The sequence below is a fragment of the Eumetopias jubatus genome, unplaced genomic scaffold (assembly GCF_037043125.1).
Source record: "Eumetopias jubatus isolate StellerSeaLion01/CBP00866 unplaced genomic scaffold, mEumJub1_p1.0 scaffold_9, whole genome shotgun sequence".
In the NCBI taxonomy this organism is placed as follows: domain Eukaryota; kingdom Metazoa; phylum Chordata; class Mammalia; order Carnivora; family Otariidae; genus Eumetopias; species Eumetopias jubatus.
This window is the reverse complement of record NW_028274815.1, coordinates 112,921,043-112,991,878: the sequence shown is the minus strand read 5'-3', so window position 1 is coordinate 112,991,878 and position 70,836 is coordinate 112,921,043. Positions and strand designations below refer to the sequence as shown.

At 51.4% G+C, this 70,836-nt stretch overlaps 1 protein-coding gene across 1 annotated transcript; it reads right to left on the bottom strand.

Moving 5' to 3' along the window:
* Positions 1–30,534: 30,534 nt before the first annotated feature.
* On the bottom strand, positions 30,535–63,233 carry RSPO4 (R-spondin 4). The gene is made up of 5 exons (XM_028118839.1): positions 63,155–63,233; positions 33,918–34,106; positions 33,071–33,211; positions 31,508–31,690; positions 30,535–30,635 (listed from the first exon to the last, which is right to left on the bottom strand). Exons 1-5 carry the CDS (start codon positions 63,231–63,233, stop codon positions 30,535–30,537), a joined length of 693 nt encoding a protein of 230 aa, XP_027974640.1.
* Between the last annotated feature and the right edge of the window lie 7,603 nt (positions 63,234–70,836).

The window sequence follows — 70,836 nt, the reverse complement described above, 5'->3', positions numbered from 1 at the left end:
ACCTGGGACAGAAACCCGGGAGCAGGGCTGGCTTCATGGGTGTGCGACCCCTGCATTCACACAGAGGCCGTGCTTCGAAGGGCCACACACAGGTGTAAGGCTCTGCTGTCACTGTCTGGAGATTCTTAGTCAATTCTGAACAAAGGGTCCAGCACTTTCATTTTGCACTGGGCCCCTCGAATTATGTAGCTGCTCCTGCCAGGGAGTTAGGAGCCTCCCCAGCCCCGCCCCCCCAATCAGACCTGTTCTTCCAGGGAGCTCCTGTAACTCTTTCTCCCCCTGGCCCCTCTTCGCTATTCTGGACATGCCACAGTCAGTCTGTCTGGTGGGAGGGGGGGCGGCGGGTATTCTGGCTCTCTCTCCTCCAGATGTATGCTTCATCTGCCTGGAGCTCAGTTTCCACTTCTGTTGAATCGGGTTGATGTTAGTGATGACCTGATAGGGTTGTTCCAAGGATGAAAAAGCTGATTGTTATAAAAGGCTTAACACAGAGCCTGGCACATACTAAGTGCTCAATAAATGACAGCCCAATAATGTCCTCATCCCGCCCCCCGCCCCCCCGCTGTCACTCTCCTAGGCAGGGCTGGTTCATCTCTTGCCGAGGGGAGAACAAGAGCCTCAGACCTGAACTCTTGTTAATTCATCTTTGCTGCTGCAGCCGGAGTGATTTTTCCAAGACACAAATCCAGCCCCTGACCTCTTTGCCTTAACTCTTCAGTTTCAAACGCCAAACTTTTTAGTCGTTTAAAAATCCCTGTAGGATCTGGCCTCCAGCCTCATGGCTCTGTCCTTACGACTTTGCACCTCGTGACCAGGAGTTGGTTTTCCTTCCCAGCACCCTCTCTGCTCTCTCAAGCCTCTGGGCCTTTGCTCTTGCAGTTACCTCTGCTTGGACAAATCCTTTCCACCTGTATTCCCTGGCTTCCTTCTACCTGTCTTTTGGGTCTTACCTCGGGCATCACCTCTTCCGAGAAGCCTTCCTACATTGGTCCCTACTTTATTGGGAGTAGGCCCTCTACCTCTGGGATCCCAATGCTCCTTGCCTGTGTGTTCCCCACCAAAGCATCACCCTGCATTATAAAGTCTTGTTTGCAGACTTTGTCTAATCTGAAAACCCCTCCAGGACATTGACCACTTTTCCATTTCTGTGTCTGTGTCCTGTCCTTGGGCCAGGGTCATTAGTGGGTTCTCACTAGTGTTTGTTGAATGAATAGTCACCACTATCAGGTGGGGGCTGGAGCTGTAGTGCCAAAGTAGAGATTAAGGAAGTCACCCTTTCTAGGGCAGGGGCAGTAGGAAGTTTCTGTCTAGGGTCTTTTCTATTTGGGTCTTGCCTCCAAACATGAAACACACCCCCCCGCCCAGTTTATTTTCCCTCTGCTAGCCTGTTGTTGCCATGGCACCAGAACATGGAGAAAATACTTATATCCACCTGGAGAATTTGGCTTTTGCTCAAATGGCTTAGGCAAAAAGAGAACTTGTTGGCCGATGTAACTGAAAAGTGTAGGGGTTTCTAGCTTCAGGCATAGCTGGATCCAGATGCTTAAATGATATCAGGAATCTTCTTTTCCCTCAGCTCCGGGCCCCTATTTTCCTGTTGGCTTAAATCTTTGATAGTTCCCACCACCATTACTCCCACCACTGGTGGCAACAATTCCAATCTATCAACTTAGCAACCCCTCCCGAAACAGAGTGCCCCTTTCCTGATGGTTCTTGGGAAAGTTCTGGCTTGGGTCACACGGACATTCCTGAACCAAATACTGTAGCCAGAGGGATGGGGTACTCTGGTCAGGCTGGGCCCTGTGCCCAGCCCTGAAGCCCTGGAGTAGGGTCAACCTCATGGGACCGAGCGGGATTGAGGGAAGGGTAGGGTGGTTCTCAAGGAAACCTGGGTAGAGTGACCAGAGGGACATGGGTATTGAGGGTGCAAAGCACCTCCCCATCCTGCCCACTCACCAAATGAACTGGCTCCCCCCGCTGCCACCGCCACCCCGAGCCAGTGGAGCCTTGGCATCACCAGGGATGCCATGGGTCCTTACATCCCGTTTAGCTTGTGAGAAAACACACCCAGAGGGGGAAGCAATTTGCCGAATGTCGCACACTGGAATCTATTTTCTTGGAAGCACTGATCTTCCTGCTCCTGGGAACAGAGGTGGGGAAACGAGATCATTCCTGGAGAATCACGTGCCAATTTGGGGCTCCTTGAGTATTTGGATCCAAAGAAGATGAAGCCACAAGCCTGAGTCTCCCACTCTGGGCTTTACCTTTACCACCTAGCACTTCTCCCAGTCCCCTTCTTTTTCAGCTCCCTGCATTTCAGCACCCAGGGTGATAACGGAGGGTTGCACGTAGAGAAGCACAACGCGTCCCCAAAGGCTCTTGTATGCGCTGCGCTTGGCCCTGAAGACATCACCGGGGCATCTCAGGGGGCTGCTATGGTGGTGTGGCAAGTCCTGGCATGAGGCTCAGGGGCTGCTGACCACCTTGGGGATGGCCTGTCCATGCCCCAGGAGGTCGAGGGGCAGATCTCGTGGAGCAAGAGTCATGGTGTCTCTGTGAGACTTTCCACTCAGGACAACCGTTGGTTTGTCAGCTGCTTTCTGCTGTCACCCCAAACCCAGAACCACCACACAGTTCATGGATCAGAATGGACCCAAGGCTGGGTTTTGAGGTCACTCCTGTGACCCAGGCCTATCCTTCACTCTGGGCACTGAACCTTGATTCCTTGATTTGCCTTTAGTCAGCAAGACGCTGCTTCCTCATCTCTGAGAAGGGAGAACGGCCCCTGATTTGCAAGGTGTTGGAAGCGGGCGGGGGTATAGTAACTTCCGGTTACCTGTGCTGGGTAGCAAAGCACTCCAACACTTAGTGGTTTTCAACAAAGGCAACATGATGTTACTCATATATGCACAGTTTTGGCCAGGTTCAGTGGGGATGGCTGGACTGGACTCCATCTGACAGCGGCTGGTGCAGCTTGAAGGCTTGGAATCATCTGAAAGCTCATCCATTCATATCTGTGACTCAGAGGGGGCCCTCAGCGAGAATAGCTACAAGGGGGCATCCTCACGGCCTGGGGGCTGGGTTCCCAGGGCCAGCATCTCTGGGAATCAAGCAGAAGGCAAATGACCTTTTATGGCCGAGCCTCACAAATCACCCAGGGTCAGTCTTCTGCCTGCTATTCCGAGAGGCAGTAACAAAGCCCCACCCAATTTCAAGGGGAGTGGGAAGAGACTGCCTCTAGGTGGGGAGTGGTAAGGTTTCAGAAGAGCACGCGGGGGAGGAGAGATTGCTAGAGCCATCGTTTGAAAACACAGTCGGCCACAAGAGGGTAGGATGGGAAAATGTCACTTAAAGAATTCAGCACGTAGGTGCTCAAGAGTCGGTAGTGTTATTACCCTTGCTATTATTGGAAAGATCCAGCATCTCTTGGCATGGAAATGTCCTTTAGACCTCTGATAGTGAAAGGTGCAGGAGGAAGTAGATTATTTCCATCAGGGCTGCCAGTGAAATTGACCCAGAAGTGCTCCGGGATTTGTCCAAAGTCCCACTGGGTGTATCCGCATCATGCGGTCCTAGCAAGATGGGCTCCCTTATGGCTGCCTCTGCGGTTAGCAACACTTGTCTCTCCCTGGGGCAACCACCCTGGCCTCAGTTTACCCTCTGAACAGGGGGAGTGTCCTGGCTCTGCCGTCCCAGAGGCTAAGGGGTCCAGCGGGGAGGACATGAACCCTCTTGGCTGCGCTGCTCAGCCTGGGCCACTAGCCTACCCATCCTTTCTCAGGCCCGGGGAGTTCGGCTGCCTCTGAGCCGGACTCTGAGCCTGGGTCTGGCACTCACTCCAGGATGTGAAGAATGAGCCTGCTAGGTCAGAGGACAGATCTATTTTTGAACCTGGGACCCTGCGGAGGTCCAGAAGAGCCTGTGACCCAGAGAACCAACATGACCCTATATATTTTGTTTGTTTTTCTTAGGCAAGCACAGCATGTCCTTCATAGAAAAGTCAGAAAATGCATGTTAGCATGAGGGAAAAATAAACGGAGCTTGAATTGTCACCAGCCGGAGGCAAAGACCATTGCTCACATTTTGGAGTATTCCCCCTAATCATTTCCCTCTGTGTATAGATGCATGTATTTTGGGGGTGGGTTTTCTGGCACACACACACACATACACACACACACACACACACACACACTGAAATATTCTCTAAATTGTGTTTTATTGTATTTTACTTATTTTTGGATTTACCTTTTGAAAAAAGAAATCAGAAATGTGCACAAGATATGATATGACCCTAAATACCCATCACTCTAAATGGGCACATGCCAGCATTTTGCATATTTGTTCGGGAGTTTTTAAAGAAGTAAAATATTATTGCACGTTAAGGTGGCATCTCTCCCATCCTGCTTCCCAGTCTCATTTTCTCTCCCTTCCCACCCATAGGTCCATATACATGTATCCATAAATAATGTATACTGTTTTTTTGCTTTCAAAATTCAAATATATGCTATTAAGATGTAAACAATGTTCTGCGTGCACACAGAACTGTTGAGTGCATTTTCCAGCTCTACCCAAATGACCCATATAGATCCTGTGTCTAGGTCACTCTCTTGTCATTGCTGTGCAGCATTGCAACATATAATTATATGACTCTTTATTTATCCAGCCCCTGGTAGATGGACATTTGGGTTGATTCAGTTCTCTCACTTCAAATGAGGCTCCTGTGGCTTTCTTACCCACGAGCCCTTGTGCCCATGATTAGATTGCCAAATTGTGCTTCTGAGCGGCTGCTGCGCCTGGTTACCTTCCGCCCGTGGGATATGAGGGCTTCTTTGCTCCACATTCTTGCTATCCCTTGGTATCACAGGCTTTACTCTGTGGAATCCGATGGCTGTGAAACGGTACATGTATTTAAGTATTTTCCTACTTAATATATTATGAACTGCTGTCCTCAGCAGACATTTCTTCTATAAGCGCATGCTTAATGGTGGCAAAAGCCTCTGCTGGGTCGCTGCCATAATTTTCTTAACTGATTCCCTGTTGGTGGACACGGGGCTTTGTTTTCATGGTAGACTGCAAGACTGACCACAGATTCCTCCCATCCCTGTGAACACGCTCCTTTGCAATGTGACTTCCCAGCTCCTCCCACGAAGAGGCGGAGTCTATTTCCCCATCCCGCGAATCTGGGTTTGCCCATGTGACTTGCTCTGGCCAATGAAACAGTTTCAAATGTGAGGCTCTGGAAGCTCGAAAGGGGCTGTGCGCTGGGGCTTGCTCTCTTGCTCACCCAGGACACTGGGACCAGGGTGGGAATAAGCCTTGCTAACCTGCTTGAGACACCTGTGGTCGTGTCATCCTGTCCCCCAGCTGACGTTGGACCAACCCTAGGTCGGCGGTGAGGCCGTCCTAGACCACCCGGCTCAGACGAGAAGAATCGTCGAGTTGACCCACAGAAACATGGGGAATGATACATGTTTGCTGTTGGAAGCCACTGAAGTTCGAGAGCGGTTTGTTAGACAAACCTTATGGTGATAATAGCTCCATCAGCTCTTCCCTTCGCTCAGCTAATTGCTGTGAACATTGGGCTATTTACCCCTCAAAGTCATCGCGAAGATGGAATGAGACGGCATTTGTCAGTATCACAGGACAGGACTCAATATCCAGGGGACCCTCTTTCATATCCTGGTGGGCTGAGACGTGACTTGTGACCCACCTTATTTCCCCTTGGCTTTCCCTCCTGCTCTTACTTATCTCAAACGGACCCATTCTTCCAGGTTTTCTGGACGGTACCAATATTTAAACGTAAATGTAATCGTGTAGACTTAAGTATCTAATGGCATTTGTAGGAACATCTCTAGTGCTGGATTCCCAGGTGTCCTATCCTTCGAGACACTCTCCTTGAAGTCAGGCATGGCCATGTGACTTGTTTTGAGTACTGAATGTGAATGGTAACTTTTTTTTAAAGTAACATATTTTTTTATTATGTTATATTAATCACCATACATTACATCATTAGTTTTTGATGTAGTGTTCCATGATTCATTGTTTGTGCATAACACCCAGTGCTCCACGCAGAACGTGCCCTCTTTAATACCCATCACCAGGCTAACCCATCCCCCACCCCCCTCCCCTCTAGAACCCTCAGTTTGTTTTTCAGAGTCCATCATCTCTCATGGATCGTCTCCCCTTCCGATATCCCCCCCCCTTCATTCTTCCCCTCCTGCTATCTTCTTCTTCTTTTTAACATATATTGCATTATTTGTTTCAGAGGTACAGATCTGTGATTCAACAGTCTTGCACAATTCACAGCGCTCACCATAGCACATACCCTCCCCAATGTCTATCACCCAGCCACCGCATCCCTCCCACCCCTCACCACTCCAGCAACCCTCAGTTTGTTTCCTGAGATTAAGAATTCCTCATATCAGTGAGGTCATATGATACATGTCTTTCTCTGATTGACTTATTTCACTCAGCCTAACACCCTCCAGTTCCATCCACATCATTGCAAATGGCAAGATCTCATTCATTTTGATGGCTGCATAATATTCCACTGTGTATATATACCACATCTTCTTTATCCATTCATCTGTCGATGGACATCTTGGCTCATTCCACAGTTTGGCTATTGTGGACATTACTGCTATAAACATAGGGGTGCACGTACCCCTTCGGATCTCTATATTTGTATCTTTGGGGTAAATACCCAGTATTGCAATTGTTGGATCATATGGTAGCTCTATTTTCAACTTTTTGAGGAACCTCCATACTGTTTTCCAGAGTGGCTGCACCATCTTGCATTCCCACCAACAGTATAGGAGGGTTCCCCTTTCTCCACATCCCCGCCAACATCTGTCCTTTCCTGACTTGTTAATTTTAACCAGTGAACGGTAACTTTTAAGAAACGTGATGCTTTGTGCTTCCTTCCCTGACTGCAGAGAATAAGGAGACTTGTGTTAAGATAGCATCTGCCACTAAAATGGTCGAAATCTTGTGAGGGTTCGATCAGCTCACCTAATGCTCTCCATTGGACTAGAAGCACGAGAAAGAAAAATATTCTTTCTTGTGTTGTGCTGTTTGTCATGGCAGCCTAGCCTGTTTTGGGTTGAACTCTGTTCCCCCCCAAATATATGTTGAAATCCTAATCCCCAGAATGTGGCCTTATTTGGGGAAATGGGTAATTAGTTAAGATGAGGTCATACTGAAGTAGGTTTGCCCTTAATCCAAGAGGCCTGTTGTCCATATAAGAAGATGGTGTGAAGATATGAGGGCGGAATGCCATGTGAGGACAGAGGCAGGGACTGGAGAGATGTAGCCACAAGCCAAGGAACTGCAAGGATGGGGGGAGATCACCAGAAGCCAGCGAGAGGCAAGGGAGCATTCTATCCGGAGTCTCAGACGGAACATGGCCTCACCTCCGGAGCTGAGAGCGAATCCATGTCTGTGGTTTTCAGCCACCTAGTCGGCTGGACTCGGTTATGGCGGCCCCAGGAAACGAATGCCCTGACATACTCTGGCTGATACAACCATCGGTGATGGCAGCCCCTTTCAGTCCCGGCACCCCTGTGTCTGTTTAGTGACACTTTCTGTGCCCCAGGTGCATGCTCAGTACTCAGCATACAGAATCCATTCATTCATCTTTGTTACTTATGGTTTACCTATTTATGGTCCTTACTGTGCGCCTGCCACATGCCTGGCACTTCCCTCTAGGCGCTGGGGAAGCCCACTGAACCACACAGTCCTGGCAGTCACATAGCTGGCAGACTAGAGGGGTAGACACTGAGCAGGATGACTAAGTGAGTGTGTGTTTGGCTTCACTGAGGAGGTGGCCCTTGGCCAGAGACTGGAAGGAGGCCTCACAGGTCCAGCCCTGAAGATTTGGTGGCCCTCTGCCTGGACTTCTCTTCCAGAAGGGGAAGGAGAAAATGTAGCAAGTTCATGGGCGAGGACACCAAGGAGCAATAAAAAATGAAGTCGTAGGAGAAAGATATTTATGATGCACTGTTAAAAAACCACTTCAGCCAAGATTTCTTAGATAGGACACAAAAACAGAAATCATAAAAGATAAGACTGGTCCATTGAACTTCATCAAAATGTATGTATGCGTGGTGGTGTTGAGTTCCTCAGGCGCAAGGTCAGGAGGCAGCTTCCAGCAGAGGGTGTAGCCCAGGCCCGGAGTAGGGAAGGAGCCGTGAAGAAGGAGCACTTGGTCTGCTCTCTTGAAAGAATTGAACGAATTGAATTGCCATCCCCCTCCATGGCCTTAGCCTGGGAGGAGGAGATGAGATGCCTGGACTGGAAGCTCCAAGTGTTTGGTCATCTTGGCCATGGGGGACCCCCACCCTACCTCTCTGTCCCAGACCCTGGTCTCCCTCACTGCCCCACACTATAACATGACCCTCCCCCCCAAACCTGTCCAGGCCTTGGAACAGCCCATTAGAATCCCTTTTGTTTGAGGCCCTCCTCAAGCCCAAAGGCATGTCCTACTTCCTGACACAGAGCTTCCTACCTCCAGCTCAGGTGAACTTGGCCCCTGTCCTTGGCTGGAAACTTGCTTTCTACAAGTCCATTGTCCCCAAGGAGCTGCTGCCCCTGTGAGGGGGGCTGGGGGCGGCAGTGTGGAGGGCCCAAAGGGCCAGGGGTTGCAGCTGACCCGGAGGTATGTGAGCAGGGGCATTTCCCATCCTTCAAGCCCCATCCTCCTCCGGGAGGCCATTCCTGACCCCCACTTGGCAGCACCCCCCCATCCGTACTGTTCCTCTTCTGGCATTAGACACACTGCCGATAATCGCTGGGGGTGATGTTGCTGCTGATAAGGAGAAGTAATGTCAGCATTGACAAGAATAACAGCACCAGCAGGGAGCTAGAGAGGCTAAGAAAATAGACTCTGGAGTTAGATGGATCTAGCCACTCTGAGTCTCAGTGTCCTCACCTGGAAAATGGGTTTAATATGGCATCTACCTACTTCATTTAGTTGCTGGGGATGACACGGGATCGACATACACCATCCCTCGCACGAGAGTGAGGGCTTAATATGGGTCATAGATTGCGGTTGTTCTTACCGTTGTGGCTACGAGGACCGTTCAGCAAGGACTTCCCCCCTAATGATACCACATTAGGACATGAGTTTCAGCAAAACTAAGGCATGGGTTCCAGGTACCACAGTTGGGGCATTGAAGATGCACTGAGCAGACTCTGAGCCCCCGAGGGTACGCTCCTGCACACCCTAGCCGCGGGAGGGCACTGGACTCCCTGGGCTCTGGACTCATTCGTCCTTCGCACTGAGAGATCCTGGGCCAGCCACTTCACCCTCTTAAGCTCAGCATCTGCATTTGGAAGATGAGATAATTGTCCCTACCTCATAGGGGCCATGGGGGGGGGGGGATGAATGAGTAAGTGGATGGGAGGCCAAAGCCCAAGGCCTGGCGCACAGTGGGGCTGATGGGGCAGGTAGAAGCAAGGCCAGGCCTGGAAATTCTGGAGGGCAGACACATTTTTTCCCCCCAGATATCATCTCCTTGGCAGAAACATTCTCAGAGGGGTTGGCAGCAAGATGAACTTCTATGGACAGAAAATCTCAAATTGGCCTATTTTCCTCAGTGGGGTATTTTTTTCATTTCACATTGGTGTGAGAGGAATGTTCTTGGCCTAGGAGTTGCTGTATTAGGTTCATTCATTTACTTAGGCATTCCCCGTGCATAGGTCACGTAAGGCCAACCTAGGGGGTCTCTGTATTTGCTGTTCCCTCTGTCTGGATCACTGTTCCCCTGTGGACATCTTAGCATTCTTGCTAGGCTCAAATATCTGCCCTCAGAGAGGTCTTCCGTGGGCACCCTATAAAACAAATTTTATCCCTTCCCCACTGTGGTTTCTTCATGGCACTTTTACTATCTGACATTGTGCTTTAAATGTATTTGTCTGTTTGCTCTCTGTCTCTCCCATGAGATCGTGAGCCCCTGAAGAGGAAGACCATCTCTAAGCCATTCACTTCTGTATCTCCATGGCCTACCACACATCTGGCATACAGTAGGTGCTCAGTAAATTCTTATAAATGGATGAATGAAATACTGTATGCTCTTAACTCGAATGTTTCCTGAGCACCTATGGTCTATGGGCTGTGGATATGGAAATAAATCAGACGTAGTCCTTGGCCCCGAAGAGCACTTTGTCTAAGGAAAAGAGGGATTTTGACAAATGCTATAGCAAAATGTAGCTGGGGAATCCATCTCCAGCTTCTGCAAGCTTCATATAAGTGAGTGGAAGGAAGAAGGGAGGCAGTTACTGTGTGCTGAGAGCCTGCTCCGTGACAGGACCTTTTGCATGTCATGTCTGGCTCAGTCTTCACAACAGCCCATTTTGCAGATTAATCATAGCGTGAAATGACTTGGCCAAAAATCAAATTCATGGCAGCACCAGGATGGAAAGTGGGTGGCCTGATACTAAATACTCTGCCCTTTCTATTTCCTCTGCCAGCAAGGCCCTTCCTATTCAAGAGAAAGAAGTTAAGTCCAGCCTAAAGGGGCTCAAACAAAAAACTATATATATCGTTTTATGTAAAATGTAGACATTTTGTATATAAACCACTTCATAAAGTATTTTATAAAATATATACTTATATTTAACATTTTACATTTATGTAAACATTTAAAATATAAATGTAATAATTTATAATTATTATTTATTCATGTAATAGCTATCTCCAAGAATAGTAGCCTCAGGCACGGCTGGATCTAGTATTGCAAACAACATCACTAGACCTGGCTCCATTCCCAGATGACCTCTCAAGTCATGGTGGCAAGATGGCGGCCTTCAATGCCTGCCCTCCCAACCCCTCCCCACAGCCCCAAAGAACCAAGTCTTGAGGGAAAAAGAATGTCTCATTGCAGGCCTTGGAGTTGGCTAATCCAGCGTCCATTCCCATCAGCCTCCTCCCACAATGGAGGCTGTATAGCCAAATACTGACCTTTCCAGCTTCTTCTACAGCACATGATACAGTGCTAGCTGATGAGACAAGCTAGACTTAGCCAGCAGGAGGAGAGTTTTGTTGCTCCTATAGCAGGGGCAGCTGTGGCCGGAGCCGCCCCTCCCCACTTAATCTTGTCTTGAACATAAGCATGATGTTGGAGCATGGCGCATCCTACAACCATGGGGGTGGGGGCGGGGTGGGAAATCACATTATCCTTGACATGGCTAAGCTGCTGGACTTCCACCTTCGGACTTCTTCCTAAGAGAGAAAAATAAACCTCTATTGTTTAAGCCAAGGCATCAAATTCCCTGTTACTTGTAGCTAAAAGCATTCCTGCTGCTACATGTCTCTGTCAAGTCCCCATAAAATCCTTGGGGAGGTGCCCCATTGGCTTCGATGGCGTCCTGTTCCTGCTGCTGAGCCAACCATGGTGGCCAGCAAGGATGGGCTATGCCAACGACCACTCCAGCCAGCACTCTGGCCGCATAGGCTGGGCATGGGCAGGGCTGGCTCCCCAGGGAAAAGTGGGGGTCTGCCAGCAGAGGAGGACATGGTGGCTAAACTCCCTCCACCCCAGGATCCGTGGAAACAACAGACACCTTGCTCTTGGCCCAAGATTTCTTCTACCATTTCCTGCAACACAGGGCTTGTTCATCTTCCAGGCTTTTCACTGGGGAGGTGGAGGGGAGGATAGGGGAGCCGTCCAGCTAGGGGATCTTCCTAGGGATAAAGGACAAGCCCCAAAGACTGCATTAAAAGCAATGGGCACAGTGTCCTTTCTGTGCCCAGGACCAGGCCATGACCTTGCCTGAATACATCAAATCACACCTCCATCCTTGCTACCCTGAAAGAAGAGGAAGGCACACCTCTCCCCTTCTCAGTTCTCTCTCCTCCTGCAGGACTTTGGCTCCAGACAGGTTCGAGTTCAAACCCACCTCTGTCACGTCAGCAGGTGGGCAGCTTCAGACTATTATCTTACTTCTCTGCACCTGCATCTCTAACGCAGGAGCTTTGGGGGGCAGAAGGACCCTCCATGGGTGAGGACAGCGTGAGAAAGAGTGGACCAAGTGTCCGACCCACAGTGGCCCTGTGGCCAGAAGTGATGCCAAGGGCGCTTTCCCTGCAAACCCTTCCCAGACGATCCCAGGATCCCAGGTAGAAAATCTGCTGCCACCTGAAGCAAGAACCACCCAGTGGTGAGCAAACCCAGGCACGTGGCTAGACCACATTCCGCAGCCTCCCTTGCACGTAGGAGTGGTCATGTGACTGAGCTCCATCGCAGGCCACACCTTCCCCTTCCTTGAGCTTGATGCACACAGGCCTGGAGACCTCGGAGCCACAGTACAAGATGGCGGGGCTATGGGATGGAAGGAGCTTGGGTCCTGGGATCATTGCTCAGGAGAGCTGCTTACTCACTGAGCGCCCCCGTGTTGGACTTTTGGTGCGTGAGAAATAAACCTCTATGGTGTTTGGTGCATTCACCTTTTGGGCTTACGTTGCCCTAACTTATCTGCTGTCCGAGGGTGGCCTGTAAAGGCTCACAGGATGGGTGATGGATGGCCCGTCTCCTTGAGCCCTCCTCCCTGGACCGCCAGATCGCAGCTGTGACATCAAGCCTCAAGTGAGTCAGGGTTAAGAGTCGAAGAACAACAACAATAATAATGGGAGTTGCTGCCACTTCGAGAGCACTTACCACTTGCCAGGCACTGGGCTGATTGCTGCAGAGCCTGGTCTCTCTCACGGAATCCTCCCGATGACCCAGCAAGGAAGGCCCTGCTGGTGTCAGCCCCATTGTACAGAAGAGCCCCATAAGGTGTCTGAGGTTGCTTTCCGAGGGGTGGAATCTTTGGAGGGGCAGCATTTCCCTGACATTAGCTTCCACCCTTTTCTGGGCTAGGCCTTCATTCCACTATGTGCCGGGCATTTCTCATGGGGCTGAGGACACAGCAGCAGACAAAACAGATGGAAGTCCCCGACCTCGTGAGGCTGATATTCTCGTGGGGGAAAACAGGTAATAAACACACAGGCAAATCAACAAGAGGAGTTCAGATGAGGACCAGTGACATGAAGACAGCAAGTCAGGAAGCCACAGGTGGGTCAGGGGAAGACGTGGTGCCGTGAACTTGGATGTCGGAGGAACCCCCCCACCTCCAACCACGGAGCTGAGAGGGAAAGGAGGGAGCCACATGAAGATTTACGGAAAGGTGTTCGTGGAAAAGGAACAGCATGTGCAAAGTGTGAGTACAAAGGCCCTGAGGCTGGAATGAGCTGGTGCTCAGGGAACGGAGGAGGGCAGGGTGGCTGGAGTGGAGTGAGTAGAGGGGGAGGGGCGTGAGGAGGCTGCAGGGGAGACGGGGATGGGACAAAGGACAAGACTGGGTGGGCAGTGGTGGGGGGGGCAGAGGGCTTCCTTACAGGGATTCATCTGGGTGCCAGCTCCGAGGGTGCAGGGAGGGAGGATCGAAAGGAGGAGAGAAGCCAGGGGTCTCAGCCCAAGTTTACTTCCCCTGCTCCACTTGACTTGTCTTGCCTTTCTGTTTTCCTTGGCACAGCGGAAGCTGTATCCCTCGGGAAAATGAGGCCCAGGCTTGGATCCACAGGCCCTTGGAATGATGGGGGTACACTCCTGCCCTCCTGGAGAGTTTGACGTGGAACAGAGGGAAGGGACAGACAGTGCTGAGAGAAAGGGCCCTCACAGCCCCTGCCCTGCATCTAATTTGCTGTGTGACCTGGGGCTGGTCACTGCCCTTCTCTGGGCCTCCCTCTTCTCCTCTGTTTGAGGAGGGGGCTGGTCAGGTTCCACTGTCTTCCAGCTCTCTGTCCTTGGGCAAGCTACTTAACCTCCTTGTGCCTCAGTTTCCACATCTGCACAATGAAGATGGTCCAATCCCCGGGGCTATGGTGGGGAGTAAGGGTACAATGGCCAGGGTGCTCATAACTGCTAGGAATTCCTATTATTTCACCATTCTATTGCTTTTGTTATTGTTCCTGTTAGCATTAATTCAGATCTGTTCTGAGGCTCCTTCTGGCTTTCAGTGTGGCCTGCTTGTTGCCTAAACCTCTCCCCCTCGGCCATTATGAAGGACAGAGTTCACCGACCTCATCTGCCTGGAGCAGGGGTGGAGACAGGGCTTGCTGTCCCTCTTGTGGATGGACCCACCCCCTCTCTCCCTTGCAACTCTCCTGGCCCGGTCCCCTTCAGCAGGGACCCAAGCTTTACTTCCTTGAAAAAGATGGTTTCCCACAGGAGGAGAAGGCAGGACCAGAAATTATCCCTGAGGCCTGAATGACTACTCAGGTAGAATTTTTTGAGAGCCTAGAGAGAGCAGGAAGGGGGCAGGAAGGAGCTAGGGAGGACATGGCGATGAGCCCCAAAGCCAGCTACCACCCCTGGTCTTCATCAGAGTCCAGGGGACCAGCCTGCCCCACATTCTTCGTGCTTCCCTGCCCCACCCTGCCTCCTGTCCCATCCTACCACTGCTTCGCTCTCCTCTCCTGAGAGGATGTTCTTTCTCTCCCTCCATCCTGCCTCAGCCACTGGAGAGCAGCAACCTGGTCTCCTGATGCCCCACTTGATTAAAATGCAGAAGGCGCCTGGATCCAAAAGAACGTGGCTAGGCCCTAATCGCTCCCAGGCTTCTTGGCTGCGCAGCCCCTGGCTGCTGGCTGCCCTCATCCAAGACTGAACAGGACTTAGAGACAAGAGAGCAGAGGCCAGAGTGGATCACAAGCTGGGCTTCAGGCTCCTGGTCCAGTGCTCAGGCCTGGCGGGAAGGGGTGTGAGAGGAGCGTGGGGTGGGCAGCCCATGGGTCCCTCCCTGGGCTTCCATTCCTCCCTCGGCAAAATGGGGATGATAATGGAAGAGTTCACACTTAGAACAGTGCCTGGCCCACTGTAAGCACTTGATAGATCCTCTATAAGACTTTGGCCTTCAGACTCCCTCTACCCCCTCACATGGCTTTCCCCCCGCCGTCTCACCATGTCCATGGAGACCACTGTCAATTGGGCACTTGAGGCCACAGCCCAGGGGAGGAACGCCCGATTGTCCTCTGCCCAGCTCTACCCCAGCACTCAGCAGACCCAGGGGCTCAAAAATGCCTTTGTCAATGTTGGCTAAGCCCCCTCCGTGCGCTGGGCACTGAGATGCATGCTGTTCTTTGTTTTTTTGTTCCCATAAAACAACTGTTGATTCAGTGAAAGAGGTTCTAAAAGGGCGTCCAGCAAAGAGTTAAAACTGTGTCCGGCCAGTGGCTTGTGGCCCCTTCCTGCCCCTCCCTGGCCGCGCACAGGCAGCCCGGGCACCCTGTGCTCACGCTGCCCTCCCGTGCCCTTTGTCCGCTGCCCAGTGGGATCCTGGCGGGGCCCATCCGCGCGGCAGCTCTGCGTCAGGCTTTTTCATCACTGCAGAGTTGGCCACAGTGTGGCCGGGCCACCGGCTGTGGGGCCAGTGCTCCTGATGGACCTCTGGGCTGTGGCCCAGGTCCTTCTGTTTCTAACAGGGCTGGAGGGAAAGCCCCTATCCGTGCCCTTCTTTGTCCACATGAGCACTGTCTCTCTAAGACAGACTCCTGGACGTGAGCTGATGGATGGCACGTGCTCTTTATGTGTAGGGGTGCTGTCAGATCCCACATCCCTGGTGGCTCTTCTAGACCTGCACGTTCGCTGCCCCCACTGCCCCATCCCAGCAGGCCCCAGCTTGCTGGCCCCCTTCATTTTCTTGTTCCTTTCGAGGCAACGAGAGGGCTGAGCATCCTCTCCTGGCTGTAATGTTGCTGCTCGTCTCTTGGTCAGACAATCCTGGTTGAGATCAGCATTTATTTCTACCCGAGGGGACACTATCACAGGCACCCATAGGAATCGGGGATCAGTGGGAAAGAGATTTGGGTCCACAGAGGCAGTAGAGGGAGAGCTTTGGAGTGGGGGTTCTGGAGACAGATAGCTGGGGTTCGAATCCTGGTATGCCCCTTGCTGGCTGTGTGACTTTGGGCAAGTTACTCATCTCTGAGCCTTAGCTGCATTATCAGAAAAGCCCAACCAATAGAAGTATCTAGCTCAGATGGTGGCTGTGCAGTTTAGATGAGTTAGTACATTCTTGGTGCTTCGAGCAGCGCTGGGCACATTAGGTGTTGATACTATTTGGGCCCCTATAGTATAGTAATCAAACCTGGAGGGGCATGAGAAGATAATCGCAGTGATTGTTTATGGAGGGCAAACTGCCAAGCAATTTGCATGAACTGGCTTGTTTAATCCTTCCAACTGGGAAAGCTGAAGCTCAGAGAGGTAAAGAGACATGATGGCCTGAAACTGGAAACCCACCGCCTGCGGCTCCTGGGACCTTGTTCAGGTCCCCAGTAGGGAGGGTGGCTGGTGTGAGGGTGGCCCGGCCCGCCTGGGAAATGGGACTTCCAGGGCTGGAGCCGGGGCCATAGCACCAGTCTTGATGAGGAACAGATGCACACAGAGTCGGGGGCCCCACCCACCCCTCCTCTGCAGCCCAGGATGAGGGGCGGCAATAGCTTCCAGATGGGCCTGGCTCTGAGCAGCACCTCGAGCGAACCCATCTGGTTCCCCATGGGGCGGCGCTACGGGTCTCCCTCCTCCCTGGCTCTCAGCCCCTCTGGTCCTGGCAGGTGACCTGGGGAACATCCGTTTTGCTCAGAGGTTCAGTTTCCCCATCTGAGAAACCAGCATTCTCCATCAGCCTGGTCCGGCAGAGCTGTTGCATACTGAGAAAGCTGAGGAGGAGCAGGAGAGGATTTCCCAAACTGTGGAGGGCTGTGCACTTGGGACCGAATCTCCCAGATCAGGCACCCCTGGAAAGGTGGGGCTTTTTAAGTTGATTTTACTTTTCTATTTGTATTTGTTTTCAGACTTTGCAATACATAGCCATAGTACAAAATCTCAAAGGTACAAAAGGGGACATAATGAAAAGTGAGTCTCTCTCCTACCCCTGTCCAACCAGACACCCAGACCCACCCCCTTCCCTGAGGCAACTCTTGTCACTAATTCCTTGTGAATCTGTCCAGAGATATTTTATGTGCATGCTGGAAATACACATCGGAATTTTTTACCCAATGATGGCAAACGTCACACCCTATTCTGTACTCTTTTTGTTATTTAATAATACACGTTAGAGATCGTTCTACTTCACTCCATAAAGAGTGCTGCCTTCTTTCTGACGCCCATCCGAGATGAGAGCCAAACATCAGACAACTGCTCAGCATGGACACCGACCAATCAGGATGGATCCCAGCGGTGGCACGGCGCGTGTTTGCATTGCAAGAATGTGCCGACTCGTACTTCACCAGTCTTCGAGTGATGGCATGTGGGCTGTTTCCAATGTTTTACTTTTTTCAATCAGGGTTGCAAGGAATACCCATTTTGCACGTTTGTAGGAGGATAGAAGGTAGGAGGATTTTCTAGAAGTGAAATAGCATTCTACATCCATATGTTAAAAAAAATTATTTTAGCTCATATCTCACACCATACATAAGAGTTAACTCGAAAAGGACCATAGAGCTAAATGTCAAACCGAAAACCGTAAAACATCCAGACAAAAACCTTAGATCAGGCAAAGATATTTTAGATAAGACACAAAAAGCCCAAACCATGAGAGACACAAGAAGTCTGAACCATGAAAGAAAAAAAAATGATACATTTGACTTTATCGAAATGTAAAACTTCTTCTCTTCTCATGGCACTCTTAAGAAAATGACAAGACAAGCCACGGATCGGGAGAAAATATTTGCAAAGGTCATGCCTGATAAAAGACTCATGTCCAGAATATATATAAAGAACTTCCACTACTCAATAAGAAGACAGATAATCCAATAAGAAGTGAGCGAAAGATTTAAGAAGACACTTCACCAAAAAATAGATACGGCTAATGAGCACAGGAAAAGATATTTAACAGTTACCAGGAAAACAGCTGATAATACCCAGCGCCGGGGAAGGGTGCACGGCAACCGGAACTTAGGAAACAATTTGGCAATGTAGAAAGTTAAACATGTCGGTTAAAGCGTCTGCCTTCGGCTCGGGTCATGATCCCAGGATCCTGGGATCGAGTCCCGCATCGGGCTCCCTGCTCCGTGGGGAGCCTGCTTTTCCCTCTGCCTCTGCATTTCTCTCTCTGTCTCTCATGAATAAATAAATAAAATCTAAAAAAAAAAAAAAAAGAAAAGAAAGTTAAACATGTACTTACCACACGACCCAGCCATCCCACACCAACGCATTTGCCCAGTCCAAACGAAAACTGTGTCCACACAAAACAATCATACGCAGATGCTTAGAGCGGCTGTTCTCATAATCACCAAACACTGTAAACAGTTGTCCAGTAGGTAAATGGATACATGACGGAATACTAACTGGACAATAAAAAGAGAGGAAGTATTGATACACACAAAAATAGAGATGCATCTCAAAGGCATGGTGTGCGAGGAAAGAAGGCAGACTCAAAAGGCATCATACTGTAGGATTCCACGTACAGGACTTTCTGGAAAAGGCAAAACCATATGGACAGAGAGCAAGCCGGTTGGTGTTCCCCGGGGGCGCGTGGGGGCGTGGGGGAGACCAAGTGCAAAAGGGTGTGATGGAAAGTTTTGGGGTGACAGGATTGCTCTAGAGCATGATTGTGGGGGTGGGTACCCGGCGGTCCAGTTGACCTTGAACAACACAGGCTCAAACTGCCCAGGGCCGCTCATACATGTGGGTTTTTTTGATAAATACAGTACAACCCTATAAGTGTATTTTCTCTCCCTTATGATTTTGTTAGTAACATTTTATTTTCTTTAGCTTTATTGTAAGAATACAGTATACTATATACACTGTCTATAAAATACAAAGTAGGTGTTAACTGTTTATGTTATCCGTAAGGCTTCTGATCAACTGTAGGCTATTAGTAATTAAGGAGATATTTTACTGCACGACCATCATCGCCCTAAACCCCAAGTTCTTCAAGGTCAATTGTATATGTTTGTCAAAACACAATGAGCTTTACATCTCGAAGGGATGGGTTTTATCTACTGTAGTAAATTATATTTCAATAAGCCTTATATTTAAGAAAACCACATGTATGTCTGTAAATATGATAACTATTTCCAAATGCCCCACAGAGGTAGAGGCTGTATGGGTCCATTTGTCCACCCTCATAGTATGAGAGTGAGGGCCAGGCTTTGAAGGACCAGCAGGGAGTGGGGGGATGGGGCTGTCTGCTGGGGCCTTGAGGGCAGTGGTTGCTTTTGCCAGCTAACACCAGATCTCACTCCCAGCCAGAGCCACCTTGGGGTCATTCATTCATCCCTTCAACAGTGGCTCGGTCCCAAACTTGTGCCAGACTGTGACTGGGCACTGGGACCCAGAGATGAGTCAGATCCAGGCCTTAGCCTCACAGGGCCCTGATCTGGGCAAGACACACATACGGAGTCAGGGACAGCACAGTCGTGTTGGCACAGAGCTCATGGAAGAGGCCCCTGGCCTGCCTGGGGGGCTGTCAAGGAAGTCTTCCAGGAGGAGGCAGAATCAGAGCTGAAACCTCTAAGGTGGTCGGGTTCGTCAGGTGAAGAGGGGAAGAAGGGGGCTTCATGTGGAGAGCACAGCTGTGTGAAGGAGGTGAGGGGTATGGTCAGGGTGGGGGAGTCCCTGGGGATGGTTTACACACTGCAACCATGGACCTCTCGTGTGCAGCCAGTTTCCTCATCGGAAGAATGGGGCCATAACTTCAACCTCCCGAAGTGATTGAGATGATTCAAGATAATGTGTATCAAGTTGCTAATGCACAGTTAGGTCTGCAACAATGACAGGAAGAAGGGAGGGGGAAGAATATTTGGGGGCCGGGAGGAGGGGGCAATCAGGAAGGTCTGGTGGCAGCCCCTTTGAAACTGGGTCAGACCCAAAAAGGAGGTCCTCATGCTCTCATCTTCCTCAAAGGAAACAAAGGTCTATTATCAGTCCTTTCCTTACTTCTTAGTGTGAATTTTCACACCCCTTCTCCCACCAGTATTTCTTCTAGTTGGGATCTGCATTTTTTTTTTAATAGGCTCCACGCCCAATGCGGGGCTGGAACTCATGACCCTGAGATCAAGACCTGAGCTGAGATCAAGAGTCAGACACTTAATTGACTGAGCCACCCAGGTGCCCCTGCATTTTAAGTTGGGTCTCTGACCAGGAGATAAAATGTTTGTCTCTTGAGGTCAGCCCAACTCCCATTGCCACTTGCTACCTCCCAGCCAGGTAATTAGTTCTGGATGATGAAATGCAAGCAGAAGTCTGCTATGTGTGTGAGGTGGGGGTGGGGAGTGAGAGAGAGAGGAGGGAGCAGGGAGTTTTCTGGGAAAGCTTTCTTGGCACATATATAGCCTCTTTATGCTGTTGCCTCTTTCTTCCTGCCTTGAATGTGTGTGCAGAGGCATCCATCTTGCAACTATGAGGAGACGTTCAAGAGAATCACATTCCTGACATAACTGGATCACTGAACCAACACCAGCTGCCACCTACCTCCAGACTTTTATATTTTGCGCGAAAAGCAAACCATTATTTGCAGGGGGTGATTTGTAAACATTGAACAATTGGCATGACCATACATGTGTGTGCTGGGTGCATATTCATCTTGCTTATTTGCTGACACCTCTATGAGTTTGGGTTTTTCAGTGCTTACAGTCAAATCATTCTCCATTTAACAGAATCTTAAACAATTAGGGGCTTATTTTCCCCATGTAATGGAGGTTTGGAGGCCAGTGGCAACTGATAACGTTTCAGTGGTTCAACAAAGTCAGGGCTGGCAGCTTTACTCTCTTAGTCTTTCCCTCAATCTTGTCACCTCATGGACACAAGATGGTTGCTGCAGCTCCAGACATTGCATCTACATTTAAGGCAGGAGTTAAGTGAGGCAGGAAAGAATAGTTCCATCTACTTCCTCTTAAGCAGACCTCCACTGAGGCCTCATTGGCCAGAATTGTATCAGTTGGCCACTTCTGCTACCCTGGAGGCTGGGAAACTGAGCATCTGGGAAAGCCAAGAAGAAAATTGTGTTCAGTTAGCAAGGCAGAAGTGGGGGATGGTGTTTGGTAGATTGTGCCCAGTATCTGTCACTCTAGTGTCAGGAGCGGATGGAGAGAGACTGTAGAAGGTATCCTAGAATTCATTAATTTTTTAAACAGAAGTGTAATTTATATACAGTGAAATACATGGAATTTAACTGTACAGTTGGCTGAGCCTAGACAAATGCATCCTCCTGTGGCACTGCCAACTGAGACAAGTTATAGGACATTTTCATCACCTCCCACCAAATTCCCTCATGTCCTTGGAGAAGGAGAGATGGGGAGGTATTCGAGATGAAGAGCCTTTGCAAGCAGCCACAAGACTCAGGAGGAGTGGTTCTTTTGTTTGAAGAGAGGAAACCCTGCTGGCAGCGGGCAGAGATACAGGGTGCCAGGGTGGATAGGGAGCTATAGTTGGGACAAGGGGCCTTCCTAGCACAGAACGGAAAGTACAAGAAACTGTTAAAATGTGCAGGTTAAAACCCAAGCTCCCACCCCCAAGCTGTGTGACCTCAAGCAAGGGATGGAATCTCTCTGTGCCTCAGTTATCTCCTCTGTAAAATGGGCACACTGACGATCCCTTCTCTACAAGGCTATTTGTGGAGTGAACAGCTCCTGGCACAGAGGAAGCACCCAGAATGTGAGGGATCTGGTACCCCCTCGACGCCTTCCTTCCTTCCCTCTTTCATTCAGTCCACAAATATCGATTGACCGGCTGCTCTTCTGAGTGCGTGGGGGCTGGTGGTGCTCGAGGCCGATGCGGCCCCTGTGCATCGTCTGGTGCGGAAGACAAACACAGGTGAGGGGGGCAGACATAAAGAGGTCAAGACTTAGACAAACAATATCATTTTCTTTTATTCTTTGTTTTTCTCTTTTAGAAAGGCAGATTGCCACACACGGCATCTCATTCAGATGTGTCTGGAGTCCTGGAAACTTGACTAGCCTACCTTCTCCTACAAATGGACCTCGAGAGCTTGTTTGGAGCTTCTAGCGGGGGAGTGCAGTTACTCCTATACCCTTGATGGAAGAATGCTCTTCCTCCGTCGGGGGGGAAGGTCATCCTCTTAGACCCAGCGAGCAGCTTCCAGAGGGGAGGGGAGCAGTGAGGGAGGAAGGGGACACTGGCTAGGTCAGCCAAATCAACCCTTGTGATCAAAGGGGTGACAGATGTCACAGCTGGATGGCCCTCTTATCCAAACAAGATCATTTTAAATCACAATAAAGGCTACAAAGGAACATTTAAACAGGCACTAAGCAGAGAACGCCTTGGGCACCCCCCCCACAGGCTATTTAGAAAAGATTGTTGGGGAAGCCTCTGTGAAAAGGTGACATTTGAACGAAGACTTAGAAATAGAGAAGGAAGGGGGTGCCTGTGTGGCTCAGTCAGTTAAGCATCTGCCTTCAGCTCAGGTTGGGGAGGCTGCTTCTCTCTCTCCCTCTGCTGCTCCCCCTGCTTGTGCTCTCATTCTCTCTGTCAAATAAATAAATAAATAAAATCTTTTAAAAAAAAGAAGGAGAAGGAAGAAGCCATGTGGAGATCTAGATCTAGAGGGAAAGCATTCTGGGCAGAAGGTTAGGGATAGCAAGTGCAAAGGCCCTGAGGCCAGAATGAGATTCGGTGAGTTTCAGGAACAGATGAGGCCAGTGTAGCTGGAGGGGGGCAAGGAAGACAGGTCAGAAGATAAGGTCAGAGAAGGAGTGGGGGCTGATTTAAGACCTTGTGGCCATGAGGAGTATGGATTTTATTCGAGGACTGGAGAAATATCTAGCTTGCCCCAGTCCTGACATAGTGCAAGATGCCGTCCGGATCCTTGTTCCTGCTGTGTCCTGGCCTCCTGCTTCCTCCTCTGTGTTCATCAATATCACTGGGCAGCTTGGCCATCCTGATTTCTCCTGATGCCCCTCTACCTGCCCTGGCTCATCTAGCAATGAGGCCCACCCTTCCCGAACCCCCTTTACACGGGTTCCCAAGTCCTCACCCTGTTCCTCTTGCATGTCGTTGGGTTAACAAGGCCACTGCCCTTGACGACAGGCCCCCTGAGATCATGAAGGAAACAGCAAAGTCATTAACCGAGTGGAAAATGAACGCATTACTGTTGTTGTTAGAGGGGCAGGCCAAGGTGGGAGCTCTTATCGCCTACCACCGGGGCCTGAGCCTCGGTGGTAGCACGGTAAAATGGGAGAGAACGTCACAAACAAAAGTGTGAATCGATGCTCCTATACCCTCAGTGGTCATCAGAGAAATGGGAGTTAACAGTGAAGAGGCACACCTCCTTTCCCGCACCCACTGGACGGGCAAAAATGAGAAAACCAGGAACTTCCTGGTGTTAGCAAGGGTGTGGCAGTCCGTGTTCTGCTGGGCGCTTGGCCCAGGGCAGGACCCAGGGACGGTGAGCAGGAGGATACTAGTGGCCCAGCCACCCTCGCCCTGTGTGTGTCTGTCCAGAGAAATTCTCCCGCAGGCCCTGGAGGGGGCCCTAAGAGGTAACGACGACTGTGACACGGTTGGAGGAAGGGAGCCATGCCTAATGCCAGGGTGAGTGAGCCGCAGTGGGTGCAGGAGCAATCCGAAACACCAGGTGGATGGGGCGGGGGGGGGAAGGAGACAGGAGGGAAAACCATTTCTGTGGCACAAAACCGTTTCTGTAAATAAAAACACGCAAACCCAAGGATTCACGCACATGAAAGGACACGGGACAAACTTGTGAGAGGGGGTACCTGGGTGGGAGGGGAGTGGGGAAGAGCAGGGTGCATCAAGAGGAAAATTAAATAAAGCAAGAGAGGGGTTGGCCTGAATTGAGAATGGTTAACTCCACTCTCTAGACAGCCACAGTCTTAAAAAAAAAAAGGGAAAAGAAGATAAAATGGGGATGGTAGAAGGCAGGCAGCAGGGTAGGGCCTTCCTCCAGTGAGCTAAAGTAAGCAGAGTGCTCAGAGTGATGTCTGGCACACAGTAGGGCTTCATCGTTACCAGCCCTGCTGCAGTGGTGTCCAGCCCGGCTCCTCAGACGTCCTGGGCAGTGCTGCCCTCTTCTGGCCAAAAAAGTTAGAGCACCCAGGCCATTCCCCAGGGTATCAGACAAAGGGTGTGAAAGAGAGAGGAAGACTGAGTCGCACAAGGAAGGGAACTCCCACTGGGAAGAAACAGTGGATCAGGCAAAGCTTCCTGGAGGAGGAGCTTTGATTGATCCCCATATGATTTTTTAAAAAAGATTTTATTTATTTGAGAGAGAGAGCGAGCGCATGAGCAGGCGGTGAGGTGGGGAGGCAGAGGGAGAAATAGGATCCCCGTCCGGGTCGCGAACCCAGGACTCCGGGATCATGACCAGAGCCGAAGACAGATGCTTAACCCACTGAACCACTCAGGGGCCCCTGGACAAATATGCTTTGGAGTCAAGGAGATTGATGAGCAAATGAAGGGATGAATGGAGTGACAGTATCACAAGCTACGACTGCGAAGCCCTACTATGTGCCAGGGCTTTACATACCCCCTTCCATTTCATCTTCCACCACCCCTGGAAATGAGTGCTATTGCCTTCTGCCGCATTTACAGTTGCAGAAAGGGAGACTCAGGGGGTGGGGGGGGGGCGTAAAGTGACACGCCCGCCCCTGTGTTCTATATCCCCTATTTTGCCCCGGACCAAGGAACCCCCATGAGCTCGGGCACGATTCACCCCTGCATCTTGGTGTCTGGACCATGTCTCAGCAGAACGTCATGCCAGGTTTTCATAGGGAGTGGACATGGAACCTGCGTGAACAGGCGAAAGCTCACTGTGGGACCCTGCGCAGGGTCCCTGCTCTTTGTCAGCTAGGACACCCCACTTGGGGATCAAAAGTGGACCTCCCTTCTCGAGCTCGGGGCCGTGTCTCCAAGACCCGTTCTGAAAAATGTTTCATTTTGGAGTTTATGCAAAGCCATTTGAATCTTTCTTAAGGGTCTTTAAAGTCCCATTTGCAAAATGTCTCCAAAGTATTTCATTTTTATTTTTTGGACTTGGTAGTACTTTCCCATGTCTTAATAGTCAAAAGGAGCAAAAGGGGACAGCAAGTCTCCTTCCCCCTGCTCCAATCCCAGCCCCAACACAGACTGCACATGGTTCTGCAGCTTGCTTTTCTCCGTGAATCATGCATCTTGGAAAATGCTCCGTGTCTGTACACCAAACACTTTCTCGGGACCCCTTCTCAGCTGCGTGGCGTTCCATGGAGCGCTCTGCTATTATATCTGAAACGGGTCTCCTACAGAGGTTTAGAATGTTTCCAGTTTTTTGTGATCAAAAACACCGGCTGCAGGGAACAGTTGTGTGCCACACACACTTATTCTGCACGTGGGTGAGACTAATCAGAGAATTAAATCCTTGAAAGTGGCTGGCTGAGCACGGGGAGGAATGTATTTTCATTTTGATACATGTCATAACTCCTCTTCTATAGGGATTGGGCTATGTCCCTCCCCTAGGAAGGCAGGAGGGAGCACCAGCTCACCCACAGCCTGGCCAAGTCCCCGTGGCTTCAAAATCTGGCTCTCTGCTGCTCAGGTAGGTCAAACACGGTAGTTCTGTGTGATTTTATTGTCATTTAATTTGAGAGAGGTGGACTGTCTTATCTGTTGTGTGTGTAAGAGCCATTTGGAGTTCCTTTTCCAGATGAAGCTTTTTTGCTGTCCGGGAGCAACCCCGAGCGGAGGAAGCAGATGCAGATGAGGGGGTGCATCTCTTGCATGTTGCGCGTCTCCCTGGGAGGAGTGGGATGTGCTCCACGGGGGCCACGCGGGAAGCGGCCGCCTGGTGGAAGGTGAGGTTTTGAGTTCCCACTCCTGCTTCCTTTCTCAGCCTTGGGTTCCTCTTCTGTTAACAGTAGGCATAATAATAAAATCTACTTCTGAGGGCGGGATGGAGGATGAATTTAGGTTTGTAACTTGAAATAGAGTTCCAGGCTCTGCCCGATAGAGTTCCAGGCTCCGACTTAGCGCTTAAGAAATGGTTGTTGAATGAATGAATGAAATAGATCTTACAGTAAAAACCTTTACTGAGCTCTTACTGTGTCTAAACTCTCATGTATTATTAAAACTGAATTAAACCTCACAGAGACACCATGGGAGATACTCTTCTTATCCCCTTTTACAGATGAGGCGCACAGAGACGTACAGGACTTCGGCTAAGGGCTCAGAGCTGGTCACTGGTGGAGATGACGTTTGTGCCCTTGCTGTGTGGCTCTTCCCTGCCTCTTCCCTGCCCTCCACCCTAGGAGAGGGTGCCGTTATCAACCCCCATTCCAGTTGTCCATCGCTGCGAAACTAACCTCCCCAACCTCAGGGACATAAAGCAACACCCATTTTATTATGTGTGTGGGTTCTGAGGACCAGGAGTTCAGGCAGGGCAGAGTGGGGCCAGCTTTTCTCCACTGGGGCCTGAGCTAGGAAGACTCTGCAGCTGAGGGAGGCGGATTTGCTGTCCCTCCTCCCAGATCCTCTCCTCTGCAGGCAGCCTTCTTGCACCTTGTAATTGACTTGAGTACAGACCGAAAGCTCCAGGGACAAGGCGGAGGTGTTTATCACCAGCACCTAGCACAGTCCCAAGCACACAGCAGCTCCTTTGTGCGTATTTACTGAATAGATAATGAGATGAGACGGGTGGATTTTGAAAGGCTTTAACTTGAGCCTCGGTTTCCTCTTCTGTAAGTGAGCTTGCAGGCAAAGCTGCCGCAAACTTCGGGAGATGAAGGGTGGGACAAGGCCCACACGCAGGAGGAAGTGAGTGTGGAAGGGAGAAAAGCAAAGGAAATGAGCTACTGCCCCTAAAGCACCTAGCCAGCTCAGTACATTTAAGACATTCTTATTATTGATCATCATGATCATTACTATTATTTTGTTATTACAAGAATGCACATTTCCTGAGTCTGATGGACCACACAGGGTGGTTTGAAATGTTCCTATAAGTGAAAAACGGACAAATATAGCTCCACGAGTCACTGGGGGCCGGGAGCCAGGATGTCTTGGCAGGAGGTCAGGAACTGCTGCAGTCATGGTGACTGGCTGTGGGATGTGGGGTTCGGAGCCTCCTCCGAATCCATGTCCCCTCTGTGCCAGGGAGGGCCTGAGTCGTGGACCCTCGCTGCTGTAAATGCCACTCGGCAGAAGCCACCATCACAACGGTTGTTGTTCAGCCTGAGGCGGGAGGCAGTCTCCCCTTGTCTTCCCTACCCCCACCCGCCCTGGTGGGAGAGAAAAGCCAGGAGCCCCCCTATTTCTGAAAAGTGCCTGGTTACTAGCCCTGCCGCTGCACCTGTCCTGGTTGGGCAGTGCCCTCTAGGGACAGGAGGTGGGAAGGACATGCAGGGTGGGGGTGTGCAAGCGTCAGGCAGAAATGGAGACAGAGCAAGCTCTGGGGTGGGGTGTCTGCCTGCGGAGGGGGACCTCGCGTGGCCCCTGGAGCCAGGGTGGGAGGCAGGGGGAGGGTTGAGCAGGGAGCTCTCAGCACACGCCAAGCCGTGTTTTCTTCCTCTGGAATAGCATCTGGCTGGCAACAAGCGTCCCTCTGGGCTCTGTCCCTCTTTGGCTGGGTGACCCTGGCCAGTTTCGGAGATTCTCTCTGAGCTTCACCTGTAAGAGGCACTTAGATGGGAGAGCCTCCTTCCCAGTCAGGCAGCCCAATCCTCCGGAGAATGTGGGAGAGGCTGGGATGAGAAAGGATTAGGAGCTGGATGGGACAGAAAGTCTGAGATCCAAAGTTTATAGGAGGAGCCTAGGCCCTCAAGAAACTTTCTCTCCTCATTTGAAACCGTTAAAAAAAAAAAAAAAAAAAAAAAGACAACCTTGTCCACAGCCCTCATCTGGAGACAGAGGACCAGGTCCCTGAGGGAAAGAAGATGGCCAGGGCATTGCAGGACAGGCAGCTTCCACTCCCATCTTGATTTCTTAGAATGGTGGACTTTAGAACCTCCAGCATCCTAGAATTCAAATCTCACCAGAAAACAAAATAGAGAAGAGATACACACATGAAACTCTATAGAATCAGACTGTGGAGGCTTGCGGTCAGAAGCAGAAAAGCGGATGCCTCAGACTTAGGCCCGGAGCACTCTGCAGCTGCAAGTCACCCGAGAGAGTCACCCGAGAGAGTCACCCTCTCCACTGAGCTTGTCCTGGAATGAGCAGTTAGCTCTCTCTGTCTGCCCCCAAACTTGTTCGCAATTAGTAGGCCTGGGGTAGGACGCTGAAGTCTGAATTTTTAAAAAGAGCCCCAGAGGATGCTGTTGGGTCACTCAGATTTGTGCAACGGATATCATCTAGTCACGCCTCCTCATCATCCATCAAATTGGGAGAGACTGAGGCCCAGAAAGAAAAAGTGACTTGGCCTAGAGCCCGCAGACAGCTGGTGCCAGGCTGGGGCCCTAACCTGGGCCCCCTGTGCCGAGGCCACGTTCACCAGCAGCCCGGGGGATTCAGATGGCTCCTTGGGACGGTGACTCCTCTTCAGTGTCCCTGGCCCCTCAGACATGTCATCCAGAGCACAGATGGGTTCCTGTGGCCACTTCTGTGATTCATGGGGCCGAGAGGCACTGGGGGTAGGGAGCACAGCTCTGCTGTCTTCTGCCTATGGCTAAGCCCCCTTCTTGAGCGGAGCCTGGCTGTGGGGGCTGAGGGTCCCTCCTCTTTTTTCAGCACCCCCTTTGTCCCCAACCCTCCCCTCGTCCCCTCAGCCCTGAGCATTCCAGGCAAAACCGCCCCACATGGTTTAGATTCACTTATTCCGAACTCATCAGCGTCATGGTTTTATAACACCCGCCCGATGCCCAAGAAGCACTGGCAAATTTCTTTTTTCTTTTCTCTTTATTAAAAAAAAAAAATTGGGGCCTTGAAACAACAACAATAGAGCATTTCAGAGGCACAAACTTTTGCAGAGGAGAAGCTGGTGGTCTGGCCAGGCGAGGAAGGGCTGCAGCTGTCCCCAGGGAGGCAAAGGGGGAGTGGGAACGAGGGTGGGCCTTGGCGGGGGTGGGGGGGAGGGAAGGTGTCCAAGGGATTGTGTGAGAGAGAGGGAAGCCTGAGGGTGGGCACTTTCTTGGAGGGGGGGGGTGCTCCCTTCATCACCTTTAGCCTCTCTTCCAGCCTGCAGACAACCCTTCCCCAAGCCACCCCGGGCCCCCTGGGCCTCGGCCTCTCAATGCTCCTAGCTGCTAGACCTTCTGGGTTCAGGCCAGCCCGTCATGCCAAGGCAAATTGGGAGCATCCCTTCCTGGGGACGCAGGGAGGCCAAGGAGGAGGGGCTAGGTACCATGATGGTGGAATGACAGGCAGTGAGAACAAACAGACTTCTGAGCTAAGTATTACTTGAGACTCCTCGATGTTCTTCCCCCTCTGGTGCGGGGGTGTCACAGTGAAATGCAAGTGCTCAGGGTTCAGTGGTGGCGTGTGGGAGTGGAGAAATCTTCCCTTGTTCTGACCCTTCCCTTGCTCCTTCCTTCCTCACCTCCCCAAAGGCCCCCAGAGTGTCCTGTGGATCTGCTGCGCTGGGCAGTCAATAAGTAGAAAGCGTAGCACCTGGATTTTCTGGGTGACCTTGGGCAAGGGGCCCCAGTTTCCCCAGGGGTACAAGGGGCAGGAGGCTCCAGGGTGGGGAACAGAGCTGCTCGGATAATCTCAAAATTCCTTTCAGCTGTGATGGCCTCTTCTGGGCTGGGCCCGTGGTTCCCCCAGGGATGACAGTCCCATCGGATGCAGTGCTTGGGCCCCCAAAGGACATGGGAGTACAGTCAGCTTGGGAAGTAGGGGGCAGGGAACCACGAGGGAGGGCAGTCACGGAGCACTGAGGGCAGACTCTGTGGCCACAGGCAGGCTCAGGGCTGGCTGTCCAGCCAGAGGCCACATCTGCGTCCACACAGGGCACGGGGAGCCCCCAGAGCCTCTTCTAGGGGGTTCCCGCAGGAACCGGGGACGGAGGGCTGCAGAGATGGCCACCAGGGATTGGTCTGAGCAGGGGGCACTGGCAGCCCCGGGGTCCCGGGTCTCCTCTGGAGCAGAAGCAGGGTGGTCAGGACTCTGGCAGCCTGCCTGGATCATGGCCTGGGCCCCGCCCGTGGAAACCCCTTCTCTGCGAACGTGGGGTCAGGACAGGGTCAGGGAAAGCCCTAGAGAAAGATGTTTGCTTTCTTTAAGAAGTAGAGAGAGCAGCTGCGGAGCGAGACACAGAGGGTTGGTCTCTCAAAGTGTGCGTGATAGAGCGTGCGTGTGCGCGTGCGCGTGTGAGAGAGAGACGGAGAGAGCGGGACAGGGAAGAACAGGAAGGAAAACAGGAGAAAAGGAAAAGAAAGGCAGGCAGATAAAAGGTTTAAAGAGAAGGAAGGGAAAGGACGGGAGGGAGGAGACACAGAAGAAAGAGCAGGAATAAAGGCGAGAGCAGGAAAGGCAGGACACAGGGAGGAAGCGGAGGGTGGGGGGAGAGAGAAGGACACAGTCCCAGCGGAGGCAGGAGCGGGTGGTGTGGGGCAGAGGCTGCAGGGGGCGGAGAGGGGGGAGCTGCAGGTTTGGGGTGGGGGGGGCCTCCTCAGGCTGGTGGGCGGGGCCTCACGTCCAGCGTGCCCTCCAGCCTCCTGTCCTTGCGCGGGCGCCGGTCTCTGCGGCCCTTCTTCTGGCCGGGGTTCCTCTCTGCACCGAGAGCACAGGGCATTGTTCAGCGCGGCCCGGGGAAGCCCCTCCAGCCACGCGCCTTTGAACACTCGCCCGTCACTGAACATCCCCAGGCTGCGGCGTGGGGCCCATCACACGGTTTACTTGGGCTTTCCTAAGAGTTGGTCCCCTCTTGGGAAGTCGCGTCTCTGTGCTCCGACCAACCGACCGTAGCCCTCACTTTTGCCCCGACTCAGCTAAGTGTTCGCAACGTGTGTTGAGCCCAAGCATGGCCACGTGGGGAAGTTTCTTTTATTTCTCTTTTATATGACAGGGCACTCTACTGATTTTTTTTTTTTAATGACCTATGCAAGGGGATTACGTTATCCGTGAATTCTGGAGTCGTAAAGAGGGTGCTCCGAAATCCTTGTTATTAAAAGGGAGGCGGGGCGCCTGGGTGGCTCAGTTGGTTAAGCGACTGCCTTCGGCTCACGTCATGATCCTGGAGTCCCGGAATCAAGTCCCACATCCGGCTCCCTGCTCAGCAGGAAGTCTGCTTCTCCCTCTGACCCTCCTCCCTCTCATGCTCTCTGTCTCTTATTCTCTCTCTCTCTCAAATAAATAAATAAAATCTTTTAAAAAAGGGGGGGGGAGGCGGTCATTCTGAAAGGGCAGAGAAGTCTTAATGAAGGCAGGCACATATCTGTCCCGTAGCTGGGACTGACCCCCGGCAGGGAAGCCTGCCTTTGAAAGGACACCAGGGAGGGCAGGACTTAACCCACAGGGAGGTATGGTTAATCTTGGATTTTCAGCCGCCTTACGGGTGTTATTTGGGTAGGCGATGTCCCCAGCCCCCCAGCATCCTCCGGGGGTCCTGCCTGCTGCAGCCCCGAACGCCGCCTGGGGCTCACCTGCTGGGCAGGGCCTCTGGATGGGACATTTCCTTGACTCGGACAGCACCTGGCAGGTTGCCAGCTCCTGCCCGGCCCTGCCAGCCTCCCGCACCCGGGTCTCCAGGCCCCAGGCCGAGCCGCACGTCTTCCCGTTGTGCACGCAGGGGCTCCAGCTGCCCCAGGGGCCCAGCTCACATTCTTCTGTTAGGTGGAGAGAGACAGACAGACATACAGACAGATTGGGTCAGCTGGCAGAGAATGTCCTTCAAGGGCAGGGAGTGGTCCCTGTCCCCGAAGGCACCAGCTCTCACGAGGAGCAGAGGGGAGACACTTGACTCTCTATTTATGAGGGCCCGGGATGGGCGCCGTACTAAAGCATGCCCGGGCCAGAAGCAGGAGTGACCGTTGGCTTTAGAGGGGAAGGCGTCCCTGAGGAGGTGACAGAGGAGCTAAAGGGAGAGGAGGAGATCCAGTGGAGTCGGAAGAAAGCAGGATGCAGGCAGGTGTGCAGAGCCCCGGCGCCTGGCAAACATGTCCGAGGGAGGGCAGCTAGAGTGGGGGCAGGGGGAAGGCTGGGAGGAGGAGGGGCAGGCTGGGAGGCCCTCAGGGCCAGGACATCGCTTTGACCTTGATCCTGTGCCTCTGGTGGGCTGTGGAAGGCGGAAGCTATGCAGGGCTATTGTGAGGGAAAAATGAGGTCACGGGACAAGAAAGTTCTCAGTAGGGAACAATTTTAAAAATACACACAAAAAATATAGTCTTTCACATTTGATTCTTTCAAGAGTCCCTGAGAGGTAGGCAAAGAAGAGGGCAGCTATTAATACCCCCATTTTGCAGATTAGGCCACTGAGGCCTAGAGCAGGTAGGGGGCCTGCTAAGGGAACAGAGAAGGGGCTCCATGTCAGGACATGGCAAGTGTTTAAGACCCGGTCCGGCCCAGAAACCAGGTCTCCAGACCTGAGAACAGTGGTCCTTCTGCTAGATGTGTTCCTTTGATGAGCAGGGACTGAGCACCTATTGCATGCTTTGTGCTGTGCTGTGCACTGATTGGCAGAGGGCACAAGACAGACCTGGCTCTGACTCCCAGAGTTCACCACCCAGAAACGTCAGGCTGGAAGGGCAGGGTGCTTGTGCCGTAATGGGGGAAACACAGGCAGCTGCTGGAGCCCAGAAGAGGCATGGGTCCCAGGGGCGTGAGGGACCCGGAAGGCTTCCTGGAGGTGGAGACTCTTGACCTGAAGCTTGAAGTAGGGGTGGGGAGATTAGCCAGGCTCAGGGAGGGGCAGAAGGGAGCCTGAAAAGGATCTGAACCCAGGTCTGTCTTATTCTAGAATCAGTGCTTTTCTTGTGACCTCTGGGGCCTCCCTTGGTGATAGCAATGAAGCTGGTGTTGGTAGTGATAGTGATCGTAATAATGGTGCTCATGATGGCGTTGTGTATTGAAGGGTCCCTGTGTGTACCTGACATCACCTGTTGGGCCTCCCAGCACCATGTGACATTCTCCTATGTTCTTCCAGGTCTCCTGACACCCCTCACCAGCCCCTGAAGGGAAGGAGGCAGGACGAGGAGGCCCCCACTCACCCTGGCACTCCCGTGTGCTGGGCTGGGCCATGGTGCCCAGCGGGCAGGTGGGCAGACACTTCCCCTTGTACAGGAAAAACCGCCTCTTGCACTGGATGCAGAAGTCCTGGCTGAAGCAGCTCTCGCACGTGGCCCCACATTCTGCAAGAGAGCCAGGGCCACCCGTGGTGAGGGTGACTGCCCAGAAGGGGGCCCTCTGGGCCTGCCTGAAGTGGAAGCGCTTTGAGCAGCCCAAGCTCTGCAGCACTGGGGGCAGGATTCAGTCTCCTTTGAAGCCCAGACCCGTGCGGGAACTGCATTCAAGAACTCCCTTCCTCATCTGCACTGAGGCTCATGGGGGCAGGTGACACGTCCAAGGTAATGTGGTTATTTGGATTTAAAGGTCAAGATTCCCTTTCTCATTTGAGCCAGGGCTCAGAGAGGGCAAGTGGCTTGTCTAAAGTCACATAGCAAATGTGGGCTGTGCGTGAGGACTTCCTGCTGCATTTCCATCAAAGCTCAAACGTGGTCATGATTTGTCCCCGATCACGATGAAAATTAGAATTAGGAGTTAGGACTCCTTTTGCCATTTGAGCTAGGCCCAGAGAGGGTGAGTAAACATGCCTGAGGCCACACAGCAAACTAAGATAGAGAGAGGTGAAGTTTTCCTGCTCTATTAGTGCTGAGCCCAGCCAGGGCACTGACTTGCTTAGGGCTTCTGAGCCAGCCTGAAACCAAACAAGTATCTCAGGGTCTGGGCTCAGGCACACACCACCTGCCCTGTGGCTGTGTTGGGGTGAGAGGTGGGGTGTGGGCCAAAGGTCTCAGGAGCCCAGCGCTAGTGCAGGATGAGGGAGGAGCCACGTACTTTTGCACCTGTTGACCTCCTGGCCGCGGACGCCGAAGTAGCCGGGGGGACAGTCGTGCACGCACTTGCCGTACTGGCGGATACCTTCCCGGCGGATGAATAGGAAGAGTCTCTGCTGGCAGGTGGAGCAGCCATTTTCCTCTGAGCAGATGACACAGCCTGTGCAGTTGCCCCCAAGACCGGTGCCCACTGCCAGCCAGACCAGGGTGGAAGGTGGGGGAAAAGGGAAGAGAAATAGTCAAACCATATATGTGAGCAGCTCGGACTGTCTCATGGGGCATAGTAACTGAACACATGGCCACCCAGACAAACCACTACATTTCCCAGACAACTAGATACAGTCATGAGACCCCAGTCTGGCCAAGGGGTATAAGCTAAAGCAATGTGTGCAACTTCTAAGAAGCTGCCTTAAAGGGCAGGGGCGTGCCCTTTGTCATCCCCTTCATCCTTCCTTCCTGTTGGGTGGAATGTGAACACGATGGCTGGAACACAGACAGCTACTTTGGATCATGAAGTGGGAACCATGTGTTGAGAATGATAGAGAAATAAGAAAAAAGAGCGCAGGTCCCCAAGGAAGGTGGAACCACTATAGCAGCCCTGGGCTGCCCGTGTAGACTTACAGGACGGAGAAATCACTGTTTCATTTAAACCACTGTTCTTTGGATTTTTCTATAAGTCACAGGCAAACTTAGCCTTCATGGAAATAGTGTGTATTTTTCAGTGTGTGTGTGGGGGGTGCGCATGCATGTGGGGGTGGGGGAGACCTTTCTCCTGCTGTGTTTCTGAACAAGACTCCCTTCCTCCCTGTCACCGTCATCAAGCACTCCCAGCATCATCAAGTGTAGTGAGTTGAGGGAAGGAAACTTTTGTTGCCTTGGAGTCAGCCACCAGGAACCAAAGCTGGGAAGAAGGAGGCAGAGAATACTCTAGAAAGAGAGCCTCTCCAAGGCTCATAGGGGGTTGCTGCTATCCTGACCATCACCTGATTAAGCCGACCACTTAGAGAGAGGGGCTCATGGGAATTCGGAGTTGTCTGCCTGGGGCAGGGGTGGGTGCCTGTGGCTTTCCCTCTGTTCCCAACCCCCAAAACCAATGGAGAAGAGAGGCAGGGTGCCCCTCACAGAGACGGGGTGCCTGCAACAAGGGGTGGCCAGCTTCTCATGCCCCAGGTTGGGCATTCACTTCTGTGGCAGCCCTGCAGATCTGCCCCTTCCCATGGCTCTCTGAGCAGAGAAAAAAGGGCAGGGGAGAGACGGGCAGAGCTGGGAGGAGAGGCAGCAGCTGAAGACGGCATCCTTCACGGCAAGCATGAGGGGCTTCTCGGTGGCGAGGGCCCCTTAGAAGTAGCCGGGCTTAGATGCTAAGGCTGCGGCCTCACCCAAGCAGGCTGGTTGCTGGCAAGTGTCCCAGCCAGAGACAGCAGGGAAAACCACTGGAGGTAGGGGCTGGGGAGAGTCAGAAAGTGACCGGGGGTGGGGAAGGACCGAGCAGCTTCTTAGAGGCAACTGGGGACACATGAAATGGTTCCATGTTTATACCCAATTAAGGTCAGACTGTTTAATAAGCCAGTTACATACCTTGGCTCCCCTGAGCCCACGGCCACCCAGCATGGGACATTCTCGACTCTCCAGGTCTGCTCCCCAACTTTCTATTTGTGCCTCATCTGCCTTTTAGAGGAATTGCCCGTTGTGTGAGGACCTGGAGAAGGGCAAATCCTGGTGCCCCTCCCCCAGAACAGAAACCAGGGAAGTTCATACCTTCTTCAAGTTGGCAGTGATGGGCCTTGACCAATCAGATACTCATTCCTGTGACCCCGAGTCCTGGGAGTTGGACAAAATGAGTGAGGGGCTATGTGGGGATGAGGGTCACGGTGAGGTCTGTGCAGACCAGTCTGGGGCCTTTTCTGCCTCCCCTCCCTCCCGCTCTGGGATGGGTCCTGCCATTTCTCCAAGCCTGGTCTCCAGCTGCCTGGATCCTGTGAGCCCCCCCACATCCTGCTGATAACTCCCATTACTGTTGCTTACACCCAAGAACCTTGACTGATCCAGCGGGCTCGCTAATGCCCCTGGGAAGAGAAACGGCCACAGAAGAGCAGAGGAAAGGTTTGTGTGTTTCCAAAGCTGTAGCCCCTCAGGGATCTGAGGGCAGAGAGAGAGCGTGATGTCGTAAGAGGGATCCCCAGGGCCAGAGAGAGAACATCAGCTGAGAAGTTAACAGAGCCAAGACCAATGGGAAAAAACAGGTTAAATTCTAATAATACAGAGGGGCTGGCAAGGAGGAGAGGAAACTTTCCCTTCTGATAGGAGTGTAAATAAACCCTGGGGAAAAATCCAGCAACATCTAGTAAATCTGAGGATGCGTCTTTTTCTGAACATAGCAATTCGGCTTGTGGTCGAAACCCTAGAGCAGTGCTTCTCAAACTCTTGTGCCAGCCTCTCCTACAGGTCTTGTTACAACACACAGCGCTGAGTTCCACCCCGAGTGTCCGCCTGTCCGGCTGAGTGGACCTGAGACTCTGCATTTCTAACAGGTTCCAGGTGATGCTGCTGCTACTGATCCGTTGACCATGCTCTCAGAGCCACCGGCACAGAGAAACTCTTGTGTCTGTGCCCAGAGGAACATGAGCAAAGACGTTCGCTGCAGTATCATTTAATAGCAAACAAGTATAAAAACCTGTCTATCAAAAGAAGAGAGAAGCTCACTGGGGTGCAGTCCCGTACCCCAGCCATAGCCACATATACAACCCACGATACATGACTGAGGCGGAGGTGCAGCTGACCTCGTGGATACATCTCAAAGACAAGGCTGACAGCGAAAATGCAAATTGCACTATGAAATCATAGAGGAAGAAGCCATTGGTATAGAGTTCAAAACCCTGCAAAACGATACTCTGGGACATGTATGATACTTAAATTTGTATTAAGAGTAAAAGACATAAGGGACTGATAAACACCGAATTCAGGATGTGGTTCCTCCGAGGCCAGAAGTAGGCAAAAAGGGATTCAGGAAGAAGTCCTCTTGAATCTGTAATATTTCGTCTCTTAAAATCTGAAGCAAATATTAAGATGGCAAGATTTCAGCAGGTGGCTGGCAGATATGCAAATGTTCATTGTATTTTTTATTCTTGACTGTAGGTTTGAAATATTTTACGATAAAAATATATTTACAAAAATATCTAGCCTCTATTGTGTGTGTGGCTTGGGGGAGGGATTAGGAAGGGGAGGGGACTATCTTCTACTTCTACCCCTTCTACTGCTTGCCCCAAGCCCCGGCCCATCCTCAAGCTGGGGTTTTGGGCAGGAGAAGGTGAGAGAAGTTCTGAGAGCAGTGGAGACCTGCAGCCATGAGCACTATGTTAGTTATACCCCTAGGTCTGTTCTCTCCTCAGTAAGGGAACCCTTAGGTTTAGCGGAAGGCTTGCCTTCCAAGAACAAAGACTACACTTCCCAGGCCCCTTTGCAGAGGTATAGGGTGTGGTGCCTAAGTCCTGACCAGTAGGCTTCAAGTGGGAATGTCCTGTGCCACGCTCAGGGAATGACCTTTAAAGAAGGGCAGCTCGGGTGCCTGGGTGGCTCAGTTGGTTAAGCAACTGCCTTCGGCTCAGGTCATGATCCTGGAGTCCCGGGATCGAGTCCCGCATCGGGCTCCCTGCTTGGTGGAGAGCCTGCTTCTCCCTCTCCCTCTGCCTGCCTCTCTGCCTACTTGTGCTCTCTCTCTATCTCTGTCAAATAAATAAATAAAATCTTTAAAAAAAAATAAGGAAGGGCAGCTCTATTCTCCTCCCCTTCTTCCTTTGCCTGCAGGATTGTGGACTCAGAAGACAGAGCCAGGGCCGATGCAGGGGGCAGAGGGACCTGGCAGAGAGGACGGCCATGCTAACCCAGGGCTGTCTACCTCAGATTCTTGTATAGGAGAGGGAGGAAAGTGCCACCCCTCTTGTTTAGGTCACTGGGCCTTTCTGACAGGTACTGAGGACAGCATGAGAATGACTGATGCTGTGGGGTCTTCAGCCTCACAGGTGGGCACAGAGAGATGTCGGTGGAGACCAGGGTACCTCTCCTCAGTGCCTTGGTGCTATGTAATCCTGGGGGACCTGAGATGTGGCCCCACAACAAAGGGCAAAGGGACCCTCAGTTGGCTTGAGATGATCTCTGCCACTTGGCAGAATAGGAGTTCAAAGTAGAAATTACGTTCAGTTACAGAAAAAATAGTATTTCCTGCAAACTGAGTGTGTGGACAGAGACTCACCCCCAACACGGGTGTCCTTGCCTACTTTGCAGCCGAGGAGACAGGCTCAAGGAGGTGAGATGCGCTCCCAGGATCCTGCAGCATCAGTGGAGGCGGCCCCCCGTCGGCCAGCCCCCACTGCCCTCGCGGAGCATTTGTTCAGGGCTCCTCTGTGTCAGGCAGAGCCCGGGGCGGCGGGGATGAGCCGCGCACGGCCCCTGCCATCATGGGACCTCACAGCTGGTGGGAGGGCTGAAGCCCACAGGAGTGGCTGAATGGTAACCCACATGGGACAAAGCAAACTCTTTCTAACCGGTCTCTGGGAAGAGCTTCGGAATCACTCAGCCTGACCCCTGCAGTTGCACTGGGGATCCTGAGGCCAGAAGGGGTGGAGCCTTCCCCACCGTCAGGTGGCCAAACAGCAATTAGAGCTACAGCATTATTTGTAGAGTGATATTTCGACATGCTGAAGACAAAAGAACCTGATAAGGACCCTCCCCTGACCTCGGATGGTGTCCGTGTGTGTGTGTGTGTGTGTGTGTGTGTGTGTGTGTACACATGGGTGTGCATGCAGGGGATGGATCTCAAGTGTCTTCTTTCAAACCCAAGTTTTGAAGAGTTCGCCTCCTGCTGCGCCCTTGGTCCTGGTGGTGGGCTAGGGTGCCCTCTAGTGCCTCTATGTTGTAATGGCACTCCTGACATAATTCTGACGGCCTCGCTCTGGCTTTTCATCACATCTCTGTAACTTGTTGGACAGAGCAATGCTATTTCTCTCCTCCCCAAGGTCATGGGTGTAGAGACTTGAATGATAATTCTATGAATAATAAGTGATGACAACTAGAGTTTGTACAATGCTGCTTTAGAAAGATCCAAATGTGATAGTTCTTAAACTTGACTGTGTGTAAGAATCCCCAGGGAGGCTTGTAAAGTGTCGGGTTCAGGCCCAGGAATGTGCATTATAATAAGTCCGAGATAAATGTAATAGGCATTTTGGATGTGTCTTCCTTGCTCACCATCTCCTTTCCCTGACAATCAGACCTGGCAACCGTGCTTGAATTGCATGACCCTGTCCCCTGGCCAATGGTGGACAGACTGAACTAGGGACTGATGGCTCTTCCTGGCTGGGCCAATTAGACCATCTTTCTTGAGAATTTTGACTTTGGGCCAACAGACAATGGTCTGGGTTGGCCTCTTGATCTAAGGACATTTGCAGGAGGGCAGGGTAGTGCCCATGTGTGAGAAGCTTAGTGGGCACTAGCATCTGCGGCCCCTCTCTTTGCTAACAGAGACCCCATCCGTCTGCACTCTCTGACTTTGAGGTTCATGTGGAGTCTCTCCAGCCAGATGCACTTCACCCCAGGTCCCCTTGACCATAGTGGCTGGTTCAAATATAGGCACATGTCTCAGCAAGAGCAAGACTTAAGACTGGGGGGGGGGGGTTTAACAGGTGTGTGTGTGTGTGTGTGTGTGTGTGTGTGCGCGCACGCACATGCACGTACATGTATTTTCTTTTCCACTCTGCTTGGATTTGGGAGGATGCAGACAGAGCTGGTGGGCACCACATGATGGGAGGGTGCCTGAGAATGGAGACCACAAAGCAGCAGCGGCACCAAGAGATTGTGTTTGCACCTGGATGCACCCCTGGGAGGCCCATAAATTCTCTTCTTTCCTCAAGTCACTTTGAGTTAGGTTTCCTGTGGTCTTGCAACCAGAGACTCCTGACTAATATACAGAAGCACAGAGAGAAAGAAACACATCATATGCAGAGGGAGTAAAGCAACCGGAAACCTCATGGGCCCCAAAAGATAGAGTTTCTGACCATCATCTAAGCCCAGGCTCCAGTTCCCTCAAGGCCAAGGGGCTTGGAGCCCCAGCCACCCACCCTGCCTACCATGGCTCCCCAACGGGCCCTGGGTTTTAGGGAGCACGCTTTGAAAGCCCCTGGCTTCTTTTACACCCCAACTGTCTCCTGGCCTTCATCACTGGCCTCTCCCCAGCTCAGATGCACATTTCTAAATGAAAGCATTTGAGCTCTACTTACAACCCCCTGGGTTTTCAGGGGGCATCAGAGGGGATGGCACTCCATGTGATTTCCTTTATCAATTGTCTCCCATGATCACCACCATCCTTCCCCACTCAACATACCAGGCCCCAAATACATGGCCCTGTTTTACTCCAGCATTTGGATGGGTTTGGAATGACATCTGAGTCACTTCCTTTTTCCCCAAGAAATGACAGTGGAATGGATCACATCAGGCTTGGCAGTTCCCAAAGGGACGCAGGCTTATAACAACTCTGAATGCATGCTCTAGCCCGGGGTTGAGTGATCCATTCATTCATCCATCCATGCATCCAACAAATATTACTCTGTGCCAGGTCCAGTGCGAGGGGCTCTATGAGCTTTGGGGGGCAGCTGTGTGATCATGGTCAAAGTGCTTTAGCTCTCTGGGCTCACTCTAGTGTAAAAGGGAGTGGTAAGGCTTATCTTGCAGGGTTATTATAATTAAAGGAGACGGTTCCTGAAAATCTCTTGATTTTGAGCCCAGCACAAAGCAGGCCCCTGATACTCTGTGGCTGTTGTTGTCATATTGAAGTGATGATCTGTTCTGTGCCCTCAAAAATCTAAGGACGTGTGTTACGGTACAGGTGCCCAGGTTCCAATCCTGGCTCCACCACTCATGGAGTGACCTTGGACAAGTATCCTCATCTCTGTGGGCCTCAGTTTCCCCATCTGAAAATCTGTGGCAGCAACTCCTACCCTCATGGGCCTTGATATGAGGTGTGTGCAAACAAATTAGCAAGTGCCTGGCACATAGTAAGTAGGCGCTTCTTTATAAATGTAAGTTCAAGTTCCTTTCCTGTTCCCTCACTGCTACGGCCCATGATGGGGTGTCAGTCCACACTTGGACCCTCTTCCCTTTCACAGGTGAGCAAACAGAGACCAGAGGTGCTGGTGGACAGCAGGGCCCAGGGACATGGTCTTCAGGCAGGCATGAGGAGGCCGCTTTGGTCTTGGGTGAAGAGCAGGTTTATCCTTTCTGTTGGGATCAGGGAATGACCTGTGTCTTCCTACAAGGGTTCCCAACCTTAGGGTGACCCATATCTTGAGAACAACCACAGGCACCTCATTGCAATAGGAGCCAATGGCTCAACGTTTGCAAGGGATTTCCATATTTTTTCCATTTGGGAATTTTGAGTGGATTCAGGGTCATCTCTGTGATATCATGTCTCCCACCCACCTTCAGCCTGCAGAGCTTTCCTAGAGGGGGTCCAAAGGCATAGGGTGACATCTAAGACCCTGAAGATCACATGTTCTCTCACAGGTTCATGTCCTCAGCAGCCCACAGCAAGTCTGTCACTAAAAAATCCTTAATACCCAAGTCGAGACATCCAGCCCCACACTTAAACAAACAAACAAACAAAAAACAAGATACAAACAAAAAACTCTAATTTGGGTAGATTGCTAACATTTACCAAAAAACAGATTTCACATAAAAAGCTGGAATTTGGACCTCTCTGGAAAAAATCAGAGTATCTACCAACACTGGGCCTGCATTTCCATAAGGCAATAATTGATTGAAGTTACATAGATGGGGCACAGTCTCGCCAGGCTCCCCCACCATTCCCTTTAATGATCCCTGACACCGAGGGTGAAGGTCAATTGCCCTGAATTATCATCCTTGAGCCTCCTTTTATCTCACACCCACTTCATTCGCTGGTGTTAGGAGGCAGTGGAGAGCAGCGGTTCTCAAATGTGGGGGGCATGCATCAGATTCGCCTTGGACTTGTTAAAACACAGCTAGCTGGGTCTTCCGCACAAGCTGGTGATTCGGTGGATTTGGGCCAGGCCTGAGAACGTGCATTGCTAACAGGTTCCCAGGTATTGCTGGTCCTGGGACCACACTTGAAGACTGGAGCAGGGTTAAGAGCCGGACTGTGTGGGTTCAAATCCCAGTTCTGCCCTTTATCCTTGCCCATGGGACCTTGAACTCATGCCTTAACCTCTCTGGGCTTCAGTTTTCCCACCTGTTAAACAAGCATCATACTGGCTGAACTTCCAGTGGATGTTGTGAGGACCTGAGCAGGCCTGACACCGATGAGGGGCTCAGGATCATTCCTATCGCCACCTGCCATGCGTCTGTGGGAGTCTGTGATTTGGGACTTGCTTGGGCAATCAGTGCAGAACTTTTTATTTTGATGTCGACATTTTTGGGGGGTGGAGTTTCTTCCTAATTGGGGTGTGTCCAGGGAAGTGTGCCTTGCATGAGAACATCATGTGTCATGGTTGACTGAGGATTTAACACAGCTGTCCCGAAGGCCTCCCTGGGGGGGTGCGAAGGATGGGGAGGGAGAGAGATTACTGCCCCTTGCCCCAAGGCCATGCAACCTGAGGAGGGCCAGTCCCTGCCCTGAGTCCTGCTCTGTCCCTGGGGAGGATCCAGAACCATCGTGGGGGTGTGGGGGGGGGCATGCAGATAGTGCTGGGCAGTGCATCCTCAGATCCTTGCCTGGCAGTGGGGGACACATGTCACCGATGACCAAAGGAAATAAACAACATCTGGGCTCCTGCCTGTCCGCTCAGGCCACCACATGTGGGAGGCAGTCGCTGCCCCTAGAAGCTGGCTCAGAGGAGCCCCGCGGCACATCCCTGCCTGGGGGGCAGATTGCACCATCCCCAGCAAGGGATGGGCCCTGGAAATGACTCCCAGCTTGTAGTCTCCCACGGGGTGCAGGGCTAAAGGTCTCCAGCCCCCCCCCGCCCAGCCTCTTCTCAGTACCCAGGGGGGAACCTAGAGGGTCTCACGTTCGGCAGAATGTTGAGGTGGTCTTGGTTTTGGAGCCTGAAAAACCACCACTTCCTGGCCGGGTGAGCTCAGATAAACGGGCTTCACTACTCTGAACCTCAGTCTCCTCTTCTGCAAAATGGGGACAATAGCAGCAACCAGCTCCCAGGCACTTGTCTGAATGACATGAGCTCATCCATGCAAAGTGCTTAGCACAACTCATGGCAGACAAATGGGCATTATTTTATTACTTGATTTCTGTGAGATGCATGGGAGGCACCCCAAAGTGCTCCCTCGAGGGCCAGGGTGCAGTTTGGAGTGTTCTTCAAGTTTCCATAGCTTTGCGCTTTGTCCTCGGAGAGCTGCTGCTGGGGTGGGAGGGCCAGGCTCATATACTGCAAAGGAAGTTGATGATGTCCCTTTTCCGCCACTGGAGGGTGAGCCACAGGAGGGCAGGGAGAAACCACAGCACCCCACACAGACGAGTCAGCACCTTGCTTTTGCTCATCCAAATTATCCTGGCAAATACTGCGCTCACGGCCTCATTCTTTTCCAGAGCCGCTCACCATCCCACGTGGGGATGCTGCAAAGTTCATTTAAGTACTATTGTCATACCCACTTCAGAGACAAGGAAACTGAGGTTCAGGGCAGTGCTGCTGTTTGCCCAAGGGCACATAGTAGGAGGTGGAGTGGACAGTCAGACCCGGGCGGGGTGACTGCAGAAACTGAAAGCTTCGCCTCGAGGCCACACCGCCTCCCAGGTGCCAGGGTACCCCATGCCTCGTTCAATCCTCCACACTGAATAACACGTCCCCTTGTCCTCCGACTACAGCCTTGCTGAGTTCCCAGGGCTGTGCTAAGGCCTTTGCCTCCTTCCATGCCCATCTGACCTTGACTGAGACAGGAAGCTGGCCCGGCTGTCCAGCACTGCCCGTCCGGACACTGAGCCCGCCTCCTCTGTATGTCTCCTTCCTTCTCCCCTGTGCCATGCTCAGCCCCAGGACGCAGAGCAGGTTAGCATGTGTGCATTCACGCAGGGGAGCAAACACCTGTCCCCGCTCTTATTCCTTCAGGTTTCTTCCAAACTCTCTCTCAGGGATTTTCTTGGTGCCCCCACCAGGGCTTCGGGAGGCGGGGAAGTAGGCGCTCTGCGCCGCCCGAGCCACTGCTTGGGATCCGGAAGGAATCCTTTACAGACACTGGTTTACACCACGGGGCGAGGGAGGGCGGGATGGAGGGTTGGGGGGAGCCAGAGTTCACACCCACATCTGTTCTTTCCCAGCCCATGGTGATCCTCAGATTTCAATCCACGCAGAATCACCTGGCGCTGCTTATTAAAAGCAGAGGCGGGGCGCCTGGGTAGCTCAGATGGTTGGGTGTCTGCCTTCGGCTCGGGTCGTGGTCCCGGGGACCTGGGATCGAGTTCCACATCGGGCTCCCTGCTGGGCAGGGAGCCTGCTTCTCCCTCTGCCTCTGCCTCTCTCTCTCTCTCTCTGACTCTCATGAATAAATAAATAAAACATTAAAAAAAAAAAAAAGCAGAGGCGCCACCACCTCTCAATACATGGGGTTGGTTGAAAACTTACGGTGCTGTGCCCAATGTTATATATGTATGAGCTCAGGCGATCTTCAAAAACCACTCTGCCAGGTCAGCCAGGGCTTCCCAACAGTAATGCTGCCCACAGAGTGCCCAGGGGTCTTGGGTTCAAAGGTAGATTTTGATGCTAAAGGTCTGGGGTGGGGTCTGAGATTCTGCTTTTCTACAAAGCTCCCCTGGGAGGCTGATGATACTGGTCCTTGACCTCATTTTAAGAAGCAAGGAGCTTGGTACTGTTATTACTCCTTGTTATACAGATGAGCCAACTGAGGCTCAAAGGCCAACCCCTGGACAGAGCGGAGCTAGACAGAGTCCCCAGAGAGCACCTTGCCCTGGGGGCCTGATGATGGATGAGAGGCCAGGGTAATATTTGGAAGGGGCAACCCAGCTCCTCTTCCCACTCATTGGAGGGCTTTCCCAAGGAGCCCAAAGTTGGGGCAGTCCCAAGGTCAGCACGGCAGGAAGGGAGGGGGCCGGGTTTGTGTGAGCCTAAGCGTGAGCATGCCGCCGGGACAGTGGTAGGTGTGGGCTGGCTGGCAAAACCCACCTCACAAGGATTCTAGCGCTCAGGGTTGAAGCGTGAAGTCTTTGCCCGGTGTTGCCCCTGCCTGGCCCTCCTGCTAGGTAGTGGGGTGGACACAGTTCAGAGCAGGCTGCTTGTGCCTGGCATACCCCCACCCTCACCAAACCAAACCTCTGCTTCCCTATCCCTTAATGAGCCACCCTGACCCCGGCAGACGCATTCTGCCCTCCGTTAACCGCTCATCAAGGGCAGTCACACTTGTGTTCCTCATGGGAGCCCTGCGGGTGCAGCCAGAAACCGCACTACTCACCCTCAGAAAATCATCATTTTTTTGTAAAAAAGGATTGTCGTCGGATCCCTCGTCATTGAGCAAGCTACACATGGCATAGGAGCGGAGACTGGGACCGGTGGCCTCTCTGGGACCCATCGCTCCAGAGTTCAGCTCCCTGTTATCCATGAACATAGAATCATCATGCAGTTGTCCTGAGTGTAAAACCGCCAGAAAATCAATCTGCCTATAGCCTTGTCACAAAACCGTCTTGCGTGTGAAAGTGTCATCACGTTGTCAAGTATGTGAAATCATCTAAGAAACTGTCTTGCAACTGTCCTACATGTAAAACGGTCACAAAGTTGTCAAGGAGATGCAGTTGCCACTCTTGAAAAAAATACTGAGAAAACAGTTCCTTTTCTTTTCCAGCGACAGGCACAGGTTTGCCATGTGAGCGGCCCTGGACAAGTTGCCGAAATACTCTGTGCCTCAGTTTCGTCTGTATTTACCTCATAGGGCTATTCTGAGGATCAAATGTATCCTGCTCCAAACCGTGCAGAGCAGGCGCTCAAGAAATCTCCCTGTCCCTCCCGTGAATGGTGTCTCCCTGCAGCAGGTGTGTTTCTGGCAGACTAGGTGCCTGGTACACAGTAGGTGCTCAGTGAGGACTTGTTGGCTGGGAGTGGACTCAGGTTCTGGCTCCTTCCAGTTCTGGCTCTCTGTGGTTTGCTGTGTGACCCTGGGCAGGTCTCTTTCTTCTCTGATCCTCTCTAAACCTACTTGCCTTCTGTGAAGTACCCTGAGACCTGCGTATAAAGTACCTGGCAGTGCTGGGGTTCAGCCAACACTAGCTACTGATTCCCATTCCTTCCCCTACGGCGCTTATGATTCCCCATTGCTCTTTATTTGTGGAGGCCTCTCCTGGCTCTTTGGGAGGCTGTAAAACTTCAGCTCTGGCTGAATAGGAGGACTTTTGCAGCAGTTAGGACCCTGCTGGGATTATGTCCAGCTAATCTGGAGCCCCTCTGCCATCTGCCGTGGGAGGGGGGCCGTGCCCACTGGTCTAAACCAGGAGGCTCCCACAAGCCCTGTGGAGGATGTGAGTGCCAGGATTCCAGGGAAGGTAGGGGAAGCTTTTACTTTTTTTATTATTTAAATTCAATTAGCCAACATATAGTACATCCTTAGTCTCAGATGTAGGGGAAACTTTCTAAGACGAACTGAAAAGCCCAGATTCTGAAGATTAATCTGAGAAAGGTACCAGGTTTGACAGCTCTATATGCAACCTCCTTTCCTTTGTCCTGTTGAAATCCTGTGCTTGACAGAGCGCAGGGCTAGGGACCAGGACGGTGGTACCTGTCTCGGCTTGGACTCAAGACTCCTTGTATGATCTTGGCAGAGTTCCGCATCGTCCCATGCCTCAGTTTCCCCAGCAGAAAAACAAAGGATTGGTCCTGATAAAGGGCTTTCAAAATATTTTCAGCCAAGGAAGCCTTCTTTTTCCCGTAATGAGATGGGATATGGGTGCTGAGTTAATAAGGCAGGTAAAGATGGAGCTGCTTTGGCTGAAACCTGGCTGGGTGTGAGGGTGAGGATCTTGAGCCCGATCCTTTTGGTTCCTGTCTCCCACTTCTGGAGGCAGCCCCTGAGGGCTTGGATCATCTCTAGGACCCCTCAAGCCCCGAAGGCCCACAATGCCAATGTTAGGAGGAGGGACGACGAAGCAGTTAGCAGCACTGGCTGGAGACAGACAGCCTGGGTTCAAACCTCAACCTCACCTCTCTGAGCCTCAGTTTCCCCATCTATAAAATGGGGATACTGTCTTCTTATGTTGTTGTGAAGGTTCAGTTAGTTGGTGTGTGACACAATTAGAACAGGGTCTAGCAGGAGGTAGGTGTGAGCAGTGTGGAGCTCCTACATGGCCAGACTCTGTCGCAACAACCCTATGAGGCAGGTAAAGATGGATGTCCTCTTACAGACAAAGAAGTTAAGGCACAGAGAAGGTAAGTAAGTTGCCCAGGATCACACAGCTGATAAGTGGCGAGCTGAGATTTAAAGGCAGGTAGTCTTAGGAACTGGTGGTTATTATTAAGTATTAGGGAGAATCTAGTCCTCAGAACAGGCCCAACATAAACACCCTCCTCACCTCATAAAATTAAGCCCAAGGAAGCTTTGGGTATATGATCAGTGCTCAGCCCAGAGAAATATTGGGGCCCCACTGCCAGTAAGTATCAGGGAAGGGGACTGGGTCTAAAAGTCAGGGCTGGTCCTCATACCAGACCCTGTCAGTGTTCAGGGACAGCCCCAGCCCCTCTCAGGCAGCACCCTGGGGACCAGGAGGCTCTGAGGGATGACAGAGTCGAGAATCCAGCTGGGCCTCCAGGCATGGGCTAGGCATCTTCATGGACCTGATTCTGGGTCTGGCCTCTTCCCACAGGCTCCCTTCCCCTCTCAAATCTTGGCAGAAGGGAGAGAGGCCCAGATGTGGACTCTTGTCTCAGATCTTTGGGCCTTAGGGCAAGTTCCTCCCTGTCTCTGAGCCTTAGTTTCTCCATCTGTCAAAACCCATTGCGTGTAAGGGTTCAATATTCATTTATCCATCCGTCCATCAGATGGCAATGTACCAGGCCCTTTTCTAGACTCCAGGAACATAAGGGTGAAAACAAGAAACAAAACAAGACAAACAAACAAAAAAAACCCCTCTCACTTGCTTTTATTTGATTTATCAGACAAAGTTAAAAGACAAATCACAGACCCGTTGAAACATTTTAGAAAGATGCACAATACGATTCTAGATTGGAAGGTAAATTTCCCAGGCTCTCTGTCTTTTTCAGCCCTCCTCCCAGTGCCATGCACAGTGCTGGGTATGCTGGGTGCTCTGGAAATGTGTGTTGGACGAATGAACGAACAGGACTTATCTCGCTGCTCCAAAACTGGTGACAAAGGGTGGAAACAGTCTCTGCGTCCTCCCTCCCCTGCCACCGTGTTCTAAAGAGAGCTGCCTCATGAGTATGAAATTGGGGCCTGATACCCGCTCCAGGGCTTAGTGAGGGGGGCCAACTATCTTGGGGGGGCAACCATCTCCTCCCCAGCCTGTGTAAGTGGATTTCTGAAGAGGATCCCAAAAAATTGTCCTGGAGTGGCTGGGGCAGGGCTGGACACTTCCCCATCTCCCTAAACCCAGCTGGGGTGGCAAGAGAAGCACTCATCGTTTAGAGGGGACCTGAAGACCACGGAAATAGCATTTCATCCCCTGATGGATACACATTTGCTGACTCTCCCCATGTCTATTAGGGAGAAGGGGGAACGAGTGAGAGCTGCCAAAGGGGCCAGAGCAGGCCTGGGGAAGCCCGCACTGACGCCATTTGGCCAATTCTCTGCCAAAGGGACTGAAGAAGGCAGCTGATCTTGATCCAAGCTGCAGATTCCCAACTCAAAGAGGCAAGAGGCTGTGGGGGCTCCAAGGGGTGGAGAGGGAGCTAGGAAGATAGGAAGAAGTAGAGCCCATGCTCCTTCCCCGATAAATCACACCCCTGCCGCAGTGACCCCACCTGCGGGGTTGGGGAGCGTGAAGGGAGGCATAGGAACGTTTAGACCTGACCCGTTGCCCTCCTGCTCACTGGTGATGGGGTCCCGAGTTTATTCAGTGCTGAGTGTTGTGAGGCCACAGCAGCACCAGAGAAGTAAGAGGCCACTGTCCCTGTCCCCATCCCTCTTTCTGCTCCCCAACATGCGGGGGGGGGGGGGGAAGAGGGAGAAAGCATGATGCATCTCTCCACAGGGCAGAGAATGGAGTCAGGAGCCAGGTCAGGGAAGAAGAGAGCTTGGAATTAGACCTTTGTGTTTAAAATTTAGCACTGGGCTGGGCTTTTTAAAACCAGAAAGCTTGGAGATCTGTCCAAATAATTAAGGACTGGGTTTTAGAGATAAAACAGAGAATAAGAGAGAGGGAGAAAAAAAAAAAGCACATGTCACGTTTGCAACCCTCTACTACATGTTCAGTCTGATCATTAAGCCACTTACACACAAAGTAGGCCAAAGATTGTCATTCTTAATATACAAAGAGCTCCTAGATATCAATAAGAAAAACAGGAATAACCCAAGGTGGGAAAATGGGCAAAGATATTACAAGTAGAAAAAAGAAGAAGACAAATGGGCCAGAAACCACATGAAGAGCTGTCCCACCTCACTAATCATTTTCAAAACGAAGATTAAAACAAGAAGGAAAAACTACTTGTGACCTATGGGATATGGAAACTGTGTAAGGCTGAACTCATCCAGACCTCCCTTTTGAGAAGGGAATTTGGGTGGTGTCTATTAAAGTTTAAAATCTGTAGGATAAGGGTAGTAATGTCATTTTAGAGATGGTGCCCTGATGCCCAGAGAGAGAGGGGCACCTGTTTGGAGCCCCCCAGTTGGTCACCAGAGGACAGGGCTGGAACCCTGGTAACTGGATAGGTGCCTTTAGCGCTTTATCTCTAGCCAGTTGATCCTCTCCCTCTGGCCTTATGTATAATCTGGCCCCTGGCACCTGACTTGGGAGGCTAGGCCTGCTCTGCCCCCCACTGCCCTGGGGCTGAGGATGGCTGGGGCCTTGCTGTTGCAGGTGACACCCCTTCCCCACTATATATGAGGTTCCCCATCCGTCCTGCTCAGTGGTGAGGTGCACAGGATGGAGGTAGGAACCCAAGATTTGGAATCAGACAAACCTGCTCTCAAATTCCAGCTCCACACTTACTCGCTGGGACCATTATTTAACCTCAGTTTGCTCACTTGTAAAATGGAGACAATCATCCACTCACTGGGAAGCTTGTTCCTTCCTATCAGAGGCCTCTCTGTGCCAGGCATTGTTCTAGGCACTGGGAACGCATCAGGGAACAAGAGGGTCCTTCCCCTCATGAAGTCTGCTGCCTGAAGGAGAGAGCGATTATCTGCGGTAGTGACAGGGAGTGAATGAAAGTTAAGAGAGTGATGGGAGGAGGGTCTCCTCCAAGAATGGCCTCACTGAGACATAGAGGAGAAGTATTCTTGGCATTAGGGACCAGCAAGCACGGAGGCCCAGAGGCTGGAAAGAGCTTGTTATGGAAGAGGGCAGTGGCGGGGCGGGGCGGGGTGGGAGGTTAGCTGTGGCAGGTGAGGTCAGAAGGGCGGACGGGCCAGCCGGGGGGGGGGGGGGGGGGGGGCTCGGAAGCGGTTTGCATGGTGCTGGATCTTCCTAGAAGCAGATGAGGGTCTGCCTGTGCTCCAGCGGTGCTGAGCGGGAGGGGGCAGGGGCAGGAGTGGGAGCCGGCTGGGGTGAGGCTGGCGGTTGTCCGGGCGGTCCGGACGAGGCTAGCGGCTGTGGAAGCAGGCAGGGGGGACAGACACGCTCTGTGTGTGGGCTATCGCAAGGTACGTGGCCCAGGCCTGGTGTGGCGCGTGGTTGGTGCTTACTGATCCGTTACCCAGCCTCAGATCTAAGGAGACCTAATCTGAGAATCCCAGGGCTGCGTCTAGCCCACAGTCTCCTCCGTAAATGCCCAAATCGCTTCCACTTCCCCTTGCCATCACTTCCGGTTAGGCCTCCTTGCGCTACTCTTGACTGCTACAGGCCGCCAGGACCAGGTCCCTGTCCTGGGTCCCCTCTGGCTGTGAGGCAGCCTCGCTGCTCAGTTGTGCTCCCTACCTCTGTTGCACAGGCACCACCCTCCAGATGCCGTGAACCCTGAGGCCCCGACAGGGTGGCTTCCTGAGTCAGGCTCCAAGTTGAGATTAGGTGGTGAGTCACAGTGACACCTGCCGGGGCCAGGCCCCCAGACCAGCTGCCCAGCAGCAGGAAATGGGGAGGGGGGAGGCAGCTCCGGGCAGGTGGGAGCCCAGGCCACACACCCGTGCGTTTGGATCCCAGCTTTGCCACCTTGACCCACAAAGGCCCTTCGACCTCTCTGAGCCTCAGTGTCTCATCTGCAAAATAGAATGATGCCATCCAAGGTGGCCTGGAGGGTAAAGGGGGGTAATAACCCGCAGAGCACCTGGCCATGTGCCCGGTGTATGTGCCAAAAGCACTCACCAAACGGGAGCCAGACGTAGCCTTATGCTTTGCTCTGGGTTTAGCTAACCAATTCCTGGCACAGTGAAAAGGAGCTCTTTGGAGCCCCAGGCTGTGTTCCAACCCAGATTCTGTCAGGGCTGTAGGAACCTGGGTAACTGACTTCCCCATCTGGGTCCTCCTTTCCCCTTCTGTAAAATGGGTACCAATCTCCAAGTTTGTAATGAACACAAAGCATCTGGCCCATAGTGGGTACTCGATCAATGGTATGACGCCAGGGGGGAGGGACTGAATGGAAGAAGGGGAAACAGGCACAGCATGAGGTGGGGGTAGCCAGAACCCAGGGAAATGGGGACATTGATGATCTTGGCTCTAACCCCCTCCTGGCCCTGAGGCACTGTCTCCGCCAAGCTGAAACCCAGGCAGTCAGACCATCGGGGCTTGCACAGGCCTGAAAATTTAACATTCACTGTCAGTGGGCCTCAGTTTCCTTATCTGCAAAATGGAACCATCCTTCTTGCCCAGTTAAAACCAGGACAGAGGTTTGGAGCCAAGATGGGCAGCGTGGAGCCAGAGATGCTGGTCACTGTGAGCTCTGGCAGGTCCTCGAAGGGACCAGGACTGCGAGTGGGCACAGCCCGGCTAATGCTGGCTGAGCCTCTGCAGCTTGCAGGAACCCGTGTCACCCCAGTCCTTGTGCTAGATCGTTTCACACACACCACAGTTCTACAAGGCTGGGGTTACACATTTCCCATTTTCACGGAGGAGAAAACTGAGGCCCAGGGAGATGAAGTGGTCGACCCATGAACTCACAGCCAGGAGTCAGGTGGATGCAAACCTGAGTCCAAGCTCCGAACTGCGGGGGCTCCCACCTCCCGCATGGCTGCGGACTCCTGCCCCGTGGCCCTCCAAAAGCAGAGGAAAGCCCTTGAAAGCCATATGTCTCTCAGGGCCCAAGGTCAACCCAAGGGGGCCCTGAGCTGTTTGTGAGGACAGATGAGAGGAGGACTGACTCCAGGCAGAAGAGCGGACCTTCAGTGAAGTCAGCTGTGCACACAGATGTCCCGAGTGCTCGTATTCTTTCTTCTTTTGGTGGTGGTGGGGGGGTAGGGGGTGGATGGAGGAGAACGAGATAGATCCACAAACTGTGGCCCTTCCGCCAAAGCAGCCCTGGGAGCACGGCAGCCTCGGGTTGGGGCTCTCAGCCCACGGGGAGGACTCTGAGCCCCTCAGGATGCCCTGCAAGCCAACCTCACTGTCTCCAGGAGCAGGGGCTCCAGCTGCCGTCCCTCCTGCTTGTATGTTAAAACCCACTCTGACGGTGGGTCAGAGTGGGTGGGCCCATCACCTCCCCCAGTCCAGGGGCCCCAAGGGCAGGGTCGGTCCAGCTAACAGCATGTGCTGGCTGGAATGCAGGGACCAAGGGGACACGCAGGGACAAGGGTGAATGGAGAGGTACCACCTGCATTTGAGACTTCCAGAAACGTCCTTGGGAGGGGCTGAGGCCTGCTGTACCAGGACTGTCAGCCTTGTCAAGGAAGCTCGGCTCATGGGAAGGGGGTTCCGCTGGAGGGACGGAGAACCAGAGGCTCACACCCTTCTAATGAGACCTTCTTATAAGGACACTTTCTTTCTTTCTTTTTTAAAGATTTTATTTTTAAGTCATCTCTACACCTAATGTAGGGTTCAAACTCACAACCCCAAGATCAAAAATTGCACACTCCACCAACCAAGCCCTCCAGGCACTCCTTATAAGAACATTTCCTAAGATCAAAAAGCCAAGACCATAAGGCAGAAGGAAATCCCCTCCCCCAAAAAGCTCATATGGGATTTGACCACATGAACAGTACCCTAAGTAGTGATTTCTATTCTCCAAAGGACATACAGAGTTAGCGGATGGGTGTCAGACTGAAGGAAGATATTTTCAATGTCAAAACCAACAGGGGGTCAGTATGCAGGTAACACAAGGAAGTCCTATAAATTGACAAGAAAAATTCAGGAAATGCAATAAAAAAGTGGACAAAATAAAAATAAAATATAATAAAATTTGAAAAAAATAAATGAAAATAAGGGGAAAGAAAATCAAATAAAAATAAAATTGACAAAATATAAAATAAGTAGCATTTTAAAGCTAAAACAATAAAATAAAAATAATTTAGAAAAGCAAAAGGTAAGAGTAAAACTAAATATGCATTTATAATGTAAACTTAAATGCATTAAAATTTTTAATTACAAGTCAACATTAAACTACTAATAATGAAAACTTTAAAAATAAAATTTAAAGACTTACATAAAATAAAAAAAGAACGAATTTTAAATAAGTGAAACAAATTTAAGAATAAAAAGAGGTTGGCAATTCGTAACAATTTAAAAAAGAAAGAAAGGAAAATAAAATACAAAATAAGAGCAGGATTTTGCACGACGGGTGCTGATAATGTGCTATGAATTAAGGAGGCTGATTGACTCAAATGCCTGCCAGAAGCGGGGCAGGGGGGAGGAGGAAGGGAAAGCATGTCCAAAAGACAGCATCTGACTGGGTTTTTCCAGCCTGCTGTGGGCAGAGGGTAGGACGTCAGGCCCCACGACGGCCTCATCCACAAATAGCTGTCACATCATTTATACATTTATAATGCGCCAGCACCACGCACACATACCACACACATCTTTCCATCCTCACTGCTGTCCTCTGAGGTCCGGTTTCATAGAGGAGTGAACAGAGGCTCAGAGAGAGAGTAATCATGTGCCACAGTCTACCCTCTGAACGTGGGCTCCTTAGAGTAACCTTCTTTTGACAAGTTAGGTCTCCTGAGGACTTCCAAACGCAGGCAGGGACATGTCTGTCATCAGGCTAGAATGTTCTGGATGCTAGAAAGAGCCAATCTCCCATGGCACATGACAGCTACCTCCATTAATTGAACACCTACTATCTCTCAGGTAGGTTACATGCATAATCTTGATCCTCAAGACAACCATATGATGTAGATGCTATGATTGTCCCCATGGTACTGACAGACGACACTGAGATTCAGCAGTGGAATATTTGCAGCCAAGCATGGCAGTAGCAGAGGTGGGAGCTGAGCCTACGCATCTCACAGCCCAAATCCCACCCTCCCCGCCTGGCGCCGGAACTCTTGAGAGCAGCCCCTATTTGCTAGAAATGTCCTATTTTGCAAGTTAGCCAATGGAGGAACAGAAAGGAGAGATAACCTGCCCAAGGTCACTCAGCTGGTGAGTGGCAGAGCCCACGGCCTTCGTGACAGCCTGCTGACCTCCCACTGCTCATCTGGGACTTGCTAGAGACAGCCGTGCCCACTTGCCAACACCAGGGCAGGCTCTGGAAGGGCAGCCGTGACATTCCTTCTCTGCGAGTCTCCACCCCTGCGGATGTGGGCACCGCTGTCGGGCTTCAGGGAAAGTGGAGGCTTCTGGCAAAAGGGAGTGGTTTTCTCCATGTGGTCTGCGTCCCCCAGGCTTGGGAATGCCTTTCTTTTGAGCTGGTGAAACAGAACCCCCACCACAATGGCGCACTGGAGCCCCCACCGTGGACCGCAGAGCAGGGGCCCTATGAATCACGTGGCATGACTCCAAGAAATCATCCCAGGGCAGGCGGTGGTGGCCCAGCCTGAGGCAGCCGTGCCTGAGAGGAGTGCCTCACCCATCCGCGATGGGAACCAGACCATTCACTGTGGGACCTGGAGGGATCCCCGAGGTTGGGGCTGAAGGCATGCGTCCGAATAGCACTGCCTGCTGCACAGGCCCATGGAGACCCGGAGGCATATCCCAACTTCCCCCCGTCCCGGCTCTGCGCCCTTGGCAAGTCAACTGCCCTCTCTGAGCTTGGAGGGCCTCCTCTGTAGAATAACAGGATCACACCACCTCCTGGGCTACTCTGCGGCTGAATTGGGAGAAGGCCTGACGGTGTGGTTATGCACCCCAGCTTTGGAATTATTGTCTGGGTTTAAATCCTGGCTTTGCCAAACTTACTCTGCCAAGCTATTGGGCTGAAGCACATGAAATTGCTAATATTGGGCTATTTTTCTGACCTATAAAAATGGCAATTTCATATACTTTCAACTAATGTCCCTTTCTCTTAAATCAGTTTCCTCCTCTGTAGAATATGGATAATAGTCCTCACAGCAACCTATGAGGATTAAATAAGGCTGGGAGGCAACTGAGCTCAGTAGAGCTCGGGCTCTGGGACCAGGCAGGATTTGAACCTTGGCTGTGTGACCTTGGGTAAGTTACTTAACCTCTCTGTGCCTCAGTCTTCTCATCTGTAGAACAGGGATACTAGGTTTATTAAGAACATTTAACCAGTTCATATGTATAAAGCACTTAGAACAGTGCCTGATGTTGTTACATAAGATAAAATAACACAGGTAACAGCATCTGGCATAGAGTAAACGTTCAACTGTAAAACCAAATCAAAAACAGACTTTTAAAAACCTTTGATGCCAGGAAAAGTTAAGTATTTTTAAAGACAAAAATGTATGTTTTTAGGAACATACATGTGTGTGGAAATGGAGGTGAGGAACACGCTCCTGGGTATCCACCGCGCCTGGGGCCTTCTGTGTCGGCCAGGGTCCACAGCCCGTGGTTCTAAGGGAAGGACTGGCCTCGTGGCCGTGATGGCTCTGAGTCTGGCCCAGGCCTCAGCCTGCTCCCTCTCTTGGAAGCACACAGCCAAGCCACGGAGCCTGTGGGCCACACAGGTCATTCCAGGGGCCCATTCGAGGCTCCCAAGCCTGGGCTGGTCTCTTGTTCTTAAGAAACTTCTGGCAGCTATGGATGCCCTCTTTGTCAAATGTCATCCCCCTTGTCTGACATTTATCCTAGACCTGGGACGGAGGCACAGCAGACCCAGCGCAGCTGAGTCATCCAGGGAAACTGAGGCTCTCAAGGGCCCAACACCAGGACTTTTAGGCTCTGGAGCCAGCTACCTTCCTCTACCTCTCCAAAGTGGCCCTCCCTTGCTCCCCAGTCTTGGCTGCACCCTCGCTTCCACCCATTGCCCGGTGCCGGGGGGCTGAGGTCCTGCCCTGCTTGAGCCTCCCTTTGAGCAAGCTTTGGTCTCAAAGGTCTCAACTGGCCTTTTCAGCCCTGCATTCCATTATTCTATAAAAAAGGAAAGCGGAACCCTTCCGCAAACTGTAAAGAGCTGTGTAAACCAGAGGGCAGTTCATGGCATTGGATGGGTTTTCCAGAGAAGTCTCTGGTAGGCAGGATTTCCTCCTGTGGGTCTGGAACCTGGAAGACCCAGGCCACACAACCATTTCCTCTGTGACCTGGAACAAAACAGGTCCCCTCTCTGAACCAACCTTCCTCTTCTGGAAGGGCAGAGGGAGGACCCATGTCCACCAGGCAGGATCAGTGCAAAAGGCCCACACGATGTCTTGCGCCCATCGGCTGCTCAGGGGTGTCTGATGCAGGAGGATATTAAGGCCTCTGACTGATCACTCCACCTTCTGGGGCTAAAAGCCCCATGCCTTGGGAAGGACGTGGCCACCAGACTCAGGGCCACCAAAAATAGGCAGACGACTTGCAAAATGTGCCAGGGGCGGTCGCTGCTCATTGAGGCAACATGGTGTAGCACGTGGAGCTCTGCAGCCAGACTCCCTGGGTTCTCATGCCTCCTGCTCTGGGGCTCACAGGGCCTCAGTCTCCCCATCTGCGGTACAGGGACCCTCCTACGACCTGTCTCTGAGAGATTTATGAGGACGTTATTGGGCTCAGCTGATCCAGCAGCCTCCACACTTCCTTGACAGAGGTAAAAATTCCAGTTTTATATCACTTCACACACAGCATGCAGAATACACACATCAGTACAAACACACACACTCTCACACATCCCCATCTATGCACACACAAGGGCATGCACACTCACTTACTCATACACACACTCACATATATGTGTAAATGGAAACACATTTCTCAAAATAATGTTTAATCTTAAGACTTGCAATACATTCTGATATTTTCTAAAAAGGAGGTTAGCTAATTCTAGGCTGTGGGCCAAATCCGGCCCTTGGCCTTGTTGTATGGCCTACGAACTGAGAAGGGTTTACAACAGCAGCAAAGAAGAATACAGGACAGGTCATATGTGGCCCACAAAGCTGAAAATATCTACTATCTGGCCCTCTACAAAAAAAGTTTCCTGACCCCCGCCCCCCCCCCCGTTTTATTCTATCCTATACTGTCGTGTTCTGTTCCATTGCACTGTATTCCACTTCATTCAAAATTGCCGTACTTGCTAAGTTTAGTTCCCCGATCCGTTGATGGGTTGCAAACCTCAGTTTGAAAACTTTGCATTCATACAAGCGTCAGTTTTTTTACTAGATGGAAAAGTGGATGAATAAACAGTGAACTGATAGACGGACACAGAGACACAGGAGAACAATACAGATAAGGTCACCTTTGCCAAGCAACGTCCCCTCGCTGAGCGTCAGATTGCTCAGTTGAGACCAGGAGCGCCCCTGACCTGCCACTGAGGGCTGTGTGGAGGGGCAGTGGGGTCCTGTCCACGTCAGTCTTTCTGATGGGTCTGTAACTGACATCTCAAGGAGACACTGAGCCCTTTGACAGGTGGGACAGTGGAGCGCATCTCTACCGTCCTTGTGAACACCTAGTCAGAGCCTGGCCTAGAGGAGGGGCTCAACGCATATTTCTTTGGGATAAAGGTGACATGCAAGTGGCATCCAAGGCCCCTCTGTGACTGGACTCTCACCCTGTCTTGCAATCGGACCTCTACTTCCTCTGGCCACGCAGCCCTTTCCACCTGACCAGACCCTCCCTTCCTCCTGCTGGAGTCCCCCATCCCCGTCCCTGCTACCACCTTGCCTGACAAAATCCCTGTGATAAGGCTCCTCTCAGATGCCTCCACCTTGCAGCCCCTGGCAAGTCATCAACAGGACCCATGTGTATTTCTATGCACAGGCTTTGAAGCCTCCAAAATGCTGGGTCCATGTCCCCAAAGTTGGGAGTTCCTGGCCAGGTCACTCGCCCTTTCTGAGCCTCAGTTCCCTTGTCTGAAAAATGGGTGTCCACCAGGCAGCGTCAGAGTGAGGATTCCCACTGTGCAGAGCTCCTGGCACATGGCCAGCCCTCATTAAGTGGCCTCAAGGCTCTCCTTTGGTGACTGGGCGGGGGCTGGGTGGCTTCCATCCCTGGAGAGGGAGGTGGGTTCCCCCAAGGGTGGGGGCATGTGAGGTGAAGCAGCATCTCCTTTGAGCCCAAGCTTGGTTCCAGAACTGCCCACAGAGGGAGAAGGCATGGGAGCAGAGACAAGTTTATTGAGTACTTACTGTGCACCAAACATACTGCTTTCCTTTTCTCAACCAGCCATATTTTATGAAGAAACCCAGACCCAAAGGGGCCAAAATACCTTGCCTAAGGTAGCATTCTACTGGCACATGATGCCTTTCCTGGGCCCCCCAGGTGCAGTTAAACCCCTCACTCCATCCTCTAGCAGTTGGTTTTCCTTCCAGAGCTGCCCCTGACATGCATCTTGACCTGGTGCCACCCGGAGGCCAGCACTGAGGGGGATGCACCTTGTTCTGGGCCCACCCGGCCCTGGCCCAGCCCTGCAGACAAGAAACCTGGGTCCTTCCCCATCTCTGCCACTGCCTTGGGCACCTGCTTGCTGGGGCTCAGCTTCCCCGCTACAGGCAGGGGACAGTGCTGCCTGCCCGGCGGTTACAGAGAATGATCACACTCACCCCACCCAAGGGAGGCGCCGTTCATTGAGCAGATGAAGAATGAAGAGGCTCACCGAGGGGATAGGGCAGAAGTCCGGTTCAACCCACACGAAACCCCCCAGTCCAGAGAGCACCCCAGCCTGCTGTAAAATGGGAGAGAGAAGTGGTAGAATCTTTATAAAGCACCTACTCTATGCTTCCAGACACCTTCCCTCCGGGACTGTGGTGAATCTTCCCAACTATCAGAGGGGTAGATAAAACTGTTCCCATTTCACAGACGTGGAACCACAGACTGGAGAAGGCATGTGGCCTGCCCAAGGTCACACACCTAGGGCAGGAGAGGGTTCAGGATTTGAATCCAGGGCTATCTGAATTCCAGAGCTGAACTCCCCGAATTTCCTCTGTCCCTTGCTGCCTCGGGTCTAGAAGGATCTGAAATCACCACGTGAATGTGGGGGGACTCTTGCCTCCACCAGGGCCCCTCTCCAGCCTTGAACGTCAGGGAAGTCCGTCACAGCCTGTCTTCTCCTCATCGCCTAAATGAAGCTCCATATCAGGGGTTGGGGGTTGCAGACCAGAGCTCCCTCACACTCCCTGCCTGTCCCTTTGCCAGGACACCCCAGCATGTCTCAAGAGAAATGTTTCCATCTGGTTCTGATTCATTTACACTTAATTAATCAACATGTTTTGTAAGAGACAGTTGAGATCCAAGAATCTTTCTCAAGCTTTTTCTTTCATTCTTTCTTGTCTTAGAAACAGAAAAATTGAAAAAAAAAAAGAAAGAAAGAAACAGAAAAATTGAAAGAAAAAAAAAAGAAACAGAAAAATTGGGTTTCATCAGAAAACAGTGACGCCAGAGCTTGAGGAAGCATGGGTCTGCGGATGCCAGGCCCTGAGGGGGACAGCTCAGCCTGGGCAGCTGCTAGGCCTTGCAGAGCAGGCCGAAGACTGAGGCCCGGGACTCGGGCATGGAGGGGAGGCTGGGGAAATCAGGGAAGGGCATCCCTCCACCCTGGTAGCTGCTCGAGAGCAGGCCCCGGGTCTGTGCACCTTGGCATCTCCAAGTTTCCCAGCACAAAGCCTGGCACAGAGGATGCCCTGTAGCTGTTGTTGAATGAACAAGTGAAGAGATGGATACATGGAGCACGGCCAGGGCTCAGGTGCCTTCAGGACACATTCTCCTTCTACAGTGACAGCAAAATGTCAAAGCTGGTAAGACCCTCAGGGATGTCGTGTGGAGTTTCCCAAGCAGCCGTCTCATGAAAAATGGCCCTCTGCTGCATAATTAGTTTGGGAAAGGTCCTGCTCTCTAGCCCCACCGCTTCACCATGAATGCTCTGATAAGTCCTGCAGTCAAGAAATCTGCCAAACCGAGCATTTCCCAAACCTATTTGGCCAGGATGCCTATGACCACTTTGCAGACTATGCTACAGGAAGGGGTTTCCTACCCCTCCACCCCCACCCCGGGGCCAATGGGGAAACTGAGCCTGTTGGCAGGAGCTGAGGAGTCCACTCACCTGAAGTCACACAGTACAAAGGGGCCTGGGGTGGGACTGAAATCCAAGACTCTCTCCATTGCACCTGACTGATAAGTGGAGCTATAAGCTTCTCCAGAGACACTGGATGGGCATGTTTACGTCCCATAAACAAGGCATCAACTACGGTGGGGAGGGGTGCCGAGAGCCCCCTTGCCAAACTGGGGCAGCATTGGGAGCAGCCATGCCCAAGCTCCTCACCGAGCAACTGGGGATGGCGAAAGGGATTAGAAGTTTTCTTTTTCTTTAATCTTTGTGTGTGTGTGTGTGTGTGTGTGTGTGTGTGTGTGTGTGTGTGTGTGTCTTTTTAGAACTGTGAAGCATCTTTTTTTTTTTTTTAATTTTTTTATTTATTCATTTGCGAGAGAGACAGAGAGAGAACAAGCAGGGAGAGGGAGAAGCAGACTCCCCACTGAGCAAGGAGCCTGATGCGGGACTCGATCCCAGGACCCTGGGGTCATGACCTGAGCCGAAGGCAGAGGCCTAACCATCTGAGCCACCCAGGTGCCCTGTGAAGCATCTTAAAGATCTCCTCAACCAGCTCCTCTTCAGATGGGGAACAGAGACTCTGGGAAGGGAAAGCCAACACAGCTCAGGAGCCATCCTGACAGATGGAGTGGGATTCCAGCCTGCCTTGCTACTCACCTGCTGTGCAACTTTGGACAAATCAGTTTCCCTCTCTGAATCCTCATCCAGATCATAAGCAGCCCTCCCCCCGCCCCCCGACAAGGCTGTTGTGAGTAGCCAGGGACACCATGCACAGGAAATGAAGACGACTGGTACGTACAAGTGCCCACTAGGAGACTATGTACTTGGCTACTCACTTAACAAACACACTAAATTCAGTCTTGCCCATATCTGCCTTGTGAGTTGGATACTTCAGATTATTATTCCTCTTGTTAAAGAGGAGTCAGTGAGGAGAAAGTTTTTATTTTTATTTCTTTGGTCTGTTTTAAAACTGAGAAAAATCTGGGTGCCTGGGTGGCTCAGTCGGTTAAGCGACTGCCTTCAGCTCAGGTCATGATCCCAGCGTCCTGGGATCGAGCCCCACATCGGGCTCCCTGCTCAGCGGGAAGCCTGCTTGCTTCTCCCTCTCCCACTCCCCCTGCTTGTGCTCCCTCTCTCGCTGTCTCTCTCTCTGTCAATTAAATAAATAAAATCTTAAAAAAATAATAAAAATAAATAAAACTGAGAAAAATCTTAGAGATGTTCTAAAAGAGCCTTAGATGGGTAAACCCAGGCGCAGAGAGGCAAAGTGACTTCCCCAAGGTCACTGAGCTGGTTACTGGGGAAGCTGACTCCAGAGACTATACACTCAGCCCCTGTACATGGGACATTCACAGAGGAGCATCCCCATGAAGTCCCAAGTTTGGACCCCAGGGGCCCAGCTCACCTGAAGCCCACCCACTGCTCAGGGGATTGGAGCCCTTTGGGCCAGTCACCCCCACCCAATCCCACCTCCGCATTCTCCCATAGCCCCTCTCGGCTTCCTGCTCCAGTCCAGGAGTGAGTGTGTCCATGCAGGGCTTTTCACTCAAATGGGACTAGAAGCTCCTAGAGGGCAGACTCTTTCTTATTCCCATGTAGCCTTGTTCAGACCTAACACCACAGCTGGAAAGAAAGAAGACACTGGGTCTTCTGCTGACCTGCTGGACAATTTAGCAAAGTTACCTAACCTGTCGAGCCTCGGCACCTGGCTTTATAAAATGGGATAAGTGCTGTTATGAGGATGCCGTGGGGATTCCCTTGGCATAGTGGCTGGCATTCCAAGGTTGGTTCTCAGACTGGTACCAGCTCAGGAGACTTGCTCGCCTGCTTGCCCTCCTCAGCCCCACGGGCTCTGCCGACCCCCACACTGCAGCGACAGCCTCAAACCCACTTCTTGAGGACATTCTGACTCTCACAGTGAGTGGCTGTGACATAGGACCCTGAGGGTGCAAGGGGCCCCTCTGCGCCCCGGGTCCATTTACAGTCTGAACCTTGCTTTACCTTCCGAGTGTTCCCAGGAGGTCCAGATGGAAAAACTGAGGGGCTCTGGGACTTCTTCCAGGTCATCTCAGAATAAATGGACGTGAATTCAGGTCTCAGGTCTCCCTGAATTCACAAAGCTCATGTCCTTGCCAGAGGGGGTCCACTAAGGAATACCGCCTTCCTGAAGGTGACGTGGTGAGTCACAGTCAATGATGGGGCTGAGACTGGGTCATCTGGACTCCCAGCCTGGGGCTGTGTATGTCTTCTTCCAGCTCAGCATGGACACTTGGCATGGCTTCTAAGTCACTAATTCTGTCCCCTAGTCCCAGTGTCCTCCGGCCTGGCACCTGGGGCTTCCTGTCTCTGCACAGAGCCACCCTCCTTCTCAGCAATGCTGCTACTATAGGGAGTGGGTCAGTGAGAGAGGCCTACCAGCCCCTTCCTTCCGTGGAGAGCCTCCTTGGCCAGCTTGCTAGACAGGTGCCCCCCAGGCCTCAGTCTCCCCGTCTGTAAAGTGGGCCTGATGGCTATCTGCAGGAGTTCCAGGGGCCAAACCCCTGTCTGCCCCGCTGTGCCTGCCCTGCCACCCAGCCCGCTGCCCCCCTCGTACCTTGCTTCTTCCTTCGGTTCAGGGGGAGCATGTCCACGGCGTGGGCGACGAGCAGCAAGAGGCAAAGTGGCGCCCGCATCTGGGCAGCCTGGTCGGCGCGGGCGCGCGGGGGTTCCCCGGGAGGCCCGATGGCTGCTCCGGGCGCACGGGCGCATCCGCGGGGCGCGGGCTCGGTCCGCCGCCAGGGACGCGCCGTCTGCGCAGGGGCCGGCCGCCAGGTCGAGTGAGGGCGTCGGCGGAGCGGGGACACTGCCCCGGCGGGGAGGAGCCCGGCGCGCGAGGCGGCGCGTTAACCCGCTCGGGCGGCGCGCGCGGCGGGGGGCGGGGGTCGCCCGGCGGGGGGCCCGGAGGTCTGTGGGTCCCGCAGTCCGCCGTCTGGCGTCGTTCCGCCCCCTGCACTGCAGCACTCACAGACCCGCCGCCGCCGCCGCCGGCCCGCCAGACGCAGGTACACAGGCGCGGCCGCCAAGTGACCCTCCCCATCCTGGCGCTCTCGCCACCTCCCGACCCCCTACTCCCCGCCTGCCTCCGATTTTCTCCCTTCTCCTCCGTCGCTCCCGGCTCCTGTGCCTGGCCCTTCGGGACCACTCCTGCACTTCCTCTGGTCCTCTCTCTGCCTCACCGTCCCCTACTCTGCTGCCTGACCATCTGCTCTGCCTTGTTCTTTCAAGAGTCCCCCATGCCCTCTGGCCATGGCCCCTGCGTGTTTCCTGCGCACCCTGCGGGGAGCCCCTAATCTTTGATTCCAAGTGACCGGCACCTCATAAATTCGCTGGACTGTGTTTCCTCCGACCTTATCTACTGGATGGGGAGCAGCTGGGGCCGTTTTAACGCTTTCACAGCCAGACCCTTCCTCCTATCCAGCAGACAGCGCACTCAGAGAGGCCAGTGACTTGCCCAAGGCCACACACAGCAGGTCAGCTCCCTGTCTGCATCCAGCGCCTGCCCTCTGGGCCACTACTCAGGACACAGAGGAGCTTAACTTGGACAGCCTCTTGCTGAACAACTGTCCTTTCTTTTTCCTGTGTGTGTGGCTTGTCTCCTTCAGCCCCTTCTCTCCATCCTCAATGAGTCCCCAGTGCAATGAGGACGTTTGAAGGCATGTCCAGCGGCAGGAGACACACAGGGAGGCAGCTCTGGCCTGGGCATTCTTCTGTAGGGCTCCACGAACACACCCGCAGACAAGATTCTGGCATCTTGGTGGCACGTCAGAGCTAGTCCACCCAAATGGCTCCATTTCACAGATGGGGTCACTGAGGCTTCAGGATTTGGGTTCTTAGCTCAGGCAGCCCAGCAAGTCTAGGACAGAGGCGGGATGGGTGTCCAGGGCTTCCAGCATGGATCCCCTCTCTCTCTGCCTACAAAACCTTCTTGTTCTGACCCCTTTGCTCTCAGCCTTCCCCATCACCCCACCCCTCACACCGTTGATCCCAGAGAGCTATCTCAACCCCTTGCAGTTTTTGACAGACACCTCCAGGCCCTCCACACCTCTGAGCCTTTCCTGTGTGGCCTCTTTGTGGAATATCAGCCAACATCCCACCCCCCTTCTTCTCTGACTCGTTTCAGGACCCTGCCCTCGATATGCCCCTCATCCAGGAAGCCCTCCTGGATTCTCAGGGCAGGTTCAGTGCCTCTTCTGGGCTCCCACAATCTCTTTATCACAGCTTGGCACTAGGTGGTCACTATCGATGTCTCTGTCCCTCTCTCTACATTGTCAACATTGGAGAGCAGAGATGAGGTCATATCTGGGTCCCTGGAGCACTAGCCCACACTGGACACAGAGCAGGAGCTCAGCATGTTGTAGGATGCATGAACGAATGAGTTCTCTGGATGTTGGAGTCTCCTGGTTTATACATGGAATTCACATGCTGGGAGAAATGAGGTAACCCCAGAAGATCAAACATTAGGAAGTTGGAAAGTCAGCCCCTATCCATCCATCCCCAGTCCTAAAGGCTCCAGAGTCCAGAGCAGGACAGCTCCCGAGTGAGCAGGGCTGGGAAGAGCAATGTGCATGCGGGGGGCGGGGGGGGGGGGCGTGCCAAGGCCGTGACTACTGGACAGACACACAGCTCTGCGGGCTGTAGCCTCTCAGCCGTTCTCTTTCCACCCCTTCTGCTCCGGCTTCCCAGCCTCTGTTTCTCAGACTCTGCCGTGTGCCTTCAGTGGGGCTTTTTGCTGTTCCTGCCGTCTGGAAAATCCTTCCTGAGGTATCTTCAGGGCCTGTCTCGGCTCAAGGTCACTTCCTCAAAGACGGCCCCTCTGACCACTCCAGATAAAGCAGAACACCCATTTCCTTTATCCCCTACCTTGCTTTATTCTCCACAGTACCAAGTACATAGTCCTGTGTGTTTGCAATTTGCTTGTTTCTAAGTTCCATGAGGGCTGGAATCTTCTATTTTATCTGTGTGCCTAACACACAAAGTGCTTAATAAATATCTGTGGAATGAATAAAAGAATGGATGAATGAGGGCTCACTCACCCACTGATTTACTGTAGGACCTCAGGCACCTCCTGCTCTCTTGGGCTCAGTTTTCCCATCTGTTCAGTGGCACAGATGGGATTTTGTGTCTTCTGAGAGTCTTACAATCCTTTCAGAATCCACTATTTCTAGGATTCTGTGAGCCAGAACTAAGACCTCTACCCGGCTCTGAGATGCACAGAGGGTCTTGGGGTCTCTGTAGCTATAGGGGGCTGTCTGGGAATCCTGCCTGCCTGCCATCTGGTCAACCTCCCCCAAGACAAGCATCCAGAGAGCACATCGAGGCCAGTGGTGCTGACGGCATCCCAGGAGGTGTGCACACCAGGGGCATCAGTTAAGGAACCACAGGACACTGTCACAGATAGATGAAGACTGTTATAAGGGCTACAACACATTACAGTCCTATTGGTATTCCAGATCAGCAAATCCTTCCCCTCCATTGACAGCCGGGTCTCAGGTTCCTTTCAGCTTGTGCTCTGCTCTCTCTGTACATGGCTTAAAGCTTGCTGTGGTTGGGGCAAGTCATGGAAGATCACCTATGGGAGGTACAGATGTCCTCCTACCTCCCACTGGCCAAAATTCAGTCCCATAGCCACACCTACCTGCAAGGGTAGCTGGGAAATGTAGTCTAGCCATGTACTCAGGAAGAAAACCAAAAGAGTGGTGAACCTCAGGCCATTCTATCACACTGGACCCCTCTCATTCTTGCCTTAATGATGCAGTAGTTCTTGCCTGTGTTGGTTCTGACCCCTACCAGTTCTTTTTCCTAAGTAGCCAGAGGACCTGGATTTTCTTCCAGGTGAAATCCAAAATTTTTCTCAGGGCTGCAAGGGCTACAGGATGGCCCTTACTAGAGTGATCAGTTGTCCCAGTTTGCCAGGGATTGAAGAGTTTCCTGGGATGCAATTTTATCTCATGTACAGCTTTGTGTAACCACCACCACATCAGGATACTTAACTGCACCAGCACAAAACTCCCTCATTACCCCTTTATGATTGCACACACCCCCTCCCCTATACCTTAACCCCAAACAACCACTAATCTGTTCCCCATTCCTACAGTTGTGCCGTTACACAGATATTATATAATGGAATTATGTCTTTTGTGTCCTCTTGAAATAGGCTTTCTTTATTCAGCATAATTTCTTGAGATTTGTCCAAGTCGTTGCATGATTAACAGTTGCATTTTAGGGGCGCCTGGGTGGCTCAGTCAGTTAAGTGTCTGCCTTAGGCTCAGGTCATGATTCCAGGGTCCTGGGATCAAGCTGTACATTGGGCTCTGGGCCCCGTGCTCAGTGCAGAGCCTGCTTCTTCTTTTGCCTGCCACTCTCCCTGCTTGTGTTCTCTCTCTGTCAAATAAATACATAAATAAATAAATAAATTAATTAATTAATTAAAATCTTTGAAAGAAAAACAGTTGCATTTTACTGCTGAGTAGTATTCCATGGTATGAATGTACTAGAGTTTTTTTAGCCATTCATTCATTGAAAGACATTTAGATAATTTCCAGTTTTTCGTTATTAAGTACAAAGCTACTATGGATATTTGTGTACAAGTTTCTGTATATCCTCTTTAGCAAAATGTCTGTGCATGTTTTTTGCGCTTTTTGATTGGAATTTTTTAGTTTTACTGTTGCATTTTAAGAGTTTGTTATTCCATACAGAAGTCCTTTGTTGGATATGTGATTTGCTAGCATTTTCTCCTAGTCTGTAATTTGTCCCTTCATCTTCTTTCCAGCATCTTTCACAGAATGAAGGTATTTAATTTTGATAAGGTTCACTTTATCAATTTTTCCTTTTATGGATCACACTTTTGGTGTCAAATCTAAGAATATTTGCCTATTCTCAAGTCTCAAAGATTTTCTTCTGTTTTTTTTCTAGAAGTTATATCATTTTACATTTAAGTTCATGATCCATTTTGAATTAATTTTTGCATAAAGAATGAGGTTTATATCAAGTTTCATTTTTTGCCTGTGGATGTTCAAATGCTCCATCCAGTGTGATTTATTGGATAGGCTGTCCTACCTTAACTGAATTGCTTTTGTTCCTTTGTCAAAAATTAATTGGTTATATTTGTGTGAATCTATTTCTGGGTTACCTGTTCAGTTCTGCAGACTATGTGTTTTTCTGTCTGCCAATACCTCACTGTCCTGATCACTGAAATCTTGAAGTTGGGTAGTCTGATCTCATCCACCTTATTCTTTCTCAAAATTGTTTTAGCTATTCTAGTTCTTTTGCCTTTCAATATAAATTTTATAATAATTTTGTCTATACCTAAAAAAATCTTGCTGGGAATTTGATCAGAATTGCATTAAACATGTATATCAATTTGGAGAGAATTAACATCTTGACTATATTGAGTCTTCCAATCCATGAACATGGTATATCTCTCCCTTTATTTAAGTCTCTGATTTTTTTTAAGAATCAGTGTTTTGCCATTTTCAAGTCCTAAAAAGTTTTATTTGATTTATACCTAAGAATTTTTCTTTCCTTTTTTAAAAAGAATTGCAAACTGAATTGTATTTTCAATTTTGTTGCCCTATGTGTTCATCCCTAGTATATAGAAATACAACTGATTTTTATGTATTGATTTTGTATTCTAACACCTTGCTGAACTTATTAGTTTTAGGAGTATTTTTGCAGATTTCTAGGGTTTTCCAACAAAGATAACATGGCACCTGTAAATAGGGGCAGTATTCTTTCTTTCTTTCTGATTTATGTTCCTTTTATTTCCCTTTCCTGCTTTATTGCATTGGCTAGCACTTCTAGCACTGTACTGAATAAGAGTGATGGGAGCAGACATTCTTGCCTTGTTCCCAGTCTTAGTGGGAAAGCATTCAGTCTTTCATCGTTAAGTATGATGTTGGCTGTAGGGTTGTTTTGGGATGCTCTTAACAAGTTGAGGGCGTTCTCTCTATTGCTATTTTTCTGAGAGTTTTCAATCAGAAATGGTGTTGAATTTTGTCACCAATTTTTTTTGCATCTATTAGTGATACAATCATGTGATTTTTCTTCTTTAGCCTGTTGATGTAGTGCATTGATTGATTTTTGAATATTGAACTAGCTTTCCCTCCCTGGAATAAACCCCATTTGGCCATGGTGTAGAATTCTTTTTATATGTTGCTGAATTCTACGTGGTAATATTTTATTAAGGACTTTCACATCTATATTCATGAAAGATATTGACCTGTATGTAATTTTTATACTGTCTTTGTCTGGTTTTGGTATCAAGCTAATACTAACCCCAGTAGCACCAGAAGAACAAAGCAGACCAGAATAGAAATGCAAAGTTTCTGGAAACTAAATGGTCATTGCAACTCCAGCCTCCAAAAGCAGATGAGAACCTACATGCTACACCTAAAAATGAGACTGCCTGCTAAAATAAAAGACTTAAATAGGACCTGAAGTTTCCTAATATATTAGCCCAAATGTCCACGATATATAGAAAATTAGCTGTCATGCTGAGAACCAGAAAACCACAGTTTGAATGAGACAAGACAATCCACTAATGCTAAAACCAGGATGATGCAGATGTTGGGATCGTCTGACAAGGACTTTAAAGCAGCCATCCAAAAAGTGCTTTGGCGAGAAATTATACATTCTTTTGAAATGAGTGAAGACAGAGAAAATCTCAACAAAGAAACAGAAGTTATTTTAGAAAAAACAAATAGAAGGTATAAAACTGAACAATACAATAATTGGAAAAAAGAAAAAAGAAAACATTGCTGATGGACTCAGTGGAAGGGTAGTGATAACCAGTGATGGACAATGAGCCCAAATTCCTCCTTCAACAGGTGGGATAGCCTAGGCTTGTTCTTTGCTGTTTCTCAGAACTCCCCAGCAGGGTTGAGCTCCAGATGTCCCCAGCGGTGCCTGTCTTGATGGCCTACCCTTCATGGGCTGGCCTCCCACTCTGTTTCACAATTTACTCCCAGCCCTGCATTTCCCAGGGTCAATTCCCAAATAAACCTCTTGAACTCCAATTTTGTCTCAGTGTTTGCTTCACAGCAACCCCAAATGAAGACAGCATCTTAACTGTCATGACCTTGCATGGGGTAGTGCAGGTAAAAATAATATCTAATCCAGAATAAGTTCTCACTAGCAATTTTCATTATTTGTGTCTCAGTTTCACCTTCTATAAAAGACAGGCATTGAATCCTCCACCTTCCTCTGCCAAACTTCATCTTGTTCTCCTGTTAAACCACAACCTCCGCCTCATCCCGTCTTCATTCTTCACCTCGTCTGGTTTTTCCCAAGGGAGGGCAAGCAGCGTCGTCCCTGGGTTGTTCAGGCAAACAAAGGAGCTGCTTTAGTCCAGCCACCCCTCCCTCGCCAACCCCAGTGGAATCCCAGCCTCCGTGGTGGGTTGGGTTGTCGTTTTTAATACCAGTGTGAAATAAATTGAGAAATTACCCATAAAATACAGGTTTTCAGCAGCTGGCCTGAAATTTCTTCCCATAAACAAACAAGTTTAAAGAGATGTCTTAATGCCACCCGCCAACTCCTCCCCCAGCCTTTTATGTCCCCTTGTGGGAGTGGGGTCTGCTAAGAGACAGCCTCCTGGGGAAAGGCAGCTGCTGGGGGCCACGGGTCATTGCTCGGCCTGCCGCTGACTTGCACCTCTCACCCCTGTCTGTCTGCTCCAGGAAGAATCCCCCGGGCTCATCTCCCACCCCCAGTGCCTACACTCAGCAGGGACTTGGGAACCAAAGAGCCTAGGTTCGGATCAGAGATTTTCTACATATTAAGTGTGACTTTAAGCAAATTACTTAACCTATCTCTGCCTCAGTTTCCCCATCTGAACATAGGGATAAAGTCAGTACCTACTTCATGGACTGTTTGAAGATTAAATTAAATATCCATGAAGTTCTGAGGGAGAACAGTGCTTAAGACAAGGCCATGCTGTGTAACTGTTAAGCTATTATTAGTTTTACAGGGCAGAAGAGAAACTAGGATAGAAGGTGGAGTAGGAGGCTTAGTGACATTTGGACTTTTCCACGATCAGCCTTCTTTGGGGTTTCTCCTGGGGTGTTTATATAAACATCTGTCCAACACCCTGCAGTTTGCAAAAGCTTGCTGACATCCGCTATTTCATTTGGCCTGACATTTAACTATGGAAGTATTCAGGTTGGGGGTTATAATTATCCCCAGCTCACAGAAGAGGAAACTGAGGCCTAGAAGGTGAACTGACTCACCTGTGGTGTC

Coding starts and splice junctions, on each gene's coding strand:
- RSPO4 (XM_028118839.1), bottom strand. CDS start 63,233: ATGCGGGCGCCACTTTGCCTCTTGCTGCTCGTCGCCCACGCCGTGGAC. Junction 34,107..63,154: donor GAACCGAAGGAAGAAGCAAG/GTACGAGGGGGG, acceptor TCTGGCTGGCAG/TGGGCACCGGTCTTGGGGGC. Junction 30,636..31,507: donor CCAGAGGCCCTGCCCAGCAG/GTGAGCCCCAGG, acceptor CTCTCGGTGCAG/AGAGGAACCCCGGCCAGAAG.